Genomic DNA, 71,276 nt, shown 5'->3' with positions numbered 1-71,276 from the left:
TCTCCACCTTAGTGATGGGGTCTGGTGGAATGATCTTGTCCTGAGGATAAGGGGACCAACAGACAGGCATAAAGACAGACACACAGACAGACAGACAGACACATTGCATTTAAAGTCTATTCAGCAGTCAGCTTGATTATGAACAGACAGTCAGAGAATAACATAAATATTAATATTAATAATAATAATAACAATAACAATAATAATAATAATAATAATAATAATAATAACAATAATAATAATAATACAAAGAGGGGAGAATATAAAAGACAATATAAAAATGCTTCACTGTGGTGTGGGAGGAACAGACAAGAGAGAGAGAGGGAGAGAGCGAAAGAGAGAGAGAAGGAGAGAGCAAGCATGGTGGGTAAGTGGGGCAGAAACAGAGACACGGGAGAGAAAGAAAGATGCAGAGAGAGACAGAGAGACAGAGAGAAAGAAAGATGCAGAGAGAGACAGAGAGACAGAGAGAAAGAAAGATACAGAGACAGAAAGATGCAGACAGAGACAGAGAGACTGTGAGTCACACAGAGACAGAGAGAAGGCTATATAGGGAGAGAGAGCGAGTCATCAAAGAGTCACAACAACACTTTTTAATTAATTTGCTTAATTAATATGAATTAAAGCGAACTCCACCTGCTGCCTCCCACTCAGGCAGATTTAGTGAAGCGTCCCTAAACAAAGCCTCCTGTCTGCCAGCCTGAGACTCTTTGCAAATCCACTCACACCACACACTGACCAACCTAAAATTACCCAGACTTTTATTTAATGAACTTATAGTACTTAAAGTACTTGCATTACACCAGCTAGCTAACTGTATTATTAACAGGGTGGCTTCATCTTTATCAGACAGTACTGGTAGTAGAGTAGACCAGAGACTGGTCAGTGTGTGCATGTGTGTGTGTGTGTGTTTTTGATATATTACCGACTCCTGCAACTCACCCTGATGCATGTGGGCAGACGTGGGTAGGAGCCAGTGGTCAGCACATCAATGGCGAAGGGTATGGCAAAACTTGGTAAGCGGGCGTGCACCAGGGCATCCCGTGCCAACGATGCCAGGCGATCTGCCGTGTCTACGAACAGAAAGGCCTGCTGATCCAGGAAGCTGGAGATCATCTGTTGACATGTAAAAGGGTCTTATCATTCGACTCATTCCCCTGACGAGACCGCAAAGCACGCCATGCAACTGTGCTGTCCAATAATCAGATTTCACAGATACTTGCATGAAATGACAATGAGGGTTTACGTACCGCACATTTCTCCACCTTCCCTGCATTGCTTGCCCATTTTACTAGAGCAAGAAGCCTGACGAACAGTTGTCGGGTGCGACTTGCAAATTGTACAATCTCAATTTTCCTGTGTGCAATAACAACAATGTGTTATAAATAAAATAAACAGTCTATACAAATAAATGGACATGATCACATAAATGCCAGTGAGGGTCACAGCTCACCTCTCCATGTCTGTTTTTCTGGGCAAACTGTATGAAATAAAACACAATAGAAATACACATGTGAAAAACGCAGTCATAACATGGCAATAATATACCCAAGCCAAAATTCAGCTCTGAACCAAATTCACATAAGACCACACAAACATTCTTCAATGGTGAAAAAGATGCTTAGGCTATAGTCCTATAGCATTATTGGGGTTAAGACAGATGATTTTTCCATTTGTTTAAAATAACTTTACATAGGCCTGAATTCCAGTTCAGCTGAAGGTCTCTGTAAACAACACTCCCACTCACAATTCAATCACAGCCCCCATAATGCAGACACACTGCGGAAAAGCAATTATCCCTGGGTAGGCCACATCACTGCACTGATAATGCACTTTGTTAACTTAAGTGTTAACACAGAACAACTCAGAGAACAGGGGTTACTTCTAGCCTAGCCACAGGCCACAACAGACCATGGAGAAAGGTATTCAAAAACATCATGATGAATGATTGTCAATTACTGTATGCCTTCTTGACCACAACATACCACACCTTAAATTACACATCATTCATCTGTCATCTACTGATTTATACCATCATATCAAATGTATGTGCACGATCCACAATAAAGACCAATTTATAATGAGCACCTCAACATCACACTATTATAGTAGATCAGATATTAGACAGATCTGTAAAGAAGTAAATCAATTACTATAAACGTTATAAAAGTCGTATAATACATTGCACAGGAAAAACTGTGTTCACCAATGAGCAACATTCTTACCATATTGTTGCATATGAGATCATTGCATGCCATTATCATTCAATCAATGAACATGAGTGGCTAGCACAACACTTAAATCAAAAACGTCACGCGATAACTTTCGCGAACAATATTACAACTGTTTGTTTTACATCAGTCATTGATTCGTATCGTTTTTAGGACTACACGTTAGTTTCAACTATTCTGAGTAAGTTAGCTCACTAGCTAGCTGAGTCGGCAACCAAGCAAGCTAACGTTAACTCACAGCTAGCTAACAATCAATGAATGTGAGCACGGCCGTGCGTGTTCCCTCAAGTGAACCAACTTCACTGCAGGAACCGCAAACGTTACTTACAGCTCAGCCAATAGGTTGATTTCATGGTAGGTCCTCTGCAAAAGGAATTCGATGAGAAGGCTAAGTCGAACACCTTGAGTCGCCGGTGCACCCGGGGGAGGTGGTTGTGGTGCTGTAGTCGGACCCCCGGCTGGGACCAGTTGGCCATCAGCGCCAATCTGCACCGGAGCCATTTTAAAATAACAAGCCGAGATAAAGCGTCTGAAAGCGAAAACACGAGTCAGGAGGCTCTGGTACTATAGACTTGAACGAATATCAATAAATTAAATGTGTCCCGCTTTCACTGGAAGGCAAGATTTCTTCGCCTCCATGAAAAAGCCGGTAAATAGCCTCTATTTATCGACTTGCTATCAAAAGAAGCCGTAAGCTTGTGACCGCCATCATTGCTCTCTGCTACAGGAAGTGATTGTAGCCGCCACTAGTCGGTGGAGGAAAGAGAGGAGGGGCAGGGCAAAACTCTATGGGAGAAAAGCAAAGCCATGAGAAAAACGGAAAATTTGGAAACGGATGTTTTACTCAGAGTATGGTGAATCATAGACTGAAAAAGAAAACCAGCCGTCATACTTTTTTTTTTAATATGGTATCAAATCAAGACCATTGATATTTTGAGCTTGTGAATCATGTTTGTTCACGGGTAATTCTACAGATTCGGTGCCATTTAAACAGTGTCCTAAGCTGCTCTAGGCCTATGTTTTACATTTTCAGAACATTGATTCAGAGAAAATAATTAAAACAGATTTATTTGCCTTTTATTTGAGATTTATTTCAACATTATATGTTTGCTTTAAAAAAAAACGTTACATTTTAATGTTCATTTTTTAATCCTTTTCAATCACAAATGACACGGAATCTGTAGAATGACCCTCACATGTGTTATTATGATGTTTTACAGTAAAATAGTAGTGTGCATGTGCAAAAATAATTAATAATCTGTAGAACTATTTTGTGCATGTCTGAAAAGCAGTTGTGCACAGACTGTGTAAATTACGGAGCCCCTGAAGGATCATAGTGGGAAATCTTTAATATGAGGTGGGAATTTATTTTTTGCGCAACATTTGCTTTTGCTTTCCCTCACAATAAGTTTTGCTCTCCCTTTTGATTTTGCGAGGGAGCGCAAAAACATTGCAAGGGAACTCAATTTATCAAAAAATACATTCTCACCTCAATAAGAATATATTTCCACCATGTCCCTTTGGGAGCGTCACAGTAAATATGTTTTATAGTTGTAGAAATATTTTGTGCATGTGTTAGCCAGCTGATACGTTCCTCCCTCCCGATGCCTTAAGAGACATGCTAGTGAGAGAGCTAGCACCGTGGGTTGTCCGAGGTGTTGCAAGTTGCAGGTTCGAATGCAGGGTTGACAACACTGGCGTTACGAATATGAGTATGAATTTTAGCTCTTTTTTACAGCCTTTCAGGAGAGCCAACCAGCACATTGTTTAAGACTACCCAGGCAGACAATTAGCCCAATACTTAGAGCCTAGTGTGATTAGCATTAGCACTTGTCAGTGGATTGGAAACACAGTATTACATGCAGGATGCCATGTGACCTTGACCTTTGACCCCATGACCCTGAGTACCAAACCAGTCCATCCACTCTTTGAAGTGACAGAACAGTGCCAGTTTGGAAGATACTGTGCCAACACTGTTTGACATCTAGGACCCCATGTGACCATGACTAATCTAATCCCTCTATCTACCTTTGTAGTGAGTAACTGCCAAATTTGACGAAGACTGGATACAGTACCCATGCCACATTTGGATCCATGTGCCTATGGGGACCCGTTTTCGAGTCCAACCCGGGTCCTTTCCAGATCCCACCCTATCTCTTTCTCCCACTTGCACACTTCCAATGTCACTAGGATTAAAGGCATAAAAGCCTAAAAATAAGTCTGACGAAGATCCTTCAACCCCTTTGGGAGATATTGGGCAAACACTGTGCCATAATGCACAACAGATGCACAAATGGGTGTATATACAGGCAGATGACTGGAAAACAGTAGGCCCACCAGAACAATCACACATGTTGCTTATGATAAGCAACCAGGGCAAAGTAGCTGGAAGGTAATGCACAGATGCATAGAAAGGTGGCATGACAGTGCAGAATTAGCCTGGTTAAAACCAAACTCATTCACTTTGTGAAGAGTCTGGGGATTCACAATTGGGATACGTTTCCAACATTAACATGGTGACGGGCAAAGACTTTGCGTTAACTTTGAAATCGTTGGTCCAGTCTAACCAATCACATTGATCATGGATTTCTAACATTAGTTTCTACTTTTTTTTACCTAACCTTTACAAACTGATAAAAAACCACATCGGCAGTCAGGAAACAATGTACTTAGGCCCACCTTTGCTGTACATAAATTTACATATTCTTCTGAATGCAATTTTTTGATGTTTGCAGGTGTTGCTACTTTCATTTACCACAGCCACTTTCGATTTTGAAACTAGCGTCATCCCCTCTCTTCGCTGATTGGCCAGCCACCCTGGTGGCTGAGGGAAACTGTTGCAACCTCAACTTCAAATGAAGGAATAATCAATCTCCAAAGATGCTTCAAAACCGGACATGGGTGCTTTATTGAACATGGTAGCCTAATACACATGAAAATGAATGGAGATACTGCCTGGAAGATTCAAAGTCTGAGGTTATCCACACAGAGTGTTGCCAAGACTTCTCTGGCCATTGCTTATGTATGAGGTGCCCGTAACGACAGCCAAGGCCTTGGAGAAGAAGATCAGCACCTTTTAGCGAAGATGGCTGTCAGTCCCCAAAAGCCTTTCTTCAGTCTGCCTGTACAGCTCTGAAAGCATGTTGTAGCTCCCAATAACATCAGTGGTTGATGAGTACAAGGTAGCCAAAGTCCGGAAGCTCCAGTGGGACATCAGCTGGCACAGGAATTCTGGCAACAGCCGCAGTTTCCAGAGGAGATTACCACCTCAACCCTCAGACCAGACATGGTGCTGTGGACCAGAGCAACAAAAAAGTAGTGCTCCTGGAGCTGACTGTGCCATAGGAGGAGAGGATGGAGGAGGCCCATGAGAGGAAGCTCACCAGGCTCTCATCCATGAATGGCAACAGGTGGGTTGAACTTCTCAGTGGAAGTAGGCTGTCAAGGACTCCCTGGGCAGTCACTTTGGAGGAGAGGTTCCATCAGGAGAAAGCTTGTTGCTAATCAAGCAAGCAGAGGCAGCATCCAGGAGTCTGTGGCTAAAATGCAACAACTCACCAGCGCTGGAATAACCCACTCAGCAGAAAGGAGACATAATAGAGCAGTGGTTGTGGAGCTTGAGGGGCTGAGGGTGCCCCCCGGGTGCCCACCTGATGACGTTTAGAAAGCACCAAAGGCCCACACTACAAAGTTCAATCAAGGGGACTTGTGAAGACGCGATTGCTAGCCATCATTCTCATGTAGGAGGTAGGGACACTCCCTGCTCGAGATGATAGTGAAGATTAACTCATAGTATTACAGACTGCTGTCGCTAGAGAAGCTATAAATATTTAGATTTTGCCATCACATCTGTTGTATATACTGACAGCACAATAACTTAAACAAAAGAAAGAAAAAAACAGAAAACAGCGATTGAGGCATTTCTTGAGAAGAAGGGTGTTTTGGCTGTTCTTACAGGATTTGCATATTTCGTTGCTCTGATTTGTTAGGTCTATCCAATTGGGTGCAGACATTTTTCCCCTGTATCAGTTGAAACACGCCCCATAATCATGTTCCATTGGTGCAGTACCAGACTCAAATTCTGAATAGAACAGAGTCTGGCTACGTCAGGCTAGTGAACATGGGCTCTGCATTGACGTAAAGTTACCAAAGATTCATTACTGTATTCATATAGGGATGTTGGAGTATAGATCAGGTTTTCGCTATCAGTATGGTCAAAGTCCTTTTAGGCAAGTCCCTCCACTCGGCGGCCATATACCAACGTTTTATGGGCACTCATCGGGCACAGTCTAAGTAGTCGAACTGCGCGTGCGCAAGGCTTCACGACACCAATCTTGCTCCAGCGGCAAGATCACAACACATGATTGGCACGATGTCTTCACAACACACCTACACAGGAGCCTAGGCTGCCTACAGAGATGCTTTTTTTGACGGCCTGCTTATGGGGCAGACAGCTAGCGGATCGTTAGGAAAGATTAGAAGAATGTAATCATGTTTGGGCCTTTTTTGGGCCTGAAATCGCTGATACAACCTTTAGTTGTAAAGGTTCACATTTTATTTGGACATTATAGGTTTTTACTTAGTTTGATGTATATCTGAAGTATTTCCTCTGCTAAATAAATTCAACCAGGCCAGCTATATTTCTGAGCTTATGTTTACAGAAAATTGGCCTGTATTACATACAGCATTTCTGTTAATGTTTAAGTGGTGAAACATCAATGAAACTGACTGAAAGTTGTGTTTTGTACCAATAAATGTTATCTGCACTTCCTCCAATTGTCTGCTATAGTGTAGTCAATAATATAGCATAATCATCCAACTTAATCACACATTTTGAGGAACAGAGTATGCAAATATGTCAAGCACTAACACTGAGCATTAAACTTATGAAGGACCAAAAATGACTTTACTGAAAATAAATAATTGCACAAATAAATTATAGAATGTATAAATATGGCCCCACTTAACCTGGCTTCGTCCGTCCGCGTACTTCCGCTCAATTTCATTTCGCTTCAGACACAGATGTGCTTTCAACAGATTTCTCGTGTAGAAAACCAACAGAGAGCCACCAACCAACCATGCAGCGAACAGAAAGCGATTACATTTAAGTTGCAATATCGTTATCGTTGTCAGGGCCGTTTCAAGGAATTTGGGGGCCAAGCAAAATGGACATGGAGGGCCCCCCCCATATCCCCCCCCACCGCACGCAAAGCCTACAGGAATCACCGCATAGCCATACAGTTTAAGTTCACAGTTTATATAAATACAAAATTTTGACAGTGCAAATACTGCAGTTGCATATATATACTGTGCATTAGTTTTGAACATTTTGAACATTTGAACATTTGTAAAAACACCACCGTACCATAAAATCCAATATAAATGTAAAGAAGTGCACAATAACTAAAGCCAACATACTTAAACACACACACACACACTCACATTAACATTTTTCAACACTGCCATCTTATGCAGAAAAAGGATGCATTGTTCAAACTATAAAGAGTGCAGGTTGTATAGCAATTTAAAAATCCAACATAAATACAAGTATACACACACACACACACACACACACACACACACACACAGGATTAACCTTTCAGGCCATCTTCATCAGTGGAGGTATCCTTAGGAAGAGCCTGAGGGCTGAGAAATTTAAGCAAAGCACCTTGAGGGAGAAAGAAAAGATATGTTAGCATTTCCATATGTTGATATTTAGAAGGGATGCAGCTGCTTTCACAACTACCAATGCTTACTGTAAAAACATCCCAAGCTAATGGCTAATGTTATACATTGACCTAGGCCTACTTGTAGCTTAACATAGCATTTAAGCATTCTGCTGTTTGAGAATTAGACAGACGCACCTGGTGCTTTAAAGACAGTAAACAGCTGGCGTGCATGAATACTACTAGACATGAAAGTTCCAGTCTGCTTTGATGCACGGAATTTATCGTGTGGTTTTCCTAACCCCCATTTGGTAAATAGATTATCATGGTCGAATAGTTAGTATAGCAGAGAAGCTATGCCACTTTCATCAAAACCTATTACAAAGCTATAGCAATGTTAAGTCATTAAATACGATAAACAGTGATTCTGGAACAGATCTGCATCTTCCTTATCCCATTAATAAACATATTACAGTATGTAACCATATTCCGTCCGTTCGGAAAAAAAAGTTGCTCTACATGTTCTAGTTTGTTACAAGCAGCATGGGCCATCAGGCAGGTAGTTAACATAAACATTTTTTGCTAGGCTAGCCTTCCTGCTGCGACATTACACCATTTGTACAAGACAAGTAGAGCTATTTTATCCAGTGTAATTTATCACTTACCACTATCTTGTTTTTTCTTGTCATCCTCTTCCTTTCTCTTCTGGCTTCCAGACCCATAACTCCGCTTCATTATGACTGCCAAGGTTTTATATTTTCGCGGCAGCAGCAGAGACCACAAACCTGGCTGTTCTGGCTGGCTGGTGTCAGCGACTACTGAGAGGGGCCCCCTTGAGGGGGATCCCGGTATTGCCGGTAACAGTGTCGTTGCACTTTACTGCATTGACTATCAAAGGGGCGCTCAGAGTTTGTCGTTGCATTTTATTCTTAACCAGTTGTTGTCTTGGGGCCCCTGGCCAGCTCGGGGCCCCAAACAATTGCTTGGTTTGCTTGCCTTCTAGCGACGGGCCTGATCGTTGTGTCCCCCCTGGTTAACATTCGTCATTACCAAACATGATTGGTTTAAAGGAAATCCAATGATTTTAAACTTCAAATAAGTGTCCACCCACCAGGAATCAGACATTTGCCAATGACGCCTGCCAGACTAGAGGTCTGCGCCCACTCCAGCAATATTCTGTCCCGCTCCCGCATTAATGTGTCATTTTTAGTCCCACTCCCTCCCGCATCAGTAACATGATGTCCTGCTCCCGCCCGCTAAAGCCTGCATGCAGGAGGGATAGCCTATTCCGTTTTTCTTTCTGTCTCACGAAAGGAGCACACACACCTGAGAAAGACTCCAGATTTCTTGGTTCTGAATGTAGGCCAACAACTGAAGTAGCCTAGGCCTAGTCTGGTGCCCTCTTCCTCTGTCATGCTTTCGATTTCGAGTTTTGACAATGAGCAGCAGGAACAAATTGAACCCACGTAAACGACAACAGTTATGCTTAAACCCCGTTTTTTAATGCTCACCACAGGTTGTTTTGTTCGTGATTTGTATTTTTAACAGTAAATAGACTTGGTTGTTGATTGGGTGTGAAATCCTTTAACACTAGGAATTTAACCTTTCTCCTGTGTATTGAAGTAGCCTGCTATCTATTAATGTATTTATATTACCCCAAATCCAAAAAAGTTGGGACGCTGGAAATTTCATCTCTGCATTTATCCCAATCCGTGAATTAGTGAAACACACTCAGCACACAGTGAACACACAGTGAGGTGAAGCACACACTAATCCCGGCGCAGTGAGCATCCTGCAACAACAGCGGCGCTCGGGGAGCAGTGAGGGGTTAGGTGCCTATAGCTCAAGGGCACTTCAGCCATGACTACTGGTCGGGGTTTGAACCGGCAACCTTCCGTGTACAAGTCCGAAGCGCTAACCAGTAGGCCACGGCTGTCCCCATAAACCCTCTTTTAAATGTTAACCCTATTTAATTGATTTAGATTTTTTTGGAAAAAATATGTTAATTTTGAATTTGAGGTGGGACAGGGGCATGTTTACCACTGTGTTGCTTCACCTCCTCATTTAACAACATTCTGTAAACAGATTGGCACAGAAGGCAGACAAAGTTTGCATGGATACAACCCATCCACTTTCAGTGGAGTTCAAGCCACTCCCTTCTGGTCGTAGATATAGATACCCTAACGTCAGAACCAACCATGCAAAAAACTCATTCATTCCCATGGCAATAACTCAATTAAATAATATTTGGGGAGGGGTATGACAGGAGGAATATATGTGAAGTAGGCTACTGTGCAGTAGTTTTAGTTTTATTCATTTATGACATTAGGCCTTTTTAGGGAAGTGCAGTATACTTTTTCTTTTTACTGTATTCTATTTTTTGATGTGTGTATGTTATGTGTTAGATAAATAGTGTTGTAGATGTCTGGTTCAATGTTCGTGTTGTGGATTATGTGTCAACATGCCTGTACTGTAAAACAAATAGCCTCTCGGGGACATTAAAGTTTTCTAAGTCTAAGAGTTTTGAGAATGAAATGTCCCATTCTTGTCCGATTTTAGCTGCTCAACAGTTTTTCATTCCATGATGCACCCAATTTGACAGGTTTGGACTGCAGACGGACCATTTTAGCACCTGCACTCTTCTGAGCCACATGGTAATGTGTGCCGAATTCATTTTGGCATTGTTTTCCATGAAATATTCAAAGTGTTCCCTGAAAAACACATTGTCTGGACGGCAGCATGTTGCTCAAAATCTGTGTAAATCTTTCAGAATTAATTGTGCCTTGCCAGATGCTATGCACAAATGCACCCTCATACCAGATGCTGGGTTTTGAACTGATCACTATAGGCTAACAAGTTGGAAAGTCCCTCTCCTCTTTAGCCCAGAAGATACAGAGTCCATGATTTCCAAAAAGAATTCCAAATCTTGATTGGTCTTAGAGGACAGTTTTCCACGTTACCTCAGTCCATCTTAAATGAGCTCGAGCTCAGATAAGACAGTCACATTTCTGTATCATGTCTAAATACAATTTCTTCTTTGCAGTTTACACTAGTCTTTGTGAATGGAGCACCAAACTGTGCTCATAGACATGGAAGTTTACCTAATGCCCATACAATGCATTAAAACAGGCCTGTTTTAATGAGGTGGCATCTGAGGTCCAAAAGACCACGGCCACAGTGCTGTTCTTCAGCCCCGTCCCTTGTGTAGGAACTGTTTTAGAAAAGCAACAAGCCACTCAAGACTGAAGGTTCCAATCTGCTTTGTCTCATGCCAAACAACACAGCTGTTAGAATCACTGGAATCTATGGCCTCTACTACCTCTACTAATTTCTGTTGGAATATGGAATAGGCCTATTTAATAAGTTCAGCTCTGACCAACTTATTCCTAACCAACTAAATTATTTTGTGTCAACTGGTTGTGTTTATTCTGTTTTTTGTGTTATTAAGAAAGCCGTCTAATCTAGTGCACATACAGTATGCAAGCACCTTTGTCTAGACTCAACACGCAGGCTCAGACCACATAGAATGACCCATTAAACCCTTCCTGCTTGACTCTGACATTTTCCTTATTCACTGTTATTGTGTGCTACATCTCAGTGAGAGGTCAAAATTACATTCCCAAATGTATGTATTTATGAAAATTACTACCCGCATTTCAGAAAAGTGTCCAGAAGCCATTTTTTACATTGCAGACCTTCCCTGATTGCCTCTAATTCATCATTCCCTTGCTTAGTGTTAATACTTAAAAAAAACAAAAATAATAATATTGTCTGTGGACTTAGATGACCAGGGAGAACAAGTGCAATTGTGTTCCCCCCCCTCATTTGCCATTGATTAAACAGTGCAACAACACATTTATAAAGCGGTTTTCATGTTTTCTTTAGCAAGGAATAGCACTGGTGACGAATGGTCTTTAAGGCCAGCAATGTTACCCCCATTGTAGAAATAGAGCAGAGGTCAGTGGGTTCATGCCAAAGGTAATGTGAAGGGAAAATGCAGGAAAACGTGCTAGTGTCTGTAACAATATTGTGCTGAGCAGCCCACACTGTGACCTAGGAGGTGGCTTGTATAAAGGGGGGTTAATCCTGGTCAGGCCGCACAGGCTATACATGACTGTTGAATGAGTCAGCATTAGTTTTTCTGCAGAAGAGTGCTGTCCTTACATCACTGTTGCTTCATTTCAAATCCTCACGTTACATGTGCAAACCTGAGCTGACCAAAAAAAAAAATGTTTTCATCAACTTACGAAGTATATTTATTATGTTTCATATTAAATCATGTCATGGTCAAGATCTGCAACATCTGTACTGGATTAATTCAATAGGCAACTCATTTCCCTCTCTCACACCTCAGAAATGAGTTTATACCATAAACTGGCTTGGGATTATTGGTAACCTGACCCTTTTAACATATTAGTGTAGTGACAGTTAAGAGCCAACTGAGCTATAATAATTATTATAGGTCCTACAAAAACAAATACTATTGTAAATAAAGATGTAATGTGAATAATGTTCTTGTGCATTTCTACAAAGGAAATTAGTTACATTTTCGTGAAATTAGGCCCATCAAAAAATAAAAAGATGTCACTTGCAAGTTATATGGAGGTTTATTTATTACATTGATGCATTATAAAAGGAAAGCTTTAGGAACATTCATGGTAGGCAGACCAACACTCAAGATCATACAACTAGAAAGCTATGTTCATGGTCAAGATCCACCCCTAACAGCAGGTGGCGATACAAAAGGTTCAGCATTTTCCTATCTGCATAGTTAGCAAATCAGCCGGGGAACGTAAAACGTGAAATGGACTTTTTTGATAGAGCTGGAGTGAGCTACTAGTTAGCTTGCCACGTATTTAGGCATTGTTCCCTCTTAGCTCGTATGATTTTTACAAGTTCTTGGTCACAAGAGGATTCTTGAGTGATCGTTGAGGACCTCAGAAAGCATTCTGAGGTCGCATGAATTCTGATTCTCCGTGAAAGCTGATCAAATTTGAGCTAGCTGGCTAGCAACATTCTATCGAGGACTGCTGCTGCCGCCATATTGAGCGAGGCTCCGCTGTTTGCCATGCAGTGACTGACTTGCTCGGACTGAACTGACAACAGATCGGGGATAGAAGAGTTGGGGGGGCTGCCGTTGCTGGTGACGCAGGAAAAACACCCAAGAGCAGACAAAAAAAAATCCAAGGAACTGAGATCGCCTCAACATTCATTTTATGTAATGCGAAACAGCAGTTACACGAGACGTTTATAAGATACATGACAAATGAGTTATTGGAGACTGGAGTAGCTAGTGAATAGAGGAGAAGTCATTTCTTATTTCTGGTAAGTGGCTAGTATTGCTAATGTTTGGGCTAGCTCGCTAGCTAGCGATAGTTGAAAAAGCGGTGTTGCAGCTAGCTTATCATGACAAGCTAACGTTAGCGTTATTCCTTCTACTGCACAACTTATCTAACGTTAGCTAGCACTAGCTTCTTTTCATAATCAAAAGTTGTCTATACGGAATGTACACAATTTGAGTCGTTGGTCACGGATGATGCATTGTATTGACATCAGATAGTAGTGTGACAACATCAGTGTCTCGCTTACATGATCTTATGCTGAAAATATAACGTTATATTGAAGCCGGTTGATGCCTAAACTGAAGTGAAAATGGCTGACGGCCTCTTCCTTATGTAGCCAGCTAGCTGGACTAGCTAGCTAGTGTTACCACAACGCGCGTTAAAGAGAGGTTTTTGTTATGTCTCATTTGTAGACGCCTTGTCCAAGCAGTATCGAAACACTCGAATAAACCAAATATTTGCAATTACCCATCCTTTCAAGCTCAGTGAGTAAATGTTGTCAGACATGTTGCTAGCTAACCAGATACGTTCGAAACGACATCACTGCAAGCCTAGTTAATGCTAGCTCTTGGCTCCTCCATTACCGTAGTAGCAAGCTAGCGATGGAGCTGGCATTACCATATTCGTTGGAGTTATTGGAATGGTGTGCTACCGAACCTTAAAGCTAGCTATGTAGCTACCTAGCACTAGCTTATCAGGAAACGGGCCTGCACTGAACCCAGCGTTAGGCCTATTTACTAGTTAGCGCTCTGAGTTAACGGTGGGCAATGCGTAGAATTTGCATTTTACGACACGAAAGTGTTCGATCATATTATTTGGATCAGCAAAGTCAACTCTTGTAGAATATTTATTGACGTTTGACCCACCGGAAACGCCCATGATGAAGCCTGGCTTTTTCGCAGCACTCAAAAGGACATTAGCAAGCTTGCTAACTTACTTGGTAGCATTATGTAGCCTGTCGGAACTTGGGCACCTTGGGTTGGACAATTATTCAGCGAATTGACTTGGAAGGTTGGTTAGTGGGCATTTTGAAGGAAATGCAATAGACCTAGATTGAAATCAAGTTTTTGAATGTTGGGTATAATCATTAGTGACACACATTTGCACTCAATAATATCCTAATGTTTTTGACACCGATTTGAACAAGGCAAGAAATCAAGTGGCTATCGATAACTAACGTCAGCTAGCTAACGTACAACTAGCAATAATCGAGACAATCGAGCTTCTGTGTATGATTGATTTGTAGGCTATCGTTTTATTTGTGTTTTCGGTCTTTTTCCTGGCAATATGGAACAGTATTACATACTGTCATCTTCTTTGAATCGCTAACGTTTGCAGACAGCGCTAATAGTTGGGTAAGTTCAGCTAATTCTGTTAGCTAGACTGTTACCAACCCATTTTGAACGATCGCGTAAACAACGACTGAATGGATTGCTTAATTTGACAGTCTGTACCTATTGTATTTCTAAGGCATTATTGCGTACATATTGTTTTCTACCATACCGATGATATGTCTTAAGTTTTGAACATTAGTTGGTGCTAAAGCAGTGTCATGGTTAGGAAGTCATATCAGAACACGTTAGCTAACGCTACGCCGTGATAATGCTTTAATAAATACAGATCTGTCACTTGTATTGAGCTCTAGGTTCAATGGTCAATATAATTGGTATGCACCCAGAGTTGCCATCTTTGCTATGTGGCATGATTTAATGCACATTAAGATGTTTATGTTGGAATAGAGCATGTTCGGTACTGCTTGGTCATATGGGTGCTGGGCGGTTGTCGATTAGCTATAAATAAGTACTCGCATTTGGTTAGACCTCACATTTCAAGTTATTTTGGCTTTGATGCCAGCTGTTGGAGGAAAAACACACCAGTAACATTCCATGTTTCATTTCGTGGTGGATTATTCTTGTTACGTGATATTGATGTAATATCGAAATGGGATACGGTGGCCATGATTTTCGAATGTCAGAATCTTGAAGTTTATGTTGTTTGTGTTGTTGAAACCTGAACTCGGATACATAAAGCGAAGACGTCATGCAAAGATGCTTGAATGCGCAAGGCACCTGTAGCGACCAGGAAGCAACATGGTTTCGTTACCCAATATTCAGTTATTTCAGATTTGTATTATGAACTGAAGGAGCAAATGTATCAAGTACAAAACAAGGTCTTTTGAAATGGCATACCTAAGAATTGGCTGTTGCAGCCTTTTTTGTAGGTTTGTCTGACCTCATTCTTTGTCTAATGGGTTGATGCTTTGTATTTACTCCCACAAGTGAAAAATGTTTGTATGAGTTTAAGACATGCAGCACATTGTATTACAGGAGGGATACATCTTGGCTGTGTTTTATGCTCTGAAAAATCTATATCATTTTAAGCATTTGAAAAGTATTACCTAAAATCCTCTCATAACAACAATGTATGCCTTGAGCGCAAACCATACCTTCCACTCACTACAACTATCTGGTTAGACCAGATTGAGAAGGATTTGTCTGTGCAGGGAGGGAATGTGCACAGAGGGCATGAAACAGCTGTTGTGGGTTTACTGTGATGGTAGATAGTGGTCTAATGACCTGATTGATTTGAGTTTTGCAAACATCAGGTTAGGTTATTGACATCCTCCGTTTGCAACATGTTAAAATGGCCAGCTGAGAAAATTAAAGGATTTTGAAGGGTTTATTTTTTTAATCTCTACCACCTCAAAGATTGTAAAATATTACAACGGATGAATATGGGATGATTCAATCTCCCTCCTCACTCTTTTGGTTTCCCCGTTTGAAAAGGGTGACTGTTTTCACTTTCCCCCATTTCTACACAACCACTCAGCCTTTTTCATGTATTTGTAACATGGATCATAATGCATATCCTTCTGAATACCATCACCACCACTACTACTACAAAGTGGTTGATGAATGAGCCCATAAGGGACAAACATGGAGGGCCTTGCTTGCACAGACAGTTGACTAGTGAATAGGGATCTGAGAATCTGGAAGAAAGCGTGCAGCAGGGAGGGATGGATGGTGGAGGTTGGGCATGGATCCTACTGACTGAAACAGCATTTGAATGTGGTCCAGAGCGTCTGTGGTATCGAGCGCAGGCGATCAGTGGATGTAAAGAGAGAAGGGGAGAGAGAGAGAGAGAGAGAGAGTCAGTCCAGTCATGCTTCCTTGCCAGGAGATCCCATGGTTAGTGAGGGGAATCCCCTTATATCAGGGTTCTGAAATTTGGTGTGGTTCATCTGTGGTCTTCTGGCTGCACCTTTCCTTTCTTCGTGGGATCTGGTCGGAGACCTTGTTGTTTACTCTGGCCGTGTTGTGTTTTGGGTGAATTAGCTTACCTAATCATTATTTTGTTTTTCAAGCTTTTTGAAGGGCCGATCAAGTCCATTTCTCCACATTATGTTTGGTTGGCCTACATTATCCAGCATTGAGACTGTGTATTGATGGGAGCTTTGTGACCTCTCCGCTCACAAGCACGTCCTCTACAATAGTGTCCAAAAAACGAAAGCTCACGCTAGAACAGTTAGGCTACAGAGTCAGACTGGAATGTCCCAAGAGATGAGGATGGATATAAGTAAGTCTGGGTTTTCTAATGCATCCAGACCATATGGCATTAATTGAGTGATGACATGATGATATAAATGTACTTGCTCATCATCACCAATTGTTTTGTTTTGCTCTCCCATATTGTGTTTGGTCATGGGTCATACTCAACTTGGCATGTTGAGTTACTGTCATTTTTTGCATTTAGGGTGACAGTACAGTCATCAGCCACCAAGCACTCACCTCCCCCCCACAACCAAAATTAGCCCTCCTTTTGCCCTGTACTATAAAATCCTGATTGATGGTTCCAGAGTTCAGTCTGGTCTTATCTGTAGTGAGGATATACGCTGCACAGCACTGGCCTGGAATGCGCACCAGCGTACACATAACTTTAGGAAACTCGTTTACTAGACCTTGGCCTCACTCGTTTTTTTTCTCTCTCTCTCACATGCGCTCTCATTTCTTTTTATCTTTTTTTTTTGTAGTGTAAAGCCCATTTACATCTTTTAAAGTAGACTCTGGGTTATTAGTCATGCAAGTGCATTTGGAGTGTTCAGAAGGCCTTGTGATAAGCATCTAAAGAGGAACTACACAGATCCAACTACATACTTGGTCTGTGTTCCTCTTGTGTGTTGGCAAGTAAAGATAAATGGAGGTATCGTGTCTGGGCAGACAGAACCCGGCCCGCTTGGTCTTGCAGGCTAGCTGGCAGGTGCGGCTCAAGAGTGGCGATAGGCTGCAGGCCCCCCAGAGGCACTCTGGGTATGGCAGCCCAGCGAGCCCCACATCCTATCTGTTCGCGGTCCAGCCAGGCGGGCACAGCCCAGGATACAGCAGCATCTCTGTCTGTCTGTCTCTCTCTCTCTCTCTCTCTCTCTCTCTCTTTCTTTCTTTCTTTCTTTCTCTCTCTCTCTCTCACTCTCTCTCTCGTTCTGTCTATGCATACACATACGGCCTTCCCAGCTGAGGAAAACTGTGTGTGAGGGAGGGGTTAGCTTATGTCCACTGCATACAATTCTTTTTGCCAACTGAAATATGATGTATTAAGTGGATGAATGTCAGACACATTTGTTAACTACAAACTGGTCTTTGCCGGAATGTTCCTTTCAGCTGTCTCTGACTATTTAAAAAAAAAAAAAAAAAAAAAAAAGACAGGAAGAAACTTTGGCCAGGGAAATGCGAGCCATGATTTTGGGGGGTGGATTTGACTTGTGTAACAGTGGAGACAAGGGTATTCCATTCACGTCAGTCCTTGGCTGTTCTCTGAATACTTTCAAGGCAAAGTGGTGCTGCCAGTGGCATGTTGTTTTAAATGGACGCCCTTTAAAAAAAAAAAAAAAAAAACTCCACATGTTAAACGTCTGTAGCTTTCCTGGAAGGACTTCCTGGCCCTCTCACAGCTGCAGGGAGGAATTCTTTCCGTCTGCAACTTGTGCTCTCTATCTGTCTCTCTTTCTCTTTCTCTCTCTCTCTCTCTCTCTCTCTCCCTCCTCTGTTGGCTTTCACTAGGAGCGTTAGACACACTCTTTCTTTCACTTTTTCTGGCATATAAACTTTCTAATCTTCTCCTGCAGTCTTTTTAAAACTACCCCCCCAACCTCCCCCCCCCCGGTCATCTCTGGTGTCTTATCTCCAGTAGTGCCCTTTGAGCGCCGGCCAGCGCGGGCCGTGGCAGGAGTCAACTGGATGGATGTGGCCCAGTCCCCAAGCCCTCCTGCTGGACCTCGGGGTGTGGGTGGGCAGCAGGTGGGGGAGGGTACGCCCGGGGCTGACCGGCTGGTGCACGGCTGCCCTGAAAGTTAGGTTGCACGGCACTTGGCCGAACCTCTCAGGTTTTCTTGGCCGATCTGCCGTCAAGTGCCAAACGGGCTCCGAAAAGGATATGAGGAGGTCGCGTCAGGACAGACTGACAGCTGTTTGTTTTGTAAAATGTTGGTGCTGTGCAGGTCCTCATGTTTTGGAGGGGGGGGAATTAGATAGCTAGATAGCTAGCTTGCTGTTCAAATATGTAGGCCTATATTATCTCTGTCTGTATTGCTCAACAGGATATTGCTTATGTTATAGCATAGCTTTATGCTGGTCACAATAGCATGTTGGTCAACCAGGATGTCATGAGAACGAGAGAGCAGATACTAGCTGAATGGTTTTAGGGAGGTACACGAGTTTTTGCTCTGCAGATGTCCTCTCGGCAGGCATTGAGCCTAGCGGAATATTGACACAGTTATCACGTCATATCCTTTACCTAGACTGACCGTTCCCCTCTCTGTGTGTTTCTACTCCCTGCAGGTTATGCAATGGTCTCTGCAATCCCTCCAGTGCTTCAGGTGGTGCTTTCCCTCTCCCGCGCATGCCGCTTGTCCGTCAGTCTTGAGGAGGCTGTGATTTCTCCCCGTGCGCCAGCCACATAAGTGGACAAGATTGCAAAGATCTGCCCCGTGTCGAGTATGACGGCCACGACGCGTGGCTCTCCGGTGGGGGGCAACGAGAGTCAGGGCCAGGGCCAGGCCCCAGACGGCCAGTCTCAGCCCCCGCTGCCCCAGAACCAGGTCAGCCACACACACACACACAAACACACACATAAACACACACATAAACACACACACACACACACACACACACACACACACACACAGTTTCCAACACATGCCCCAGGAAAGCCACAGAGCGCATCTACACACACACATACACACACACACACACATAAACATAAACAAACATGCATAATACGGCCACACACACAATCATTCACTCACGCACTCACTCACACAAACAAACAAGCTACATACGCCTAAGCATGCAAACAAAGGTACATAGACTAATACTTGCATGTAATCATTATGCACACACTAGTTAAGAGAGGTTTAAATATGTCGACACATAGATCATATAAACAGACATGGTATTTATTTCACCAATAGTGGTTTATGTTTTATTATTTGGAGTTTGCATAGATTTGTCTGAATGTGTTGTGGATCTGATGACAAGTACATTACTTATTTTATGCTGTATTTGAATTACCTGAATCTGACCCTGAACATAATCATGGTTTTGACATGTATGCTTTGTACAGACAGGCACACAGACATACACAATAAGATGCACACCAGTGTGGTCACATGCATACATAACCAACCCCCTCTCACTCACACACACACACACACACACACACTTGCAGTGCACAAGGGTGCAGAGCCACGTGCAGACAACATCCTGCTCATTTGCGCGCCGCTTGTTCGATTGTATGGTTATTGCTGTTTCACCTGCAGCAAAAACTAGGGAGAGACCACACACACCTACTGAGATGGAAAACCCCCTGCAGACCCAGTTTCTGTTTTTCAGCGCTAACCGTTTCAAAAGGGGCCGCCACACGCAATATCACTGCAACAAATCCAGCTGTCCTCCACTTGACTCCATTATAGCTGCGGCTCAGACGCTTCCGATTTCCATTATATTCATTTTTCTGCTTTCGCTATTTCTTTCTCCACTTTTTTTTTCTTTTTTTTTTTTCTGCACGACAGTTTGGTTTTCCCTCGTGCCAAAGTCCACTTTCGTTTTCAAAGTGAGTCATTGAGTTTCGTGTTTAAGGCCCTAATGGCCTTGCCGTGTAGACAGCTGCTCATAGAGATAGGGCGACGCACGCCAGACAACATATCACCACGGCTGCACAAAAATCCCTTCCTCTCTCCCTTTAAATAGTAAAATGTGTCGCTGTCGTCGCCACCACCATGACCCCGGATCATCAGAACATCCAGCAGACCGTGGTCAAGTCAGCAGGGCTTCATTTGACTCAAAGGCAGTCTAGAATTGGCAAAGTGGCGTAGAGAATAACTCCACGTATTGTTTCGCTGAGGGTTCAGCGTTTTATAAGGCTCTGTCTATCTCTCTCTCTGACTCGTGTTCAGCCTGAGCAGTTTTGCTTGTTGCTTGTGTGTCCCCAGTATTTTACTGAATGAAACATTAAAAAGGGAGATAGTCAGAGAGATAGGGAGGGGGGGGGTGGGAGTGAGTCAGCGAGAAAGGGAGAGGGAGAGAGAGAGAGAGAGAGGGAGAGAGAGAGAGGGAGAGAGAGAGAAGGAAGGAAGGAAAGAAAGCGGGAGATGGATGCTGGGAGGGAGCGAGAGAGGAAGAGGCAGGGAGAGGTAGAAGGAGAGAGTTGTAATTGAATTATGTTGGAGAGGGGAGCTGCCCTGTGCTGCTGGGACGAACTGCAGCAGGCGGCCAGCGCGCCGCTCACACCTCACGCCCGCCCGCCTGCCGAGCCAGCGGTGTGGCGAAGGGGGGGGGGGGGATCGATGAACAGGGGAGGGAGGGAGAGAGGGAAAGAGAGAGTAAGAGATGCTCTCGCTTGTCAGGGATGAGTGGCGCACCGATGTGAGAAGCAAGCTGCCTATGTAGGTCAGCCAAGCAGAAGGAGCTGGAGCTACGCTCCCCTTCCCCTTCCCCTCCCCACCCCTTTCTCTTTCTTTTACTCCCACACCCACCACCCACCCTCTCCCCACCTCCTCCTCCTCCTCCTCCTCTCGCACTGTGCTCCAGCTCCGGCTCAACACCCCCACGATTCCCAATGCTACGACACTGCCAGCTCCCTCAGAGATGCAGTTTCCAACACGTGCCCCAGGAAAGCCACAGAGAGCATCTTCACACACACACACACACACACACACACACACACACACACACACACACACACACACACACACACACACCACACACATATATATATATATATATATATATATATATATATATATATATATATATATATATATATATATATATATATGTATATATACACACACACACACACATATTTATATATTCTAGTCTTATGTAGTATTAAGACACACACACACACACACACACCTAAATATAGAACCCATATCTCCATTTTCTATGCTCTATTTCCATGTGCGTAAATGCACATATGTTGTGATCGTGGCTCTTTCATAGACATCTGGAGACATACATTCAAACACACTGATGCATCTCTGGTTCAGTCACAATCGTACTGTAATTAGCTTACCACACACACGCGCACACACACGCGCACACACACACACACACTCATACAGCAGCCCTCATCCCTCTGTGCCAGCTCCCACATTCCCATCCCTGGGTGTGAAGAAAGACACATTAAGCATGAAGAGGAAATGTGGCGCAGCCGCTTCCCCTGTCCATGCCGTCTGCACTCCACACAGTGGGACAGCTGATTGTCATCATGCCACATTCTTCTGTCTGACACCTCGGATTGGACACACACACAGTGTCCTATGCATTCAGTCACACATGTACACACACACACACACACACAGTGTCCTGTGCATGCCGTCACACACACACACACACACAGCGTCCTATGCATTCAGTCACACATATATACACACACACAGTGTCCTATGCATGCCGTCACACACACACACACACACACACACACACACACACACACACACACACACACACACAGTGTCCTATGCATTCAGACGCACACACACACACACACACACACAGTGTCCTATGCATTCAGTCACACATACACACACACACACAGAGTGTCCTATGCATGCCGTCACACACACACACACACACACACACACACACACACACAGTGTCCTATGCATGCCGTCTCACACACACACACACATACACACGTACAGTGTTCTATACACACACACCCACTCACACAGAGTGCTCAGACATGCACAGATAGATTTCACAGAAAGGTCTGAAAGTTTCCTCCTTGTCACTTCACTGATTGTTTCATGAATAATTCAGTGTGTGTGAGGAAATGCTAGTTAGGGGGTTTGTCTCAAGCTGTTGATTGCCCTTCTACAAATATGGGCCCTCTTTTCTGAAAATAAGTTCACAAAATGGCATTAGCAGTTTAAGCCATCTGTATGTTTTGCTTGGCTTGGAAAATACCCCCCCCCCCCCCAAATACTTGGGTCAACTAGAGTTATCCCTGTCACTGACAGACCCATCGCTTAAACAGATGTTCTTGCCATTATGCAATACTGTGTGAAAGGCACTGGTTTTCCCTTACTTCGTGTCCTCTCATGTTCAGATATTATCTCCCCCCCCCCCCCCTCCTAGATGTGATATGGGTCATGAACTCGTTTGAAAACACTGTTAAAACCAGGCAGGCCGTTTGGCATTAGTGACCAGTGGTATGTGCTCCGGCCGGGGCCCAGCAGGGGTGACGATGAGGCTGCTGAGAGGCACTCCGTCTCCGGGCAGGCAGGAGGGAGTGACGGGGGGGGGGCTCCACTTCTGGATGTCTTCCACTTCCTGTTAGCGTGTCACCTGAGTCTCCAGTGTGTTGACTGACTCTCTCTCTCTCTCTCTCTCTCTCTCTCTCTCTCTCTCTCTCTCTCTCTCTCTCTCTCTCTCTCTCTCTCTCTCTCTCTCTCTCTCTCTCTCTCTCTCTCTCTCTCTCTCTCTCTCTCTCTCTGCCTATGTGTGTGTGCGCCTCTCCAGCAGACGTCCTCTCCTAACTCCTCCAATGAGAACTCTCCGGTGAGCCCTCCTGATGAGCAGGGCCAGGGGGACTGCCCTCCTCAGCTGGAGGAGGAGGAGCCGGCCTTCCCCCACACCGACTTGGCCAAGCTGGATGACATGATCAACAGGTATACATGCTGCACTGCCTCAGCTCCACCATTCAGCACTTCGCTAGCTGTCTCCATGTGATTATTTTGACAGATGTAAAATTTGTCCACACACACACATATATGTGGTCGCTCAAAGATGCATAACATGATCAACAGGTACACAGTGGATCCTCCAACCCCTTCTCACTCAGTTCACTGTACCGCCTCGGCTCCTATCTGTCTGGCCACGTGATTATTTTGACAGACATAAAATTAGTCTACACACACACACACACACTGATGTGGTCGCTGTAAGCATGCCCAGATTGTTGTCTTTTGGGCCATGTACCTTAGGATTTATGGAGATTCCAACAAATGTTCCTTCTGTGTGCGTGTGTGTACACTTGTACTTGTGCAGGCGTATGTAAGTGTTTGTGTGTGTGTGTCTGTCTCATGAGATTTTCCTAAATTTGTATTTATTCTTACAGACCCCGCTGGGTTGTTCCAGTTCTGCCAAAGGGTGAATTAGAAGTTCTTCTGGAAGCTGCTATAGATCTTAGTAAAAAAGGTAATGGAGGTTCATCCCTCTTCAGCCTTCCCTCTTCAGTTTGTTTTGATGACTCATTTTGTGTTCTTAAAATGAGATCACCCCCCCCTGTTTTGCAGCTTTTCAACAACGGACAGCCATTTTCTGAGCTTTTTAGAGCTAGCAAGCTTTAAAAATGAGATCCAAATTAGCCATTAAAACAAAGGCTTAATGTGTTCAGCCTCTGCGAATTTCATAAGCCTTCATGAGCTGTGGTAATTTGGGAAGCCTGATAACAGCCAACCGCTGCTGCCGAGTCTCTCCAAGTTATCTCGGAGCTCCGTGTAAATGTTGATGTCCTAACAGGCTCCTCAGTTGTTTGTCTGACTGTTTGTTTTTTGTCAAACTCATTACCGTTTGTTGTTCTTGTTGTTTCCCCCTCCTCACCAGGACTCGATGTCAAGTGCGAAGCATGCCAGAGGTTTTTCCGAGACGGCTTGACTATCTCCTTCACCAAGATACTGACAGATGAGGCCGTCAGTGGATGGAAGTTTGAGATCCACGTGAGTATAGGAGAGACTGTATAAGCATGTGTGTTTACTGCACTGGAAAGTCATGGAAATGCCAAGCCATTAGAGGCTGTATAATACATCGCCTCTCCTCTAAAATCCATTCCAGTGTTGAGCGTTAGCGAATCCGTTTCCCCCACATAAATCGCAGCCTTTATTGGGCAGCTGAGTGTCTGAATCAATGCGCGGGCCTTGTTCCTTGGGGCAGCGTGGCACTGATCAAAGAGGGTTTGTGTGGGCCAGGCGGCCGGGATGGAGCGATGCGATGGGGTGACGGAACAATAACCCCGTGGCTGTCCGGTCATGCCCCTTCGGTGGCGACGGACGAGGGAGGAGGCTGGAGTTGTGGCAGCGGCCGTCTCAGCAGGGCTCAAGACTAACATTCTGCTCAACACTTTTTTTTATGTACCAGTGTAACAGAGGTCGTAATTCGTCCGCGCTCACGGCCCTCGAACCCGAACAGGCCCAGGCTTCCAACTCAGCGGTTAGAAGCGCTCTTAAGGTTAGGGCTGTGAGGATTTACACGGGCCACTAGCACGCTAGCTCAGTTCGTCTCCGTTACACTCACCTCCCTAAATCCTCACTCCCATGATCCGGGTCTACGGCACCACTGTAACAGAGGTTGTAATTCGTCCGCCGTTCACGGCCCTCGAACCCGCCACCTCGACACACACCGGCATGGGAGTCGAACGCTCTAACCACTGAGCTAAAAGCCCAGGCTTCCAACTCAGCGGTTAGAAGCGTTCTTAAGGTGTGAGGTGTGAGGATTTACACGGGCAACTAGCACGCTAGCTCAGTTCGCCTCCGTTACACCAGCACAAAATTTAGGTTCACCCAAATTTTTCATCGCGCCGCCTTTAACAGTGACCTTTAATTTCATGGTCACCTTTTTCTAGCTCTTCGTATAAACTCCGTGTCTGAGCTGTTGTCAGAGCATGGACTGGGAATGACAGTATTGATTTGATGTGGGGCACCCACCACCTCGAAGCCATCAGTAATATTGAATACTGTGTGATCATCCACATCAGTGGCGATCCTAGTCTCTGCTCGACCCTACGCGCACACATGAAAAATTATGGCTTGTCGTATGTTTCTGTTTCATATTTTGGAACTCATAAACTTTATATATTTTGTAGTAATAATTAATGTATTAATATTATAAATAAGTTATAGTGTTTTATGATCTGCATAATTATTAATAGCTAAAAATATTTAGTAATTTGAATACTTTATATTGATTGATATATATTGACTTTAAGAATGTGAAGGTAATTAGCTTTCATTCTCACGGTTTTAGGCGAGAGGAAAATAGACATGCATAGTCCAAGGATATATGATGCAATTCATTATGTTTTCTATGTCATTAGATAAAATAAATGTTAATGCAATGTTAATTTCTATGATTTTGGTAAGCACTACGTGAATGATAGACATGACGCATGAGCTAACGGGATAGTTACCTAGAAGGAACTCTCTCAAGATGTAAGATTCCAAAAGGTTGTGTAGCTTATTTTGGAAATGTCATTAAACCAAACAGTAGGCCTAAATGAACTAAATTCCATAGCCTAGGTAGGGTAGGTTAACAACGCAAACTTGAGAGGTGCAAGTCAGCAAATCAACTTAACATTAGCCTACTGTTATTTGTTGCTGTGCGACCACAGCATCACTAAAACTAACAGCCATGTCTCGCTACTTATCACATGACAGCTGCAGGTTAAAAGCTGGGTGTGCGAGTGAAGAGAAAAGACGGGACGCACGACTAAGTATATTGATACTAATAAAATTAGGTATTGTGACGTTTTTAATTTCGGGGTATTGCGATCATTTTCATTTTTCTTGCATTTTCTTGGCATTCTGCACATTTTTCTCCTCTTCCTGTTTGTTTGTGCGTGTGTCTGTAATTGTGTCATTTTTTTTCTGTTCTATTTTAGTTCTGTCTAGTACACTCTGTTTTGCTCTATTTTATCTCTAAATCTGTGTGTCTCTCTCTCTGTCTGTCGCTCTCTCGCTTTCTCCCCACAGAGGTGCATCATCAACAACACCCACCGTCTGGTGGAGCTGTGCGTGGCCAAGCTCTCCCAGGACTGGTTCCCCCTGCTTGAGCTGCTGGCTATGGCTACCAACCCGCACTGCAAGTTCCACATCTACAACGGCACACGGCCCTCCGAGACGGTGCCCGCTGGCGTGCAACTGGCCGAGGATGAGCTCTTCGCCCGTCCACCGGACCCACGCTCTCCCAAGGTGCGTTGTCTGTCCCCCGTGACGCAGTCATCACAGTGCAAAAGTGCCCAGCGCACTATTTGTAATCTCCACACAAAACTAAGATATTGTTTTCATACGGAATAAATTGCAAGTACAGGTGTTTCAAAAGTGCAAGACATGCAAATGTTTTATTTCCCATGGTGCCTCTGCGGTGAGGTGATACCGTCCTTTACCATAGATGTTCTCCTTTCATAAGAGTAGGGATCAGTGTCTGGAGTTTGACTTCAGCTTGCCCCCTTGTAGTCCTATTCTACCATGTTTCAGGAACTTTCAGAGGTCCAGAGCCAACACTAACAGGAAGTATTTAGTTCCTGAATGTTCGTATGCCATGTTCCCTTATGGGGAGGATATGTGTGTATTCAAAGTCGGTGACAGCATTGGAAAACCATAACTGCATGTGAGGTGTGAAGTATTTTCATAGGCTTGCTTGACCATTGCTGACTTTGCAGATACATCCAGATGTCTTTATTTTGAGTGGGAGTGATGATAGTCAAGATGTTTAGAGCCTTTGTGGGTGTCTCATTGTTAGAGGACAAAGATCTGATTTCAACCACACTGTTGGTATTTTGTGTACCTGCAGCAGAAACGCTCTCTTGGGCCTCAAACTGCAGTTCTGGACCTTTTTTTTTTTAAAAGTATATATTTTTGGCCTTTTATGCCTTTTAATGCGACAGAATAGTGGAGAGTGACAGGAAGTGAGTGGGAGAGAGAGTCGGGGTGGGATCCGGAAAGGACCACGGGGCGGGAATCGAACCCGGGTCCCCATCCAGTTGTGCCACAGCTGGGGCCAGGTCTGCACATTCAGGTCTTCCCAAGTTTGTTTTGGCATCTCCAAAGCAACGCGGCAACACAAAAAATACGATTTTGTTGCCATGAGATGCCATTAGTATTAATCAGCTAACGTATTATAAACAGTGGTGTAGTCTATGTGATACACAGGACTCCACAGTATTAAAATAGGCAAGGATACTTATTAACATTTGGGGTCGATCACAGTATACCCACTACAGCTAACTAGACTACACCACTGATTATAAACTAGCGTTTGAAAACGTGTCACCATGCGTTAAAATCCTCTGGACGAATCGTAAAGATGCTGCTCCAGGAACGCCGACCACTGGTTTGCATGAATGAAGCAAAGCTGTCATTTTTCTTAGCCTTGACACACACACACACACACACACACACACACACACACACACTCACAAACCTTCCTTCTGCCAAATGCAGTGTGGGAAGGGGGTCAACAGAGGCGGCGCAAGCGCTTCCCTCGCTCTAATGGAATGAACTTCTCATTTAGAAAGGCCAGCTCTTCCCACCTCTACTTTCCTCTGACTCAGACACATGTGGGAGTTTATCTCCTAGGAGAGAGTGAGAGAGAGAGAGAGAGACACCATGTCTTACCCAGCAGAAAGGGAGAGGGAGACGGGGATAGAATGAGAGAAAGGAGAGTGAGAATGTGTTTGTTTTTTTCCTGCCATGATGACCCTGAGTGTGTGTGTTTTTTTTCTTCTTCTTTTGTTTTCTCTCGTCTCCTTTACAGGGCTGGCTGGTGGATTTGATAAACAAATTTGGCACATTAAACGGGTTCCAGATTCTGCATGATCGCTTCATGAGCGGCCAAGCTCTGAATGTGCAGATCATCGCCGCGCTCATCAAGTAAGGCTTTTGTTACACAGACACACACACACGCGCACACACACACACACACACACACACACACACACACACACATACACACACACACACACACACACACACACACTCTCTGCCAGTCTCACGGGAGGCAAAGACAAAATTGTGTCTGGTCTATTTGTTGGTATTGTTTTCACTTTTGGCCATAAATTGCACAGACACACACATGTTGAACATGCACGCTGTAGATCGCCTAACAAGCGAAGTTAACAAGCTGTTGCCTAACTTGTTTGTTTGTGCGTCTGTGCTTTCTTTTCTTTTCTGCAGGCCTTTCGGGCAGTGCTATGAGTTCCTCACTTTGCACACGGTGAAGAAGTACTTCCTCCCCATCATAGAAATGGTCCCTCAGTTCCTGGAAAATCTCACTGACGAGGAGCTAAAGAAGGAGGCCAAGAACGAAGCCAAAAACGACGCCCTGTCCATGATCATCAAGTCGCTCAAGAACCTGGCGTCACGGCTACCGGGTCAGGAGGAGACCGTGAAGAACTTAGAAATTTTTAGGTTAAAAATGATTCTTAGGTAAGATGTGACAAAATAAAAACTAATTTCACAGTTATTTTCCTGATTATTTTAAAGAGGGACCGAATGATCAAACATTTGAAGTCTGACCAGATTGTGTGATTTTGTGATTTTGTATCCTCAGGTTATTGCAAATATCTTCTTTTAATGGCAAAATGAATGCACTAAATGAAGTCAACAAGGTGATCTCCAGTGTGTCCTACTACACTCATCGACATGGTAACCCAGAGGAGGAGGAGTGGCTGACTGCTGAACGCATGGCGGTAAGCATCACACAGATGGCCATGTTCAAACCTCCCCCCCCCCAACCCCCAGCAATTATGAACATATCCCTCGACATCCTGCCTGTCTGTCTACATCTGTCACTTGGTGACTTGGTCACTTTTTACCTGTCCTTCCTCTCGGTCTCTCACTCTCTCTCTCGTCTTGGTCACTTTCTTACCTGTCCTTTCTCTCTCCTCTTTATGCCTCTTTTCTTTTTTCCTCAATTGCTCGCTCACCCTTTTACACGCTTGCTCACTGAAATGCACGCCAACTCTGTGTGTGTGTGTGTGTGTGTGTGTGTGTGTGTGTGTGTGTGTGTGTGTGTGTGTGTGTGTGTGTGTGTGTGTGTGTGTGTGTGTGTGTGTGTGTGTGTGTGTGTGTGTGTGTGTGTGTGTGTGTGTGTGTGTGTGTGTGTGTGTGTGTGTGTGTGTGTGTGTGTGTGTGTGTGTGGTTGCAGGAGTGGATTCAGCAGAACAACATCCTGTCCATCGTGCTGCGAGACAGTCTGCATCAGCCCCAGTACGTGGAGAAGCTGGAGAAGATCCTGCGCTTCGTCATCAAAGAGAAGGCCCTCACCCTCCAGGATCTGGACAACATCTGGGCTGCCCAGGTAACCTCCTGAAGCCTCTCAAAACATGACGCAGCACAACACATTCTCCACAAGCTGTAGTCTTGGTTGTTCTCCGAGGAGGTATTTTAAGTGTGTGGTTTCTTGACAAACTTGTATGTCATAAGTGGTAAACATGTTTTGCAGGGCTCTTCAATTAAAAAGTGTACTACTTCCTCTGGGTTAACCCTGTGTGGTTCAAATGTGCATTTGTTATGTAATTGTGCTGAGTGGTGGCTTGTATGCTCATTCATTGGTGGTGTTTCTTTTGCCCACAGGCTGGAAAGCATGAAGCCATTGTAAAAAATGTCCATGACCTCCTAGCGAAGCTGGCCTGGGACTTCTCTCCGGAGCAGCTGGACCATCTCTTTGACTGTTTCAAGGTGAGCTTGCAAGTGCCTTTACAGAGCAGCTCCCTAACCTATGTGAAAGTGTTCTAATGTTCAAATCATTTCCGCCTCAAATGAATAATCTGATATTTAGCGGTTATTCCTCTAAATTGGGATATTTTAAATTATACAGTAAGGTAAAAAAAAACTGATATTCAAGAAGTTCTTTAGAATGAAAGCATGTCTGATTTTGCCCTGTGGTCAGAAGTAGGCTAATAGCTGGGTTTGTACTCCTCAGGCGAGCTGGACCAATGCAAGCAAAAAGCAGCGGGAGAAGCTTCTGGAACTCATCCGCAGGCTGGCGGAGGACGACAAGGACGGCGTGATGGCCCACAAGGTGCTGAACCTGCTGTGGAACCTGGCGCACAGCGACGACGTGCCTGTGGACATCATGGACCAGGCGCTGAGTGCCCACATCAAGATCCTGGACTACAGCTGCTCACAGGTACACTAATCCTAACCAGACCGAGTCAGAGAGACATATTAAATAGGCTTATTGCACTGTGGAAATGGCTCAGATCTGATACAATGCAGACCAGACAGGTAGCACAGCACTTAGCCATCATGTCTCGGTTAGCAAAACTGGCCCCGGAACAGATGCTCCTCTGAGCCACCTGGTCGCAAGAACAGGAATGTAGTGGAAGATGTTGTGTGTTTTTTTTAATTTTATTTCTGTTGCAATAGTTGATGCTATAATAAACTGACAACAAGAGTGCTAGAATAACATTCCAATGTTTTGAAGTCTGGAGCCTAGAGGCCCTTGGAGAAACGTCCAGTGTTCTAGCTGTAGTGATATGAATCCAAACACAGGCTGAGGTGGAAAGTGTTGCATACAGGTGAGGATGCCCCAATCTATGTTGTTGCAGGACCGCGACACTCAGAAGATCCAGTGGATCGACCGTTTCATTGAAGAGTTGCGCACCAACGACAAGTGGGTGATCCCCGCCCTGAAGCAGATCCGTGAGATCTGCAGCCTGTTTGGAGAGGCCCCTCAGAACCTGAGGTACCGTCAAACTTGTCCTTAGAATGCGCCTGCCCTCCCTAGAACGTACCTACCAGTATAGTCTATTCATTTTAAAAATGTAGCTGTATAGATGCAAATTCTAGAGCAAAATAACCCGATGTTGTGCCCATAAACACTCATGCCTGGTGGTGCGGAGCTCATCTCATCTCCTAGTTTTATACGATGGGCCAGGTTTCGCATCTGCAGTAGTTGGGTAGATGCATGCTTTCAGGCTGAATTATATGCTGATTCTTTAAATTCTTTTGCATCTTGGTGTGTAGCTTTAGCATGCTTATTTATTTATTTATTTATTTGTTTGTTTGTTTGTTTGTTTGTTTGTTTGTTTTTTATTTGGTTTTGATGCATGTTGGCATCCCTAATGAAATCATTTCCTAACAAAGGTTCCATTTACTCTTTGGTGGGACGGAACCGTTAAACTAATGGCTTAATGAGTTCCTGACTTGAAGTCTGTAACCGTAATGCCAGTTTTAACACAAAGCATGTATGTTTCAGCTATATCAACACTTACAAAGCCCAGACAAATACATAGCACACATGCCTGTTGTTTTTTCAGAAAGAAAATACCTATTAACATACAAAAGAGCTTAGAAGGGTAAGTGCAGAACTAATCCGGTGGCTTCGGCCACCATTCCGATCCTGAATCTAGCCGAATTACGCTTTCAGATTTCATCCCAGATCTGTCGCTTTTTTTTTATTTATTTTTTTATTTCTTTTGCCTTTTTTTCCTCCCTGGGAAAAACAAACTAAAGAAAAAAAGTACATATGCTTCAGCCAGCTTGCCTTTTTATGTTCCTGTCGCAGCAGCTCTTGTTGTCACGAATCACCGTAACGTGTCAGGCAACAATGTCTGGGCCTTTGGGGTTTGCTTGTACTCACGTTTTTTCCAAACTTTAACACCACAGTGATTTTTAATATTAATTGTTATTAAGAGACAAAACCAGATCTTTTCTCTGTTGCCCAAGAGCAGAGGCCCTACAGCAGGGCATCCCAGGTGACTCTGAGGGCAGAGGAGAGACCGCCGGGATGCTCTACTGTGGGGTTGAGGCGTTCATGCCAAGTTGCATTCTGTCCGTACTGTGCTGTTCAACCCCAAACACTTACACACACACGCACACACACACACACACACACACACACACACACACATGTGCAGAGCTACCATAAGGAGCACATACTGTCTAATGACACACTTGTGTCATTTTCAACCACTAATTAGAGCCCTTTTTCAAATAAGAAATTGCTCCCCCAACCCCCCCCCCCCCACCCTCATTCCCGCCAACTTGACAGTTCAAAAGGTGCAGAAACAGCATGAGGCCGAAATAATTTCACTCCAGAGGCTCCGACGCTGCCCACTCTCAGCCTTTCTTTGCCTGCACAAGCGCACACAGACGCACACTCACACACACACAGACGCACACACGCACACACACATAGACATATACACCCTTCTCTATACACAGTACGTTTCAATTATTCCTCCTTAATAAACACTCATAATGTCTTTCTCTTTGGCTGGTTTTCTTTCTCTTCCTCCCTCTCTCACTATCTTTCTCCCCCCCCCCCCCTTCCTCTCATCCTCTTCTTGCAGTCAAACTCAGAGGAGTCCTCACGTGTTCTATCGGCATGACCTGATCAACCAGCTGCAGCACAACCACGCGCTGGTCACCCTGGTGGCAGAGAACCTGTCGGCCTACATGGAGAGCATGAGGCAGTTCTCCAAAGGTGCGGCTGCTCACTCACTCGGACCTTCTCCAGCACTGCAACATGGGGAGAGGGTGTTTCTTAATTTAGCACGGCAGATTTTGTTTGTTCCTCTAGTCATAGTTTTTTAAGATTTGGTTTGTGTTTGTAGTCTGGCTTAGGTGTCCCTACAAGGACATCAGCATAAAAAAAAAAACACCAGTGAAGTTAAGGTGGTTATAGTGGGGTGACATTCAATTGCATTCAGATGAAACACTTTTAAATGTCCATGAACTGTACATTCTATGTGTGTGTAAGAACACATGGCATAAACATAGGGCACACTCTTGTTTGTGGTTATACAGTCCAAGCCCCCCAAAAATATCAGGTGAACTGGTTTGTTGTCTTCTTCTGTGTAGCACACAGGCTGTGTAACACTGTAATTTGCTGAACCATGTCAAGTACTTTGGCCTCAGTGGGTGTGCGCCGGTGAAACTGACCGTTTCTGTGACTGTGTTGTTTTTGCAGCCGAACACGCCGACTTTGACCCGCAGACGGTGAGGCCCGGTAGCCGGTACAGCCACGTGCAGGAGGTCCAGGAGAGGCTCAACTTCTTGAGGTATCTGCACCTTGACCCACATACACACACACACACACACACACACACACACACACACACACACACACACACACAGAGTGTGACTATCCCCCACCCTCTGTGCCTTTATGCAAAAGTGCTTCAACACCTCTTGTATGGATCTGCACGCTGACCAGAACACCGAGTTAGCCATAGTGCTTCAACCCAATGGGCCACTGTCTCTTAACCTTTTAGTTTAACTATGTTTACATATCAATGTTATCTCGCCGTCATTTGTGTATTTGTATGTATGTGTCAGTCCATCTGGTTGTCCTTGTGTCTGTCCGTAACCTTTATTCTCTCTCTCCCCCTCTCTCTCTCACTTCCTCGCTTCCCTCCTCGCGTCCGCTCTCAGGTTCCTGCTGAAGGACGGTCAGCTGTGGCTGTGCGCTCCGCAGGCCAAGCAGATCTGGAAGTGCCTGGCGGAGAACGCCGTGTTCCTGTGCGACCGCGAGGCCTGCTTCAAGTGGTACTCCAAGCTGATGGGCGACGAGCCCGACCTGGACCCGGACATCAACAAGGACTTCTTCGAGAACAACGTGCTGCAGCTGGACCCCTCGCTGCTCACTGAGAACGGCATGAAGTGCTTCGAGCGCTTCTTCAAGGCCGTCAACTGCCGCGAGGGCAAGCTGGTGGCCAAGCGCCGTGCCTACATGATGGATGACCTGGAGCTGATCGGTCTGGACTACCTCTGGAGGGTGAGTTAGGTGCCCCGTCTACCCACACTATGACCATCAGAACATCCTTTTGTATATACACACACGTGTACACGTACACACACACACACACACACACACGTATCCATCTTGCATATGATAACAAGATGTATCATATTACCACTGCTTTGTGCATTTTGTCATTAAACAGCGTCACAAACAAATGCTTTAAGAAAACCGTAAGTAACGTATGTATGGTGAGGCAAGAGAGTGAGGGCATTGCAGAATAAACCGTAGAGTTGGCTTGCACAGTGTGCTGCAGAACCCATTGGAGCTTGCAAGATTTTTTTTTTGCTCCACCACAGCCATCGTTAATTCAGTTAGGTCAAAGGTGTGGCATGTGGATGTTGTCCCAGTTGTGTTATCGTAAAAGTGCCGCTGAGGATGCCTGATATGACCATAATCAGACATAGACCTTGATGGCTGTATGATTTTCAAAGTGAAAGAAGCAGCATACGCCAGTTTAAATGATTAGATTGTCTCCACCTGTGTTTGCATTGCGTTAGTAGAATGGTCTTCCGTGTGACGTGTAATTCCTCATTTAGCAGTCAAGTAACCATGGTGACCGAGTGACCTCTCAGCCCATAAATACGGATACATTGGCAGTATGGCTGTAAAAGAGCACTGACCCACTTAAAGCATGGCTGCTTTTTTGGAGTGACCTACATTGTCTTAATCTTGCCGTATAAAATGTTTTTATTACATTAGAGGGGAACGAATGTGAGGTCTCTGTTGGCTTGAATGCGGACGAGGCGTGACTGTACACAATGCGCTAATTCTGCTCCTGTGTCTCGGATGCCCTGGGAAGATTAGCAGTCCAGCAATATGTTTTGGTGCCCTGCTGCAACGATGGCGACCGTTCAAGGGCTTGGGAACCAGCAGGACATATTAATGGGGATTATACAAGCCAGACAAGAAAGCTAAAGCAGAGTTAAATAAAAAGATAAATGTGTGCTTTTATTATCAACGTGAAGATAGATAGATAGATACTTCTTAGATAGATACTTTCTTTCTTTCTTTCTTTCTTTCTTTCTTTCTCCCCAAGGGGAAATTGAAGATAGTTGAGTGTGACCCTGTGGTGTACACAGAATCGAATGCTATACCACCATCTGCATCCTGTAGTGGTAGTATGTGACATGCCCGACACTATGTTATACTTCATCACAGCTATACATGTTTTAGAATGGATGAAAAGAATGAGGGCTCTACACATCAACAGCTGATGCCAGATTATATCGGCATTCAAAGGAAGCACTTTATGGCTTGTGCAGTGATGTAATGGTCTAAAAGGAGACCAGGTTGAAGTCATAGCCTACCTAGTGCTCTGCTGTCTTGAAGTACACATTCGTTCGATTCGTAGATGTTTCAGATTGACCATGCCTTTGCTCTCATTTGCCTTAAGATCTGGTCCCAAGTGTGGAGTTAGCTCTTGTAGCAGCTTAGTGTGGCTCCATCATGGGGATGTGTGTGCTTCCTTGGCAATGGCTGTTTTCTGTTGTTCTGTTTCTACTGTGTGTGTTCAGTGATGGTGAGCTGAGGTGTTGTTAACTCTTAATGAAGAGTTGACTTGATTCCTGCGTTTACATGGCGCTGTATGTGTTTCCCTCAAATTCTTCTCCCCCCCCTCTTTGTTACAGAGTGATGGGGATGTCAGTGTGTGCTGCTATTTTAAAAACACACACACACACACACACACACACACACACACACACACACACACACACACACACACACACACGTGGCTGATCAACATCAAGATGGTAGGGTCTGTGCGTCATGTCGTCTCCAGAGCCATTTGTCATCGCTTCGCATCATCATGATGTGCGAGCTAGTAATTGTTGATCAGATAACGTGCTGGAACCAGAAGCCCATTAAACTGCCACTCGTGACCCATCTCTTGTGTTGTCTTCACGCACCACTCGGCATGCAGACGAGTCTGATCAATCGCGCCGCCTTATGTAATGAATGAATAGCAAGAGGGGGAGAGAGTGCGGCCGACGCCGTGCACACCCCATCTCGCTTCATGCGAATTCTAATTAGTTTTGCGCCTGTCGTCAATTATGTGACTTTGACGCAATTAGCCGAAGAGAATAGAATAGGGGGGGGGGGGGGCGCCTCTGTGTAGTTTCTCATACATGAATGCAGCTTTTCATTCCTCCAGAACTGGGCCCACCTTTCTTGTCTAAATGAGCTAATCTGGTCAGCTCTGATTTCATTTTGGGCAGCACTCTGAGTGCGTTTGCCATGGCTTTGCCATATTGGGCAGCACTCTGAGTGCGTTTGCCATGGCTTTGCCATATTGGATCAGTGCCGTGTCGTCGTCACGCCGTTCCCATGGAGTCTCTTCCTCGTGGCCTGATGGCCTGTGTTGTCTTGCAGCAGACTGAAGGTGCTAATCAGTCTACTGTGCTGTGCACAGTAGTCTGTCGGCAGACGATGTTTCTTTCTCTCTCACTCTCACTCTCTCTCTTGCTGAGTTACGGCTCAACTATCAACATTGCCTGAGATCCAACTCAACACGCGGAAGCCCTCAGTCATTTTTTTTTAATTCACTCCTCTTATCTGTATTTATTTTCTCCCGTCAGGTTGTGATTCAAGGAAGTGATGACATTGCCAGCCGTGCAATAGATTTGCTCAAAGAGATCTACACAAACCTCGGACCAAAACTGCAAGTCAATCAGGTGACTACTTGCTAGTGTTGTCAGATAACATAAAAGCACACCAAAAGCAGTTTTATTTAGAATTGTTTAAAGCTTAAATAAAGATTAAAAATATTTCCCCTTTATTCCCTTGCAGGTTGAGATCCATGAGGATTTCATCCAGTCGTGTTTTGACCGCCTGAAGGCGTCGTACGACACCCTGTGCGTGCTGGACGGGGATAAGGACAGCATCAACTGTGCCCGACAGGAGGCTATCCGCATGGTCAGGGTGCTGACCGTCCTGAGGGAGTACATCACAGAGTGTGACAGCGACTACCACGAGGAGCGCACCATCCTCCCCATGTCCAGGTACATAGGGCTCACACACTCACTGTACTACACAACACACACACACACTCAAAGGTACCGTATTGTTTGAGTACAGTTTGAAGGTTATGGCGTGATTCATTCATGTCAACAGGATGCAAGTGCAGATAGAATTTAGACACATGAACTCACAAGGAGTAAACACTACCAAACACATAAATAGAGGAGCTATACACCTCAGAGTGGGGCATAATAACAGCACATAACCCAACAATGCTTCCCAAGTACTGGCTGAAACTGAGGGAAGATGTAGCATAACGAATCATTCTCTTGAATGGAGGATGGGCGTGCCCTTGGATTGGGAGCAGGTGCTTGTAATTGCCCTGCCTTACCAGAGTGTTGAGGATAACGAGGTGCCACACTGGGAGTTCTCGTAGTAGGCATAACATGCCTTTTCCGAAACTAGTCCCTACCCACTCCCCCTCCGTTACGGAGTGCACTCGGGTGGGAATTGCCCTCACAGCTAAATTCGCACACACTCGGCTTTGGGATTAACTTAACTCTCCCTAGCCGAAACAGGTATTGACGCAAACCTGGATGTGTTTACAGGTGTACTCACCCGAAACTTATTTGTATGAAGTGTTCTCCATGACGTGCTGCATTAATTGACGCACACTTTGGACAAGTTCGGTGTTAGATGGTTTATAACACTATTACATTAGCACTTAACAGTAATTGGTTTCGGATGGCCCTTAATATGGTGGAGCGGATTATAAGTGCAAGGGAGAGAGGGCGTAGTAACTAGTTTCAGAAAGGGCCCTAGACTGTTCGCAGTGTTCAAAAAAACACATTAAATAAATTAATAAATAATAATAAAATATATGTGTGGGTATTAAATACAAATATGTATCATATTAGATTTGATACTGACTTGTGTACAGTTTTTCCATTGTAATTTTGTAATATTACAGAATATAATGTAACATTTAAATGCCTCTTGAATGATCAGCCTTTGTAAACAGTTTCTTTCATCACCTGGGGGGTATTCCAAGTACGTGGTTTAGTGACAAACCTGGGTTAGTTACAGTAACTCAAAGTAGGTGGTAAACCTCCTAATAGAAGAACTGTATGGCTTCATTCTCCTAACAAAACAATACCAAAGGGCTCTTGTTGTAGGAGGTTTACCACTTACTCTGAGTTAACTTACCCAGGTTTGACACTAAACCACGTACTTGGAAAACCCTTCTGGTAATCACCTGTACCTATCCAGAGATAAATACCCCTTATTATAGGCAATCATCATAGCCCATGATTGCATTGCCTGTCCAGCTAAAAAGGAGCTGATAATCACTCAAAATTCACTGTTTAGCTGCTAGCGTACTAGCTACTAGGGGTGTAAAGATTAACCGATACGTATCGGTATCCGTTTTTAACGTGTAAGATACGGCTACATCGATACGTGAAGCCCCGTATCGGAAAAAAACTGAAATGAACCAGTCATTATATCGATTTACTTGTTATGAATCGGTGCACAACCTTTTCTGCTCGCTCAGACTCATTTACGTTCCAAGCAGCGCGTTCATCCCACTTCCGGTTTTGAAACTATACGTGGCACGGAATTGTGGGTAATGCAGTTCGTTTTTGGTTACATTCATTGCCCAAAGTTGTCAAATGACCTCATTACCCATACATCTATTGCAACTTAACCAGGTGACAACTTGCACTCGGTCGGCTTTTGTTTTTCGAAATCCAGCGCGAAATTAAGCACTTATAGCATTCCTAAACAGCAACGATAGTCTGTAGAGTAGCCTTACCTTTGATGAAGGGATTTCCTTAATGTTACATAATAATTTGGCCCTTGCTGCTAAAACGATGCATAAATTATTAGCCAATGATTTTGTTCATATTCACTCAGACTTGTGGCATTTTAGGTTTCTGCATTAGGTCTACTGTTGGAACAAAATAAGCCCAGAGAGTTCAATGATTTGTAGGCCTATTTTATTCTTGTAGGCTAGGCCTATATGAGAAAAGGCCAAGAGTGTCTTAAGCACTGTTTTATTTTATTTCGGTATTGTCTTACCTCAACAAGGCTACAGCTCCATGAAAACAATAAGATATAACTATAAAATCTGTAAAGTCTATAAAAATGTACTTTTTTTATGTTGTATTTGGCTGCTGTGCTTGACTGAAATGTAGACTATTCTTTTTTCATTTCAATACAGTATATGAAACAAACCTCAGTTTAGATAATCATATTCACACATTTTGTTGCCTAATTGACAACCATGACCATGATAATTGATAATATAAAATGAATGTGCACCTTGAGCAAATTATAAAAAATCTTTCAGAATGCTTTCCATTATTGAACTGCATCGAATTGCATCGAATCGTACTGAATCGTTTTTTATAAACATGTATCTTTTCTTGTATCGAATCGTGCCCATGTATCTAGATGCGAATCGTATCGTCTTTTACATGAGAGATTCACACCCCTACTAGCTACATTTAATAAGTGTTTTAGACTTAGACTAAGATTAGAAAAATGCATACTGAAGACCCTAAATGAATATTATAAAAAATCTGTTTCCCTTTCTCTGTCTTTCTCAGAGCATTCCGGGGCAAGCACATCACACTGATCGTGCGCTTCCCCAACCAAGGCCGACAGGTGGACGACCTGGACATCTGGTCGCACACCAACGACACCATCGGCTCGGTGCGGCGCAGCATCCTCAACCGCATCAAGGCCAACAGCACGCACACCAAGATCGAGCTCTACATCGGCGGAGAGATGGTCGACCCCAACGATGACCGCAAGCTGATTGGCCAGCTCAATCTCAAGGATAAAACGGTGAGAAATGGCCAAGTGTCCCCCCTGACATCCCTTCCTCTCTCTCATGTTGGACTTGGTCTGGAAAAATCGACCTCTTCATGCTTTACTCACATACTTACTCACTATGGTTTGATTAAAGTGTATAAATGCTCATGTTCTAGTCAATATCCGGTTGTTAAGTCCGATGTCACTGGTCCACCAGCTTTTTCGTCAAAAATAGTTTATTTTATTGTTTATGGAGAAAAACGAGTGGCTCCAAAAGCCGTTTAACCACGAAAGACATTTAGTATCCCGTTATTGCATCATCACTTAATAACCGAATAGGCTTCATTCCACGTCAGCTTGACTGACATGATGTATGTAAAGGCTCCCTCATATAGGCGCCGACATGATGCAGTTTACTTTTGACGTTCGATTATATTAGATTCCATTGTTTTCAATACAACGCCGCACACCACCACCGACTTTCACCGCCACTGTATAGGTCCTGATTCAGCTTTGTTTTTGTTGCCGTTGCTCAATAAAATCCACCGCTTATTGAATGGTTGTCGGTTAAATATTTCGCCGCTGGTGTGCGTGGACAAATGCCGGAAAGTGTCAACGGGCTTCTGCCGGCGCCTATGTGCAGTGTGTGTGTTAAGGTGTGTCCTCCTCGAAAGCCGTATTGTGTGGTCTGTTTCATGGTGAAGGTACCGCTCCATTGGTCTGACTGTTTGGTCTGTCTGTGTCTCTCCCTCTGACCACAGCTGATCACGGCCAAGCTGACGCAGGTCAGCGCCAACATGCCCTCCAGCCCGGACAGCTCCTCGGACTCCTCCACCGGCTCGCCCGGAAACCACGGCAACCACTACAGTGACGGGCCCAACCCCGAGGTGGAGAGCTGCCTGCCTGGAGTGGTGAGGAGCAATTGGACACACACACACACACACACACACACACACACACACCCACACACACCCCCCTTCTCATACCCAACACCTGGCCTTCCTCACCTTGTGTGGACCCGCCGCTGCATGTTGTTCTCTCCTCTTCCTCCTCCTGCTCCCTCTCTCTTCTCCTTCTCTCCTTTCTTCCGTCTCCTCCTGCTCCCTCTCTCTTCTCCTTCTCTCCTTTCTTCCGTCTCCTCCTGCTCCCTCTCTCTTCTCCTTCTCTCCTTTCTTCCGTCTCCTCCTGCTCCCTCTCTCTTCTCCTTCTCTCCTTTCTTCCGTCTCCTCCTGCTCCCTCTCTCTTCTCCTTCTCTCCTTTCTTCCGTCTCCTCCTGCTCCCTCTCTCTTCTCCTTTCTTCCGTCTCCTCCTGCTCCCTCTCTCTTCTCCTTTCTTCCGTCTCCTCCTGCTCCCTCTCTCTTCTCCTTCTCTCCTTTCTTCCGTCTCCTCCTGCTCCCTCTCTCTTCTCCTTCTCTCCTTTCTTCCGTCTCCTCCTGCTCCCTCTCTCTTCTCCTTTCTTCCGTCTCCTCCTGCTCCCTCTCTCTTCTCCTTCTCTCCTTTCTTCCGTCTCCTCCTGCTCCCTCTCTCTTCTCCTTCTCTCCTTTCTTCCGTCTCCTCCTGCTCCCTCTCTCTTCTCCTTCTCTCCTTTCTTCCGTCTCCTCCTGCTCCCTCTCTCTTCTCCTTCTCTCCTTTCTTCCGTCTCCTCCTGCTCCCTCTCTCTTCTCCTTCTCTCCTTTCTTCCGTCTCCTCCTGCTCCCTCTCTCTTCTCCTTCTCTCCTTTCTTCCGTCTCCTCCTGCCATCTCGGGTGCTTGGCAGTGATGCTGTTAGCAGCTGCTGTCCTCACAGACCCACTGGAGCGGGCCCGTGGTTGTGTTTTTCCCCCCCCTTCTACGAGTATATTTCACTTTCACCACCATGAGCGGCCAGGCTCCACAGTAGCTGTGCAGGGCCAGTGTGTGCCGGGGAGCTGCAGAGCTAGGGGGGGAGCAGAAGGGGACAGCCCCCCCCCCCCCCCCCCCCCCCCACACACACACACACACACCACACCACACCACACCACACCACACCACACCACACCACACCACACCACACCACCACACACACATACTCACCAGCACACACACACAGACACACACACACACACACATAGACACACACACACATACATACACATACACACCACCACACACACACACATACACACGCCCTCTTGTGTATTTTACCCTGTTTATGGCACAACACCAAGATCCATTCTTTGTATGTGGAAACCTATGAAGTGTTTATGTTCTCAGTCTTATTACATGATCATACTTCTAAGACCCCTCTCTAGCTGTGTCCACCACTCCCTTATTGTCCTGTCTCTGACGTGTCTGTCTTGTCCTGTGTTCTCCCCTCTGCTGTAGATCATGTCGCTGCACCTGCGCTACATCTCCTTCTTGTGGCAGGTGGCCGATCTGGGCTGCAACCTCAACATGCCCCTCCTGCGCGACGGCGCTCGCGTCCTCATGAAGCTCATGCCCCCAGGTGACCACGTCCGCACCAGACTGTCCTGCCACACACACATACACATACACACACACACACACACACACACACACACACACACACACACACGCAGCCACACACGCAGCCACACACACACACACACGCAGCCACACACACACACACACACACGCAGCCACACACACACACACACACACGCAGCCACACACACACACGCAGCCACACAGCCACACATGCACGGAACGAGCTAAATGCCCTAATAATGTGTAATGAGGTAATTAGGGTACTGAGAGAGAAAAGTGATGGGGCGACGGACAGAGAGAGAGAGAGAGAAAAGGAGAGGAGAGATGGGGGGGGGGGAGTATAATGAAGGAAAAGAAAGAGGGAGCAAAAAAAATGAAACAGAAACTGAAAGAAATCAGTGCTGCTTGTTTGAATGTGTCATTATAGTTTGATATTATGCTAGTGATTACATTATGCCAGTCTCTGCTGAAATTGTCATTGTGTTGAGTTATTGAATCCGGCTCTTCTGATGTCCTCAGATAACACTACAATGGAGAACCTGCGAGCCATCTGCCTGGATCATGCCAAACTGGGAGAGAACAGCCTTAGTCCCACCCTCGACTCCCGCTTCTTTGGCCCGTCGCCTTCTCAAGTGCTCTACTTGATCGAGGTATCTGTCTGTTACCACGCATCAGCAGCAGTCATCAGTAGTCTGTGCCTCACACCGCTGCAAGGCTAACACCTGTCACACACACACACACACACACACACACACACACACACACACACACACACACACACACACACACACACACACATGTGGCTTCTTTCCTGGCCTCACTCACACACTCTCTGCCTGTGCCCATCCGTGTGCACTACAGCGATGCTTTATGGCTGTCAATCTGGTATCATGGCTGGACCAGTACATATATGGCAGCTGCTTCACAGGGCATGGGAATTCATTATCGTACGTTGCCACATTTTTGCTTGGAAACTGAACGACTTGTCTGGCTTTGTCTCTTGTTTACGCACTCGTCGGATGACCCCCCCATGGCTAGACTAGTCGGCTTGCTGTGTCTCAGCAAGTGTCCACCTTGCTCTTGACCTCTCTCGTCTTTTTTACCCCCTCCCCCCTCCCGTCCCAGGTGGTGTACGCCTTGCTGATGCCGGCCAGCCACACGCTGGGCGAGGACGCCAGCGACTTCCAGTACAACTTCCTGAAGAGCGGCGGGCTGCCGCTGGTGCTCAGCATGCTCACACGCAACAACTTCCTGCCAAACGCTGACATGGAGACGCGGCGGGGCGCCTACCTCAACGCCCTCAAGATCGCCAAGCTGCTGCTCACCGCCGTCGGTTTCGGCCACGTCAAGGCTGTTGCTGAGGCCTGCCAGCCAGTGGTGGAGGGCACCATGCCCGTCTCGCCAGTAAGCACGCACGCACACACACACACACACACACACACACACACACACACACACACACACACACACACCTCACTCTCTGTCTCTCTATTTTGGAGTATGGCAGTTCCTGTGTTCACATTGGAGATGTCTGTTGCCTGAATAGGAATGAGATGATGTGCTGTTTCAGGGCATTCATATTTATCTTTTTGAGATGGAGATAGAGGTGTGTGTGTGTGTGGGGGCGGGTTTATTGAAGTGTGAGAGACCCATCCTTCACACATTCTGCAAGCAATCTGAGGCAATCTCATTCTGTGCAATGCCGCCCTTCCTGCGAACAAGATGCAGTGCGTAAAAAAAAAAGAAAGACAGACAAGTAACAGCTCCACTAGTAATGAAATAGGAGCAGCCTTAGTGTCAGTCCACTCGCCTACACACACACACATAAACCCGCACACCCGCACCGCAGTGCAGAAGGAAATCTTATTTCTGTCCGAGTGTCTGACCTTTTCCCCACCATCGCTCCTCGGGGGCTCATCAATCACATTAAGAAAGTCCTGAGCGAACCCCCCACCCCCCCACCCCCTTGCCCAATCCACACTGCCTTCCATGCCCCCCCAACTCCACCCCCCCACCCCCCAATCTTCCTCTCTCCACTCGCTTCTCAGCTTGAAAATGTCAGGGGTGTTGGGTGTCTGGCAGAATAAGTGTCCTTAACAAATACAGCAAGATGCCACTGCAGCGCTCGCCATGGAGCGTGACCTCGCATTGTGCCTCGCTAGACCCCAAACATACAAACCCCACCACTGACAAGAGAGCCAGGTGCTGTCCCATGGATTCAAGAAGGTGTTTGTCTTGTGTTGGATTGAATTCAGGCTGAAAAATGAGATTCTTTATTTATTTTATTTTTTTTTACAATGCAGATGCACATGTTTTTTCACTGCAGAATCCCTCTGTCAGAACCCATTTCCCCTCCTTTCCTTTCCTCCATGTCCCCCCCCGCCCCCCGGAGACACAAGTCCATGTGTCTGAGAAAAATGTCTGGGCAGAAGCTGTCTCAGGCCACAAACCCTCGTGGGGCCTCACACTTGGCTCTTTGTCTGCTGTTGGCTGTGCAGATAGCAGCGGGGAAGGGTCAGTGTGGGTTTGTTGAGGCTCTTTGTGAAGGTGGAGGATTCCATGAGTCCTTTCCGAATTTGTATTTATTTATTTTCCTTATTCAGTGGATTGATGTCTGTTGCATTGTGCAATTGGAGGTTTGCGGCATACTCATGACGTATGCATGGAATTCATTGATTTTCCTGGAAAGATTAAATGTGATTATGAAGTCTGTTACGGTCAGATCATTTTACAAGGGCCACTGGCTCTAGCCAGCGACCAAATTTGTAGTCGTTACGGGCCCCTAAAACAAGCAAAATAGCCTCATCACATATCTTTTGTGGTGGTGGTGTCTCTCTTCCCTAGTAAACTACTGAGAAGCAACTCGTGTTTGGGGTTGCTGTGGTAACGTTGGTCCCTCTCGTGTGTTTTGTCCAGATTAACCAGGCCACCCACGATCAGGCCTTGGTGCTGCAGAACGCCCTGCAGAACATCCCTAACCCCTCGGCAGAGTGCATGCTGCGGAACGTGGCCATACGCCTCGCGCAGCAGATCTCCGACGAGGTGAGTCCACACCACCAGTCTCTGGTTTCCTGTCTGTCTGCCTGCCTGTCTGTCTTTTTATGTTACTTTGTTCCATCTCTTTCCCAACATGTAAACTGTAAATACATTATGGTTGTTTTACCTCTATTTGTGTAAAAATGTGAAGTCAGAATCAGTATTATGTAATCCTCTGACCTCTTCAATACTTGCTATTTTGGAGAGATTAATGCCAACGTTTTCCAAATGAGGCCCATAAATATATTTTGAAGTTGAGTTAACAAGGATTATTGATTTCTTTTGTAATTTTTTTTTTACAACTTCATCGTTGTCGTTCTTGCCTTTTGTGAACAGAACTTCTTCCAGGCCTCAAAGTACTTCCCAGACATCTGTGTGATTCGGGCCATACAGAAAATCGTCTGGGCCTCAGGATGTGGCACAGTACAGCTGGTCTTCAGCTCCAATGAGGAGATCAGCAAGATCTATGAGAAGGTGTGTGTGTGCCTGTGTGAGATGATTTGGCCCATATGCCAATTTTAAGGAGTTGTCGTGTATGACTCCCAGTCACACATTTCTCAGCACTATGGAGTGAAGACATACTAAAGTGTGTGTGTCTGTGTGTGTGTGTCTGTGTGCTGCAGACAAACGCTGGGAACGAGCCGGACGCGGAGGACGAGCAGGTGTGCTGCGAGGCGCTGGAGGTCATGACCCTGTGCTTTGCCCTCACGCCCACCGCCCTAGACGCTCTAAGCAAGGAGAAGGCCTGGCAGACGTTCATCATAGACCTGCTACTGCACTGCCAGAGCAAGTGAGTCCCTGCAGCACACTCTCCCACAGGGCCCCTCTGGATGACCAGCCCTCTTCTGATCTTTTCTGGGGTCAAAGGTCACCCCACATTACTCAGTTCCTAGTCTGTTCATGACTAAGTTTCTTAAGGTTACTGGAGTTTCTTGTTCCAGAACTAAGAGAACTAAGACATGATGGGTAATTTGGTGTATGTGTATGAGTATGCGTACGCGTACGTGTTGTTAATGACTGACTGTGTTGTGTGCTCCTCTCAGGTCTGTGCGTCAGATGGCGCAGGAGCAGTTTTTCCTCATGGCCACCAGGTGTTGCATGGGCCACCGGCCTCTCCTCTTCTTCATCACCCTCCTCTTCACCGTTCTAGGAGTAAGTAACACACACACACACCTGCTATGTTTGTTTTGAAATCCATCACACCTGCTATGTTTGTTTTGAAATCCATCCTGAAACATCTAAATGTCTACAATAAAAGCGCAGCTGCATCCAGTGTGTGACCTCGGTGTGACTGTGTCCTCTGTGTGTTTCTCAGAGCACTGCAAAGGAGCGTGCCAAGCACGCCGGAGATTACTTCACTCTTTTAAGGCACTTACTCAACTACGCGTACAACAGCAACATCAACCTCCCCAACGCCGAGGTCCTCCTCAACAACGAGATCGACTGGCTCAAGAGAATTAGGGTATGCGGATCTGAGGCGCTCGCTCTCTCTCTCTCTCTCTCTCTCTCTCTCTCTCTCTCTCTCTCTCTCTCTCTCTCTCTCTCTCTCACACTCTCTCTCTCACACTCTCTCTCTCACACTCTCTCACACTCTCACTCTCTCTCACACTCTCTCTCTCTCTCTCTCACACTCTCTCTCTCTCTCTCTCACTCTCTCACACTCTCTCTCTCTCTCTCTCACTCTCTCTCTCTCTCTCTCTCACTCTCTCACACTCTCTCTCTCTCTCTCTCTCTCTCTCTCTCTCTCTCTCTCACACTCTCTCACACTCTCTCACACTCTCTCTCTCTCTCTCACACTCTCTCTCTCTCTCTCACTCTCTCTCTCTCTCTCACTCTCTCACACTCTCTCTCTCTCTCTCTCTCTCTCTCTCTCTCACACTCTCTCACACTCTCTCACACTCTCTCACACTCTCTCTCTCTCTCTCTCTCTCTCCCACAGCCTTTTTCTCCTTGTTTTCTGTTGCTCCTGTCATTGTTATAAAACTGAGCCAGCTTAAGGCAGCACCCTCAGTGGAAATGCAAGTGTCACAGTGCTTATGGTCTTAACTTAACTTGTCTAGTGACAGATGTGACTATATGGAATAGTTGTTCAGAACAGGTTAGGTGGTACTACCATGCTGCTTGAATGCTTACACTGGCTCTTTTAGTCCCTTGGTTATCCCAAATGATTCCCTCAGTGACTGCTTGAGCATTAAAGGACCCCATAATGGGAAAATGAGCTGGGAACAGATATTCATCTAGTCGTTCCAAGATGAAGACAACAAAGACAAGACTTTTATCACCACGTCTAGTTGTATGCAGTGTGTGTAGTATGTTTCTGTTTGTGTGATGGTGTCCCCGATGTCTCCCTGTTCTGTCCTACAGGACGAGGTGAAGAGAACTGGGGAGACGGGCGTGGAGGAGACCATTCTGGAGGGTCACCTGGGCGTCACCAAGGAGCTGCTGGCCTTCCAGACCCCAGAGAAGAAGTACTACATTGGCTGCGAGAAGGGCGGCGCCAACCTCATCAAGGTTAGTGGGCGCAGACTAGCCCCACTGTTTGTAGTGGAAACGCCATGGTGAAGCGAGCCCTCGGCCAGGTCCAGTGTAGGGTTTCACATAGCTCGCAGCACAGAGTGGTGGTGCTCATGCGCCACTAATTGGTTCACTGTTGTATGCCCTCACAACTATGACATCCATGAAGTCAAGTCAAGCTCATTACAACATCCATTACTAATGCTTACAATTGAAACACCTTGAAAATAGTGCATAAAAAGTCTGTTTGTATCGCAGAAATACAATGTACAAATGTACAACTGTCTACATTTTTTGATTATCATAATGTTTGAGTACGAGTAGTTCTTTCTCTATGAAAGGGGATCATCTACATGCTATGTTGGTCTGATTGATCATTTGTGTAACGGTGTGCACGTCTTTTCCCTCTGCAGGAGCTGATCGACGACTTCATCTTCCCGGCGTCTAACGTGTACCTGCAGTACATGAAGAGTGGCGAGTTCCCCACGGAGCAGGCCATCCCCGTGTGCAGCAGTCCCGCCACTATCAACGCCGGTTTCGAGCTCCTGGTGGCATTAGCCGTGGGCTGCATGCGCAACCTCAAGCAGATCGTCGACACGCTCACGGAAATGTATTACTTAGGTATGGACACACTCTATTTGGATGTAAACACACACTCCGATAACTTTTAGTTACGTGTGGACATGTTTGACAGACATACTGCTTTGACATGCTACTTTGATTTGGACCCAAAACCTACCTAGCTACTGAGAAGCGTATTACTTTGTTATAAGCACCCTTTGAGCGCATGTTACATCAACTCACTGATCCATAGATGATAGCCAGTGTGTCTTATTTAGTTTTTACCATGCTCAGCAAAACATTTCTGTGAGATGAGTACTACTCGAAGCATGGTTACCATGAGTGTTAGCTTGTTCAGTGAATGTATATGACTGTGATATAGAATTGAGCACTGATGCGTATTACAGTGGTAGGAAGGAGTGCAAAACGACACCCAATTACACAACAAGCACAGAAGTCGGTCAGGCTACTCTGGCAAGTCTGAGCATGTTAGCAGCTCTGAAAATAAATACGCTACCGTTTCTATGAGATGACTGGAAATGTTTACTCCTTTTTCAAAATGGAAGGGAGTGTTTTTTTTCTTTTTTTATTTATAAAGCTGGTCGCGGATCAAAGTTATGACTAGGGTAGCTTTTTCCAAAAACAATGTGCATTCATTGCTGAACACCCTTGTGTGTTGTCTCTGTTGTGCAGGTTGCGAGGCACTTACTGAATGGGAGTACTTACCGCCGGTGGGACCGCGGCCCACCAAAGGGTTTGTGGGGCTGAAGAACGCTGGCGCCACATGTTACATGAACTCGGTGATCCAGCAGCTCTACATGATCCCGCCCATCAGGAACGGCATCCTGGCCATCGAGGGAACCGGCAGCGACGTGGACGACGACATGTCCGGCGACGAGAAGCAGGACAACGAGGTACGGCCGCACGGACCGGCCACGTTCGCCACACTCAGACAACCCCACCTTGTCTCTGCCAGTGGTAGCAGTGGTAGCCACTAAAACAACAGCAACTACTGTGGTTGCTGATGACGAATTATATTTTCAGTTGTCATAAAGCATTGAAATTTGTGATAAATTGGGCAGGCTTTCTCTTTAGATGTTAGGGTTAGAATCGCAATGACTGTTTTGAGTACATTGTCAATCAGTCCCACTTCTTTGGAGTTTGTTGTGTGCCTGTGGTTGTGTGAAAGAAGGCTGTACTAGGTATGGCATGAGTGGTTTACAATGAAGGCTGAAAGATGATCAACACACACAGTTGGAACAGGATGAGGAGGTAGCGCATGATTGAACACAGCTGCAGTTCATCTACTAATAATCGGTGTCACTGGCTAGAGGAACCAGGCAACCTCTGATTGGTGGTGTAGAACTACCTCACAGTTGGTTGAAAACCCAGCTATTGACGCACACAACAACTGATTAATGGTTGTTTAAAATTTGAGTGTTTGATCATAGACGAAACCAAACCTACTCGACAGTCCTTTCCAAACTGTGGTTTTAGTTACTCATTCTTCTGCTGGACATGGTGTTCTAGTATAAGTCTTGGCTCATCTGGGATTGATCTGTAGTGGAAGCTTATTAAGTTTCTTAATAGACATGAAATGAAAGCTGGATGGTTCATTCTCATATGATGGATTTCATTTGATTAAAAAAGATGACTTGCAAGCAATCGAAAAAATCAATTCCACTCCAGTCACTCCAAGGAACCTGATGCACTTGCTGGATGTTATGAGCACAGCAGAAATCAGTGATGGGAACCATGTGTCGAGAGTTTCAACAAAAATGCAGACAACTTGAATACAGCGGTTCTCCAGCCGTTGTGTCTGCTTGCTCTTAAAAGTCTCACTGATGATGTTTTCCATCTCGCAGAGCAACGTTGACCCACGGGACGAGGTGTTCAGCTACCACCACCAGTTCGACGACAAGCCGTCCCTCAACAAGGCCGAGGACCGGAAGGAGTACAACATCGGCGTGCTGCGCCACCTGCAGGTCATCTTCGGTCACCTGGCTGCCTCACGCCTGCAGTACTACGTGCCCCGAGGGTTCTGGAAGCAGTTCAGGTCAGTCTGGTATTACTGCTTTTGAAAACCAATAGCATTGTGGGAAGAACTTGTAGTCAAGTATGAAATCGCATAATATCCAGAGTACTGTCTGCCTTGTGGTGATGTATGTGACTGGTGTGTGATTTTGTGTGTCATTGCTGCATGTGATGCTAAATGAAGGGTTGATAGTTTAATAGACTAAACTGCTGTTGAATGGTTGTGATTGCTGCTGTAGCAACACCCGTATGTAGCATCACGTGTTGCAGGGTTTCTCATCCGTTGGTAGCGTGGGTTCCTGAGATCTTCTCTCCCCAATGCGTAGGTTATGGGGTGAGCCGGTGAACCTGCGGGAGCAGCACGACGCACTGGAGTTCTTCAACTCGCTGGTGGACAGTCTGGACGAGGCGCTCAAGGCGCTGGGTCACCCGGCCATGCTCAGCAAGGTGCTGGGAGGCTCCTTCGCCGACCAGAAGATCTGCCAGGGCTGTCCTCACAGGTAGACGCCTTCATTTTTATTTTCCTCAGGATCAATGAAGAATCTGTCTATCTCTGTCTGTCTGTGTGTGTGTCTCTCTCTCTCTCTCTCTCTCTCTCTCTCTCTCTCCCTCTCCCTCCCTCCCTCTACCTACCTCCCTCCCTCCCTCTCTCCCTCCCTCCCTCCAGTGGCTTTGGAGGAATTTTGATTTTGATTAAGAAGGAAGATTTGCTGAGGTATACTGACCTAATGGCTGTTTGTGTGTTGTGTGCAGATATGAATGTGAGGAGTCGTTCACAACACTGAATGTAGACATCAGAAACCACCAGAACCTTCTGGACTCGATGGAGCAGTATGTGAAAGGTGACCTGCTGGAGGGTGCCAACGCCTATCACTGTGAGAAGTGTAACAAGAAGGTGAGATCTCCTCAAGGCTCTCGCTGTCCTTACACACCTGCAAACTTGTCACCTTTTGGCTACAGTCACCTTTTCTATGTTATCCAGGGTAGATGAAGTGAATAGGGCTTTGTATGCGGTCACCTTTTTCACTACTTCAGAGTTTGCAGGTCTGCCTTATAGCACAGATTTGCCTTTTTATTTTTTTAAATGTTCAACACCAACTTTTAACAACTGAGTGTGGTTAGTCATTGTGGGAGAAAATGTTATCCATGTATATCATTTTCTCACCCCTTCCTAGGCAGTTGTCAAATGAAATTAAACTACTGAGAAGACTGATCATCTGACCGATGAGATCACAGTACACAGCTTATGTGTTTGCTAGTGTGAAATGCTACCATATCTCCAATGAATTCAAATGAGTGCGTAGGGGACTAATCGTGCCATGTGTGTGTGTTTATGTTTACGTTTACAGGTGGACACGGTGAAGCGTCTACTCATCAAGAAGCTGCCACCGGTGCTGGCCATCCAGCTCAAGCGCTTCGACTACGACTGGGAGCGCGAGTGCGCCATCAAGTTCAACGACTACTTCGAGTTCCCGCGCGAGCTGGACATGGAGCCGTACACGGTGGCCGGCGTGGCCAAGCTGGAGGGCTCGTCCGACTCGAGCCCCGAAAGCCAGACGCCACGCGCTGACGACTCCAAGGAGCAGCCGTTGCCGCCCGCCGAGTCGCCACAGCCGCCACCGGACACGCCCCAGCAGCCCCCCGCCGTCACCGACCCGCAGTCCCCCAGCTCGCGCTACCGCCTCGTCGGCGTGCTGGTGCACTCGGGACAGGCCAGCGGCGGTCACTATTACTCGTACGTCATCCACCGGGGCGAGGGGAGCGTAGGCGGAGGTGGGGGCGTGTGCGACGGTGAGCGCAACCGCTGGTACAAGTTCGACGACGGCGAGGTGACCGAGTGCAAGATGGACGACGACGAGGAGATGAAGAACCAGTGCTTCGGCGGCGAGTACATGGGCGAGGTGTTCGACCACATGATGAAGCGCATGTCGTACCGCCGGCAGAAGCGCTGGTGGAACGCCTACATCCTCTTCTACGAGCGCATGGACGCGCCGGACCACGACGGCGGCGAGCTGGTCAAGTACATCCAGGAGCTGACGCTGGGCAGCAAGCCCAACCAGATCAAGATGCCCGGTGCCATCGAGTGCAGCGTGCGGAAGCAGAATGTCCAGTTCATGCACAACCGCATGCAGTACAGCCTCGAGTACTTCCAGTTTATGAAAAAGCTCCTGACGTGTAACAGCGTCTACTTGAACCCTCCGCCAGGTAAGTGACCGACTCCCCGCTGTTTTCGCGGCAATGTTTTCCGAACAAAGTTGTGGCTCGCCAAGGCTTTTATCTGATTAAGACGCAGCATCTGACTGATTTAAGTGTACCCCCATGCATCACTTGAAACATTTTAGATCGTCAGTCACATTGACACAGAGGTTGACTTTCTTTTCCCCAAATTAAAGTGTTTTTGAGGGACAGAAGCTTCAGCAGTTGGCTGCTATGATTCAGTCAATGCACTCATATTTTGTAATGTTTACCTGCTACAACGTAGAAGGGTACGATAGTTATAAAATCCACTATTGCTGCTTTTCTCAGTTAAATTTAAGTTATGGTTATTGTATTGTCCAAAGCGTCTGATTTGGTACCATCTGAAATGGCTTAAATTAGTTAGAGGCCAAAGATGTGCTATTGTAAACTGTGATGCTCTTTCTATTGGGAGTTAATATGTGCCAGTGTTATTAATGTTGATGATTAGGTCAGAATCCTCAGCTCTGGAAGTTGAACTCTAAGGTTGCCAGCCTTTTAAGATAAAAGCACTTGTGTTGCTGTGTGTGTGTGTGTGTGTGTGTGAGAGAGAGAAAGACATTGAGGGGGAGAGCATACATGTCCTTCACGGCAAATGGTCTCCTGTTATTGCGGCCATTTCCAGCAGATGAGGACCTCTTCCGCTGCTCTAATGAAAGCGTTTGATTTCCTCCTGCTTGGCTCAGGGGAATATTAAACATACTGATGATCTTAATGTGGATCTCTCTCTCTCAGTTAGGCACTCAAAAGAAGTGGCTGTCACGCGCATTAAAACCCACCGCTGCAGCTCTTTGGGTTGCAGTCTCATTTCAGTGCACGGTTTTGGGCTTCGACTGCTTATTCCTCCCTAATGATGTTTATTTCGGACTCAATTAGGCCAAGATCATCTTCTGCCTGAAGCGGAGGAGATAGCAATGATCAGCATTCAGCTCGCTGCCAGGTTCCTCTTCAGCACTGGATTCCATACCAAGAAGATAGTGCGAGGCCCAGCCAGTGACTGGTAAGTGTGTGTGTGTGGGTCAGAGGTTAGTCAGTCTTAGCTAGCGAATGGCTTGAGCTGTTACCAAGCATCCAATACATTTACATACAATATATGTATTCTAGGATATTTCTATTGTGTGTTCAGGATATAATAACTCCTCCCTCGAGGTGGTATAGTCAGTCATTTTAGGCAAGTCCCTCCACTCGGCGGCCATATTGCAACGCTTTTTGGGCACTCATAGGGCATTCTATTCAGCAGAAATGCGCGTGCGCAAGGCTTCACGACACCAATTATACTCCAGCAGCGAGTTCACAGCACATGATTGGCTCAATGTATTCACATGTCGACGTTTTGCCGAGGAAGGGGTGGGATATGTGTAGACAACGGCCATATTGGCGTGACAAACTAGCCCCATGCATTTCTATGGAGTATTTTTTGAGTGCTGTGTCTCCTCATTAGAAAGTCTCTGGTATAGTTGATGTGAATGGTGTCTGCCAACATGGTATGCAAGGTCCCTATCGATCTGACCACAGAACTGGCCAGAAATCCTATACCTGAACCATATCTCTTATGACTAGTTTCTGTGCCTGAGACGACCCTGTGTTCTGTCCCTGCAGGTATGATGCCCTGTGCATCCTGCTGAGGCACAGTAAGAATGTACGCTACTGGTTTGCACACAACGTCCTCTTCGCCTACCCCAACCGCTTCTCCGAGTATCTGCTGGAGTGCCCCAGCGCAGAGGTGCGTGGGGCCTTCGCCAAGCTCATAGTATTTATTGCGCACTTCTCCCTGCAAGACGGACCATGCCCCTCACCGATTGCCTCTCCAGGACCCTCGAGTCAGGTGAGCCCTGAAGTGGTATGTGGACCTTTCCGGAATCTTATCTTTTTTTATTTAGCTCATGGAGTGTTAGGTAGTCTATTATGCCACTAGATTTTAGATGAATAACTGTTTTTGTTAGTTTTTTTGTTTTGTTCCTTTGTATATCTACAGGCTCTGCTTCTTTGTGCCTCATACTCTTTTGTCTCCGTCTCTCTCTTTCTTTCTTTCTTTCTCTCTTTCTTTCTTTCTTTTCTTTCTGTCTCTCAGGCCTGTGATAACCTGAGCCTAAGTGACCACCTGTTGCGTGCCGTTCTCAACCTGCTCCGGAGAGAGGTGTCCGAGCACGGCCGTCACCTGCAGCAGTACTTCAACCTGTTCGTCATGTACGCCAACTTGGGTAAGCACCCTTCACCCGTCCACAACACCTGTTCCACTGGCCTCGTTTACCCCCACCCCCCCCCCCCCCACCCCCCCTGGCTCTTACTCTGACCCGTTTCCTGTTTGTCTGCGTCAACCAAAGTCTGTCTCTGTTTGCAATGGTTTGTTGTTTAGACTGTTGTGGACTTGTATTGTTCTGGAAACGAAATACACCGTTTGTGTTTGCAGGCCTTGCAGAGAAGACCCAGCTGTTGAAGCTCGGTGTGCCAGCCACCTTCATGCTGGTAGCTCTGGATGAGGGTCCAGGCCCCCCCATTAAGTACCAGTACGCTGAGCTGGGCAAGCTCTTCACTGTGGTATCGCAGCTGGTACGCTGCTGCGACGTGGCTTCCCGCATGCAGTCCTCTATTAATGGTGAGTGTGTGTGTGTGTGTGTGTGTGTGTGTGTGTGTGTGTGTCTGTGTCTGTGTCTGTGTCTGTCTGTCTGTCTGTCTGTCTGTCTGTCTGTCTGTCTGTCTGTCTGTCTGTCTGTCTCTCTCTCGCGCGTGCTCTCTCTCGCGCGTGCTCTCTCTCGCGCGTGCTCTCTCTCTCTCTCTCTCTCTCTCTCTCTCTCTCTCTCTCTCTCTCTCTCTCTCTCTCTGTCGCGCTCTCTCGCTCTCTGCGCCCTACTGATTTGATCTAATGCAGTATTTTCCTGCCCGATGAAGATACACATCCTTGCTCAGGATCTAGTGACTGACTCACAAGCCATCTTCAGGCAAACATGCCGTGTGGGCAGAGCCTGGAGCTGAGGGCACCTAGTCAACCATGTGTCATATATTCTGACCATTTAGCATCCTCTGATAACCCAGCACATTTTATACCTATAAAATATAAAATTCAATCAGCTGTTGTCGATTGCCATGATCTAGCCATGAAGTTGCATAATAACTCATATGGCTCTGATCACACTTTAAAAACCATTTCTACTGACTAGATGCTGAAAATGTGGAAATTTACAGGGTGAAATGACTGTGTATGAGACCGCATGAGATGGACTTAGGGGACTTTGCTTTCTGTCTCCCTCCAGGTAACCCTCCCCTGCCGAACCCGTACGGCGACCCCAACCTGACAGCACCCATCATGCCCCTGCAGCAGCTGGTGGCGGAGATCCTCTTTGTGCGCACCAGTTACGTGAAGAAGATCATCGAGGACTGCAGCAACTCGGAGGAAACCATCAAGCTGCTGCGCTTCTGCTGCTGGGAGAACCCACAGTTCTCCTCCACCGTGCTCAGCGAGCTGCTCTGGCAGGTCAGCAAACACACATACATACACACACACACACACACATGCAGACACACACACACACACACCGTTACACACACAGCGTTCGTGCTCACTCTCACACGGCGTTATTGTTCACTCTCTGTTGGAGATGTTATGGGTGGGATGTTGAATGTGGATCCTCTTGACAGTCAGTTATAATTGAGGTAGCCAAAACAGAACTCATCTGAAAATCACAAAGAAGATTTCAAAAGCTAGCCATACCCAGTCAGCCATTAAAGATACAGAGATTGCTGTTTTCCATAATTAACACATCAAGTTCTTGACTGGGCACTTTGAAAGTTTGTTGACTGCAGGAACTGCTTTGCATCAAAGCCTAGCTATGCTTGGCTAGCCTCTAGCATTGGGAATTACTCTAGACTTTTTTATGGGACTTTCTGTCCATTTAAACACATGATTAATATATGATATTATAGTATATTGAATTACAATGCTGTTTTTGTTTGACAAATGTTGATGTGCTGTCTTTTGCTATAGGTGGCATACTCCTACACCTATGAGCTTAGGCCTTACCTGGATCTGCTGTTGCAGATCCTTCTTATTGAGGATTCCTGGCAGACCCATAGGTAACTTGTCTCAACTTTATCAACATAATCAATTTTACTATTTATTTTTTTCCCTTTTAAAGACCTTTCATTGCCTGTGTATTGTAATGTAATCTGATTCCATCCTCCTGTATCTGCCAGAATTCACAATGTGTTGAAGGGGATTCCTGATGACCGGGATGGGCTCTTCGACACCATCCAACGCTCCAAGAACCACTACCAGAAGAGGGCCTACCAGTGCATCAAATGCATGGTGGCGCTGTTCAGCAACTGCTCTGTGGCCTATCAGATCCTGCAGGTACTTGCAATGAATACAGAATGTTTTCATGGCTTTCTGCATTTACCCCTGATATCTTAAAGCAGCCATGTTGTTGTTGTTTTAGCAACTTCACAACAAATATATTTAATATATATACATTTACCACTGTTGAAAAAGTCTTACCATTTTTCATATTGAAAAGCTTGTCGTTCGGTTGGTTGTTGTTTGGTAGTACAAGATTAGTAACACATTTTAGGTTAATATTGGTTGGTATTGGGTTTCAATGATCCAGTAATGGTGGTCATCCTTTGGAACACTTTGTATAACTTTATTACATCTAAACCCTACTCCCCTATCACATCCTAAATTGTACATACCTACACATTCTGAATCGTAGCGTTGGGTTTCTGTGAGAGTCGTAGGCCCATAACGTGTTCCCTGCTCTCTCCAGAGTAACGGCGACCTGAAGAGGAAGTGGACATGGGCGGTGGAGTGGCTCGGCGACGAGCTGGAGCGCCGGCCGTACACGGGCAATGCCCAGTACACCTACAACAACTGGTCCCCGCCCGTCCAGAGCAACGAAACCTCCAACGGCTACTTCCTGGAGCGCTCACACAGTGCCCGCATGACCCTGGCCAAGGCTTGCGAACTTTGCCCCGAGGAGGTAGGTCCAGGGCAGTAGCTGCGCCCCCTAGTGTCCCCAGCATGCACGGCAACGCCAGCATGCCTTAATACAGTGTATAACACTGCAGAGCTGTGCTAGTGGCAAGGCTTCAGAGATACAGTACCACATGTCTTAGATGTCTCTGTATGTAGTCATTAGGTTTTACAGGTATCGCAAGTGAATTTGCTGCTTTAGTTTGCCTTGTTTATTACATTGTGCACATTGTATAGTATTACATTTTAATAGGTAACAAAAATAGTAGTCAAGATATTTTGTCATTTTTGGAATACATGCCTGACGTATCCTGTTGTGTTTGGATTTGACACTTTTAAATAATTAGTATTAAGGGGAATCATTTGGCATTGATTGACATGTTTCATTGGGTGGATTTGGCTGTGAGTTGAAGCTTCTTTAAGACCATAGAAACAGCATTTTGATTGTTAATAATCATGTTGGGGTTATCTGACTGCTGAATAACTGCTCTGTGCTTAACTATAGTTAGGGCTTTGAGTTTTCGACTGTTTTGTTTTGAACATTTTGTACCCCTCATCACATAGTATAATGTTTTAAGCCCACTCAACAGAACCAATACTTCAATTTTTATAATAAGTCTATCCCCATATTTTTCCAAATGATTTTCCCTTACTTATTTAGTCCAATCTAAAGGAATAATGTAAAATGTAATATTGTAAATGTACTAATTTCTTTTATGTAAGGATCGTTCTTTCTTAATTTGACCATAGCTGGCCATGCAGTGCTTGAAATGTGAAATGTTAAGAATCAAAGTTAAAACTTAGCCATTCTTAAACAGCGTAATCCTTTTGGCACTTGTTTTTTACCTCAGTATGCATTGTTAATTGCCATTTCAAAACTAGTGCCACTTAACGAAGCACGAGGCTGTGTCGGAGGAGGACGCTGCCCGGAAGCCGTCCTCACCTCAGCAGCTTATGCCAGGGGAGGTCGCAGTCCAACCGCAGCACACTGTAAGACTCGCACCTCCCCCCCCCTCTCCCACCCCCCACCCCAACCCCCACCCCACCCCACCCCACTTCGCACCCACTACCGCCATCTGCGTTATTCATTTGTTTACTTTCTATTGATTTGATTTAAAATTTCTTTTTTTTTTTCTGTTTCTGTTAAAAAAATAAAAATAATTAAATGTTCACAGAGCGTGACCTCACACCGTCCCATTCCTCTGCCATTCCTCCACTTGACCTGAACCCCACCCCACTACCTTTTGAAAGAAACATTTATTTAAATTCTGATTTGTAACATTTTTTTTAAAAAGATTTTTCAAATCTTTTTTTATCTATCGTCTTCATCTCAGTGTCTTCTTAACCAACACCTGTTTCTCTTCCTTCCCCAACCTCGGCTCAAAGACTAAATGACTAAAAGAAATGCGATCGAAAACTCTAAGCCTTGGCTATAGTGTGCAGAATCTATTTCTCTTGATTGTGTTCGTGTGTCAAATGTTTGTCTACCGTGATGTGGTTGTCTTGAGAAGTAGGGTTGTTAGTGTTCGATTTATCTAGACTGTGGCCATGTATTGAGATCTTTTGAGTTCTAGAGTTTTCCCTTGCTAAACCACACAGTGAAAATGTAACATGCTATGTAATATTGACAGCTATAAATCTCTAAAGGGTAGATATTGCTCACTGTGACCAATAGGTGTGGAACAAGACCTCAAATGTTACACAAGCTCAGGAGTCACTTAGTTTCACTAAGAAGCAACAGTTTATTTATGTGTTGAGCCCCATAGCCTTGTTGAAGCTTGCCAGTACTCAATTCTCAGTGTGCCGTCTGTGTTTTTCTGTGGACATGCGTGGTGTTGAACTGTTTCCATTTATGTCTCGTGTCCATGTCTCTGTGCTAATCGGGGATTAAATGAACACAAACACATCATCAGTCTGCTGTCAATCACATTGAAGACCTACTCACTTCACTGGCTTTGATGAACACTAGTTTTGATTAAAAGTGCCTATTACCTGCAGTTTAGAGACGGGCCCCAATTTCCTTAGTGTTCCATTAATGATCGCAGACTGCAGCACGTCGCATAGTTCTTGACATCTGCAGTGGTTGAGCTAGCGACTCTGGTGTGCACGCGAGTGCTGCTCATTAAATGAAGACTCACACGCTGTGCTAGTGAACACTGGGGGGGGGGGGGGGGGGGCTTCTCCACCCACGAGCATAATTAGCGGGCCTCAGCACTCCACTTTTGATTGTCGCATTCATGAATTAAGAGCGCCACATAATTCTTTTTGAGATCAGGGTTTAATTCTACTTTAAAGGGGAAGTGAAAAATGTAATTAAAAAAAAAAAAGATGAAGAAACGTATGCTGCCATGTGCTGTTTGAGATGATCACTGACTGTGTATAAGAGTTTGTACGTTTTTCTGAGGATGTTTTTGTTTTGTTTTCTTTCCCTCTTCTACCTGTCTGTGCGTCCTCAGGAGCCGGACGACCAGGAAGCCCCTGATGATCAGGACTCCTCTCCCCCAGAGGACACCTCCCTGTATCCTCACTCTCCAGGGACCCAGTTTCAGCAGGTAGCCCCCCCCCCGCACTCACACTCACACCCACACCCTGCTTGTCTGCTGGGAAAATGCACATTAATGCAAAGGCAGATCCTTCTTATGCTTACTGGTTACGCAAACTAATTTGATCTGTTTGCACACAATAATTAATGCATGGATATGTAGTGAAATCTGTGTTGGAGGAAATTAATATAGAGACTACACACACAATAATCACATTAGACTTGCTGTAGGTAAAAGTGCACAAAAAGGTCATTATTAGTCTTTGTGTAGATATGGTATATCTAGTTGTATATAAAACTTGAATATAGAATTATAGTGTGCATAACATATCAGTTCCATATAAAAGTATAGTGTGCATAGTGTACCAGTTCTATGTAGAAGTATACAAACAGTTGTACATAAGTAGTTGTGTATAAATTGTACATAAGAAATTCTAAATGAAAGTGCCTGTAATGCTACATTTGGGATGGTATTTGCTGACGTCTGATGTGTTTGTGTGTGTGTTTGTGTTAGCAGCAGAACAACCACCCCCATGGGCAGCCCTACACGGGCCCGGCAGCGCAGCATATGAACAACCCCCAGCGCCCGGGGCCACGAGCACAAGAGAACTGGGAGCCCGCTGAGGAGGTGGCTCCGGCCCAGACCTCTACCACCACCACAACCACCACAACCACCACCACCACCACCACCACCACCAAGGAGTAGTCGCGCCTGCAACAGCGCCAGCTCGTCCGCCGTTGCCGCACCTCCGCCCTTAAAAGCCTGTGCGCTCCACCCTCCTGCCCGTCTCTCCGTCTGCTCTCTCTCTCTCTCTCTCTCTCTCTCTCTCTCTTTCTCCCTCTCTCTCTCTCTCTCTCTCTCTCTCTCTCTCTCTCTCTTTCTTTCTTTCTTTCTTTCTTTCTCTCTCTCTCTTTCTCTCTCTCTCCTTCCCCCTGCCTGAGAGGAGGACCGGTCTGGGGGCCCCAACCTCCACCCCATCCCAACCAACCCCCCTGCCTGCCCACACCTCTCCACTCCAGGCCCCACTGTATCCAGAATTCAGCTTTCCCACCCCCCCCCCCCCTCTTTTTGTTTTGTTTTTGTTTCATATTTTGTTTTTGTACCAGACCTGGAGTGGAGGGTCCTATTCACCATATGCCCTGCAGTGTGACTCTTGACATATAACCCGCCTGCAGTGGATAGTCAGCCTGCAGTGGATAGTGCGTAGCGTCGTACATAAAAAAAACAAAACATACAAAAACACACAAACAAACAAACAAAAAAGAGATACATAAAACGGGCCTGAGGCGCTTTTGTCAATTTGACAGTGTACATAGTATGTTAATGTTTTGACTGTTCAAAAATAATAAAACAAAAAGAAAAAAACTGCGCGACAAGTGTCAGTTTGCTGTTGGGGGCGACTTGCAAATCTACGAGAGAGAAAAACGACAATAAAAACAAACACAAAACAATAAAAAAAAAATACAAAAAAGGGGGAAAAAAAACCACAAAAAAACAGCACCAACTTTGTTTTATCACCTGTGCTCAGAAGTGAAGTTTGGTCTGGTTTGCCTGATAACGGCAGTGTGGGAAGTCACTGAGGTGAACATAGCTTCAATTGTTCCTGTTGACTTAACCATACTAAACCAGCTCTGGGGATCCTGGTGTTGGCGCTAGTGAGAAAACCCTTAGAAGTGGTTGGGTGAAAACTTTTACGCTCTTTTTTTTTTTTCTCCCCCCCTTTTTTTTTTTTTTTTTTTTTTTGGTTGATGTGACAAGTGGTGATATTGTTTCCAGAACTTTCATTGCCTTTTTTTTTTTTTTTTTTTTTTCTGCTATTCAACACCTTTTTGAAAGCTCTAGTTAATATGCTGTAACATTTAGCATGGCTTCACACCAGACTAGTGTAGCCAAACGGGAAAGAATATGATGATTCATGACAGCTGTAATCCTTAATCCAGAGCTCTTCTTACAAGCCGCCTTTTTTTGGTTTTCTTTACTGCTCTTTATAATTTCATTTTCCTCTTGAGACATTGACTGCTATTAATTTTGAACCAATGTAAGAATAAGTGGCTTTTCAATTGCACATATAATCCTCGCTCACTCATTCAACAGTCCTGTTTTTTTTTTTCTTTTCTCCCCTGTGATGGGTTAAAAGCGCTTAGTTTTGGACAATAGGAATTACAAACTAATATAAAGATGGAGAAAAAATGTATATGCAACGAATTTGCTATGCCAGGATGCGGGAAGCATAACAGACTGTGCTTGGGTGGCCTGTTTGTCTTTCCTGAGTGGACCTAGTGTTGGACAGACACTGAAGCAAAGCTCCTGGTGGATAAAGAGATAGCATGGGATGGGTGAGGGGTACAACAGAAGTGGCCCCCCACCACCCATTCGCTCTGCCCATTCTACTGGAACGAACGCAGGCTTATTATTTTCGGACTCTTCATCCAAGGGGATCGGACACGAAAGCAGGGTTGTATCATAAGATAACTGCTGGTTAGTCATGTTGCAACTTGAGCTAAAGTTAATCTTCTTTAGGAGGTAAAAAGGTAACCATCAGTAAATACTGTATTTAATTGGTAACTTGAATGCGTGTTTTTTTTTTTCTCTTCCTCTGTCTAAAAAAATACCAAATACTCCTGCAAATGAACATATTCTGCCCACCATATAATATTTAAATACTTTGCTGTTTTATTTTATAGAATTTATTTTGTTGTATTTCACTAAAAATAGAATTTGATTTAAGAGGAACATTTTTTGTCCTTGTGTTATTTTTAAAGGAGATATTGACTGTACAGAGTTCTTCGCCCTGTTTTTTGCCGACTTTTGTTTTGGCCATGGTGTGACGTTGAATTCTGGAGCTACAGTCGCGATGTGAACTTTCACTTTGTGAGGTTTTTTTGTGCACAGAAATATTACAAAACAAAAAAAAACAACAAAAAAAGCATTGCGCCCTTCAAGAATAAAGAAAACGGAATCTTGACACTGTAACTGTCTCGTTTTATTTATGAATCTTTGTAAATATGTGGTGCACATAAAAATAACAATAAAAATAACAAAATAATGTTCTTTTGTGGATTATCTAGAGAAGACATTTTAATAATGAAAGCAAGCTGATACGTGGACTAGAGGGTCATGAGAGAACTCTACGAAATAATTTTTTGGGGTTAAAATTGAAGGTGCAATATGTAGTAAATTGATGTGAATTAAATTTGAATTAAAATGTCTGCAGACATAATGTGACTAAAAGGCTAGTCACAGGACATTTTCCAGTGTCTTGATTCTTTTGTTTTCAAGTTTGTATTTTCTAGTTTTCTTTCTCATTTTTTACATTATATAGCTCCAAATTCGCATGAAATTGAAATGAAAAACTTGAAACATTCATTTTCAGTACCATTTTGTTTATTTTTTTCAGAATAACAGTCGTAGTTAAACAAAATGTGTTAACGAGAGAAGATATTACATATTGCACCTTAAAAGCTTCATTTTGTCTGCTTATATTATTGGTGCAGGATTTTCTTTACCATTTTGTGTATGAAGTCAAACCTTTAAGCTGCACTCTTTTTGTCAGTGCGGTGTTCTTTACTATTCTATTAATAGTCAACCCACCCGGTAGATTACACTACAGCCTTTTACCCTGCATAAACCTGAACACAATGAAATGAGTGAGTGTCACACAACTTGGTTGTTTTTTTCAGGAGCACTTCCATGCGCAGTCTTCTTTGTTGTGGCCTCCAACCAATAATGTAGATAGTCAATGCTTTAATATTCAAAAAGTACCTTGTACACGGAGTGCATTCATGGGATTGGCATGTGTTTACATGGAAACATGTCCTCTCTGATGTTTGTGTGAGTGTGTTTATTAATTTCAATTAATGCCAGCTTTGGTAGTTGTTTGTAAGAACTTTCCCCACATCACGTTTTCCTTTTATGTATATATTTCTTTTCCCAGTTAACTCGCAATATACAAGTCTGATTTCCTAATTTTCCACACACTAAGCCATTGCTGTGAATGGAGACCTATTCTTGACTCTGCTTGCCAGAGTTTATCTTATCCTTTATTCTGATGTGTTGCATTACATAACTAATTCTGGGACAAGTGGTTTCTTTTTCACCATCAAATAACTGGGGAGAACCAAAGAGGCTTATCTTGACATCACAGACTCAAGGGATTTTTTTTACTGCTTTGTTGCAACATCAGTAAGTCAAGACTTTAAGGCTCAGTTGGAGCCAGGGCCCACACCCATCAGAAGCAGTTGACTGAACCGACATAGAATATCTCTATCACACTTTTTTGGTGATCACAACTGTATTAGTTGTCTTCACACTTTTTCTCTCTGGTCTTCAGTAGTGGGCTGGGATATTGAGTAGTCTGATCAGGTGCTGAAAGTTATTTCGAAGAGGCTTTTTAAAAACCAAGTGTCACTGTTTATAGCATTTTCAAATAATTAGCACGCTCAAATCAATTATTCTTTCAGTTGAAACCGAATGATCTGTCCATGCATGGCAGGCAGCATATTTAAACTTGTCTAAGGAAACCTGTCAGTAGCTGGAGCCTCGTCTATCATGATTCAGCCTCCGTCAGGTAAACGTACAAATGTGTGGAAAATATGACTACAGGCTAATCTCAAATGTAAACCACACATTCAGGTGCTGCCACAGGGCTCATCATACTGCACTCCCCCATTTCGCTGGAGGCAGACATCAAAAGCCAACTCATCCGGATGGAAATGTACATGATGTTGGCATACAAATGCCAGCATATTGTAACAATGTAGTTGGTATTGACCACATGTATCTATTATGTGTGATAAACAGTTCACAAAATTCCTTGGCCCATTTGAAACAGTATGGGCAGTGGAAAAGCAAGGACTTTTTGGATTTTTTCACAGAAATTCTAAAGATCTAAGAATCCTGGGACTGTGGTTCATCACCTGTTTGGTGAGCATAACTGCTTTGGCAAATAAGTACTAACTGGACCCAAGTGTACAAAAGCATGCCCAAGTACAAAACACTGAAACAAATTACTCACAAGGTTAAAATATCAGGCAAAGTTAAAAAGGTATTCTTAAGGAATACGAACCCTAGTGCCCATGAGAATGCCCAATTCAATTTTTGGTTCAGTTCAGATTAAATAAGATTTTAACCCAAATCTCCATTTTTGTTATTTCTTTTCCTGAGTTCATGCTTTGAAACAGACATTAAGAATTTGTTTTGAACATCTATTTGTAAGTTAGTATAGTAGTGACAGTTGGACCTCAATTTCTACCTCAGGTCTGATTGCAACTAACAATCGTCAGTGTATTAACCTGTTGATTTTGCACTGCAGAACTGCAGTCAGTCAGTTGTCCAAAGCATGTTCCCAAACGCGTTGCTGTGTCCACACCAGACATTTAGTTAATCATGGAGTAAGTAAAACTGAAAATCTAAATATATCAAGTTTAAGAAGCTGCTTTTAACACATTTACTGAGGAGAAAGAAGAAAAAAAAAGGCACAAACCAACTATTACAATATTTGTTTAACTTATGGTTGGCAACTAATCAGTCATAATATCTACCAATCAATAGTTTTCCAATACATATAACCTAACAAGTACTGGTGCCCCTGGACACCCATTTACACAAATATCACTCAGTTTAACACTGGGCAGGTGTATGAGCAGTTTTAAAAAATGACTCAATATTACAAAAGACATCCAATGACCCCTCACCACCATTTCAGAATCTCAAGAAACACTCTGAACAGCTGAAAATTTCCTGGGACATATTTTTATTAAGAAGACACAAATTAGTTCTCTTTGTCCTGCACAGTCTTTGTTCCACGCAGTCTGCCAGTACGACGGGCAGCGATGAGACCGACCTTGCGTCCAGCGGGTGCGTCCCTCCTGATGGTGGAGGGTTTGCCAATATGCTGATGGTTACCACCACCGAAGGGATGCTCAACAGGCTGCAGAGAGAGAGAGGATGCCAGGTTAGTACAGGTCCTATTCAAAAGTACTTCATCGGGCAAGTACAATCAGGAAAGCAGTTTGCATATGGTTACACTCAGTTCAATCTCCTCAATGTACTAAAAATAACTCAATTTCTCAGAACCAAACAATATCTAACAACACAGGAGGATAGGTCTCCGTACAATTTGTCATTACAAGCAAAGAATACCAAAGAATTTTCAAATCTGATGTTTCAGACAGGTTAATCGGGATCCAGCCAAGGAGGCAAACATAATTAACAGCTACTGAGGTAATGACACTTCATGCTCAGATAATCATATGGTTAGTAAGCTGGTTGTACATTACTAAATTCAACATGAACAGCTCAGAAAATAAACATGTTCATCTTCTAGGGGGAAAAAAAATTCTGTAAAAACTGAATGAGGTATCCTCGCTAAAAACACAAATTAAATGGATGCTGTGACTTACGTTCATGGCCACACCACGGACACGAGGCCAGCAGTTTCTCTTGGCCTTGTATTTGTGGTAAGCGCGACCGGCCTTCAGGATGGGCTTGTCAATACGACCACCACCAGCAACAACACCTTCAGAGAACACACACACACAATGATTAACAGAGAGCATTATTCCTGTTTATTAAAGTAGCGCAGATATAGATGACTGGTATAATTAGGTGACGCTTTACATTGTGCCCAACACCCATTCTAAAGTTATCGAAATTACAGCATCTTGGGGCTTATTGCTTAACTATTACATAGGACAATCATACATTGTAAAATGTCTTCACATCAGGAATTCCAGCATGCTGCAGACCAAATAAACAGAGTGCTCACCAACGACAGCTCTGTTGGCAGAGCCAATGACCTTCTTGGATCCAGAGGGAAGCTTGACTCTGGTCTTCTTGGTCTCGGGGTTGTGGGAAATGACTGTGGCGTAGTTTCCAGATGCACGGGCCAGCTTGCCCCGGTCACCAGGCTTCTCCTCCAGGCAGCAGACGATGGTACCCTCAGGCATGCCTCCAACGGGCAGCACATTGCCAATGTTCAGCTGGGCTGATGGGTCAAACATAGTATTCAATATGTCAGTCTCACCAGCCACACTTTCAGTGCAAAAGTGGACAAATGCCTAATAAGCACCTTCAAAGAAAGGCGTACAGTATGATAAATCCCTTTATGAATAAAAAAAAAATCCTTCTTAACACACTGCTTCACCGATTCCTCAGACTTTTCTCTGGCCTGCATACCGTGTAAAGGCTCTTCAGTGAAACATGCCAGTATTCCAACTCCGTGTTCCCCTCAAATTATTAACATAATAAAATCAAGCCTTCCACCTCACATCCAAATCAAGCCTTTCACATCACTGTCAAGTTGATCTTTAGCATTGGTTGATTCAGCTGATTCAGTCAAACAGATATCTACCCAGTACTGAAGTGGACATGAATTTTCCCATAGCTGGATTAAGCCTGGTCCAACACGTCATCACTTTTCCATTTAAGTTGTGTTATGGTCTAGGACTAAGCTTACTCAGCCATTTAACCAGCATTTGAGTTCATATGTCAGTACTGCAGAAAAGGATCTAGTTGAATGCATGCTTTTGCCCTTACCCTTCTTGCCGCAGTAGATGAACTGGCCTGTGTGGATTCCTTCAGCTGCGATAAACAGCTCAGTCCTCTTCTTGAACCTGTATGGATCACGGAACGTCACCTTGGCCAGGGGAGCGCCACGGCCAGGGTCATGAATGATGTCCTGCAGAGCGAAGAGAAAGCAGCCACATCAAAACACAACCAACAGTTTACAATTATTAGATGGATCAATCCAGGCACTCCAAATACTGTGACAGCAAGGAAGGGATACAGATCATTTTAAAGAGCCTTTTTATTGTAACTGGCTACTTCATACTAAAAAGCCAATATGTTTCAACCTAACGCAGAGGTCTTCATCAGGGTTCAACAGTTTACCATATTTTAACACATGACCACCTCAGCACTCAGGAACCCACCTTCACGATTCCCTTGATGTAGCCATGGCGTTCAGCGAAGTCAATGTGCCGGAGTTTGGCTGGTCCTTTCCTGTGCTGGACATGGGCTTTGAAGACGGAGCCCGCACCTTTTCTCTGACCCCTAATCACACGTCCCATTTTGGCCTTTGAGAGGAAAACACAACTGTTACAATCAGACCCAGTGAAGACTCAACAGCTTAATCACGTCAATGAATACACAACCATTGCCACTCTATAGTATGCATTCACACCTGATCGGGAACCTGTGTATATTAATGACATGACCTGAGAGATGTAACGTTACGGAGTACCGCAAAACCGGTCAGATTATACTGCGGAGTTGCATACAGCAATCACAAACACGACACAAGAACACATTTCTTGTCCGTCGGTGTATACACACAGCTAGCCGTCGATTAGCTAATTTTACTAGCTACACATAGCCTAGCCCGAGTTTTAATGATACAAAGAATAAGTCCCAGAACCATAAACGTACATAAAAGGTACTACTAGCTGACTGTCTTTTTGACAATGCTGACTCTGCTAACAGCTTCTGTACATTTGGCAAGCTGAACATGTGTGGAAGGTGCCGCTAACTAAGCGTACAACGAAGACACGTCTGAATCATGTCTCTCGTTTGGAGCATTGGCCAAACATATGTCTTTTATATGTACAAATGGGTCATTCGCTGGAAAAAAACATAAATGCCTACATACTTTAACGTTATTACAACACGTTAGACTGCTAATAGCGTTTGGATGGGCAATTTATAATGAAGATTTTAAGTAGATTGACTTGAGAAAAAGAAAAATCATTCTCCTACCTAAACTCCGTTGACGGAAAGAGGAAGTGTAAGAGGGGGTTACAGAATTTCTTCCGGAGAATTATAGGGTGGGCAAACGGAAGTTTTCAAACAAAAGTCCTTCTTGATGAAAACGGAATTTATTTTTCTATCTTAAAATATGTTTTAAAAATATACGTTGTAACCTATTTATGAGTCTTACAATATTTTGTGAAGAATAAAACCTGCTCTCTGAAGAATGTCGCCTATATCACTCTGAAAAGAAGTCAACTGAAATTGTGTAGAACTCTTTTTTAGCCTAGGCAAGGATAGGCCGACAAGATTTTTTTATTTTATTTTTTTAAACCTTATTGTCTCTATGCTTATAGTCCAGTTGACAGAAAGGTGAACCCGGAAATGTTGAGTAGTATTTTAACCTTGTGAGTAATTGTACAGTTTTATGATAGAAATATCAGAGCCCGTCTACGGAGCCTCCCCACTCTCTATTAATCCCATACAAACCGAATTTGGCTGCAGTTCACCAGAGTTCACCTAGATGGCGATCGCGGGCGAGTCCAAAATACATGGGGTCCTATGGAGCTACATGGCTACATTTATCGTTTTCACCTATTTAACAACTGAAACCCTCAGATTTTATTTTATTTTTCGCAAAATGGATATGGATTATCAATCAAAAGTGAAATAATCCGGGAGTCATGTCCTTTCGTTTTCTTACAGGTTGGGTCGTTGTTGCCCATAACACGCTAGCATTGATGCTATGCTATGCTATGATCATGCTAATATATGACGTCATTGACACGTTTGAAAGGCTTTTTAGAACAATTAAGTGACTTTAAAAAATATTATACTCAACCAAGTGTATTGTCTTTGCCTCCCCTTTCGAATACAATATTCAAATTACTTGAAAAAAAATGATATCCCGAGAAAAGTGGATTTTGAGGGGTACAGCTCCATAGACCTCCATTCATTCTGGACTCGCCCGCGAGCGCCCCTAGATGCAGTACCACACCGGAAGCGTTCCGAGAGTGAAGGTTCTCCCCTTATTAGACATTCTCTGGAAATATATAGTATGGGTCCCCAGCATGCAGAAACTGCCGGATGCTAATTTGCATATGTTGGGCAATTTGTGTAATTCAGCTAATTAGCATAAATTGCCTATATTGATCCTATTATAGGAGCTGCTTGGGCAAAATGGACAATGTTAGTATGTTTTTAGGGGTTACTGGAGATGCTGAGTCCATACCTGACATTTTGAAGATTCAAAATCACTATTTAAACATGGTTTGGTCACGTTCTTACTCTCATTAAGCTGATTTTGCTGAGTTTTTGGGGGCGATTTAGACAGATTTTTGGAGGATAAAAATGTTCAGTGTTCAGAAATAATTTGGATCCTTAAGTTATTTCTGAATTCCACAATCATTTTGAAAATAGCTATTCACTGGCTCTCTGCTGTGACTCACAATTGAGTAACAAAGGGAAGAACTAGCCTCTACTACTCCTCTCTGTCCTCATCCGTTGTCCTGTCGTCATCTTCTCCAGATTCTTCATACCTGTCCTTCTGCTCTTTTTGCGGTGTTAATATATTGCAACATGTAACATCACTGCCTTTGCAGAAACAATAATTAGTACAGGCCAGGCCTGCAGCTGCACTTTCCAGATACATGTATACACAGTTCTAACCCAGCTGTGCAGTTACAGCTGATAACATCTAACAAATCAGGAGGAGCAACAGGACTTGGAGGAGTTCCTCTCCTTTCTTCATACCTGTCTTCTTACACCATCCAAACGCGGTGATATCCACAGCTGGTGGATCAGGATGGTCTGCTGCTTTCCAAAGCAGCACCTGTAGATGGGCACGTTTTCCATAGAGGAGCAAGTTGCGTTCTGTAGGAGACAGTGTCTTCAGTGCTGGAGGAGCCAGGAGTGGGAGACCTCTCCACCAGGGATGGATCACTGCACGGGCCTACCGGGCCCAGGGTGTCAGGGGGCCCTGAAGCCCAAGCCTTTGCATGAAATCATTGCCTCAATATCAACCCATTATCAGGATGTAGGCTATGAATCTGATTGAATGTAGTATTGGCCATCCCCAAAATGCACCAGAATACAGGAAATCACATCAAAGAAATTAAAACATTTCTGAGGGAGGAT

The 71,276-nt window shown here is 44.8% G+C and overlaps 3 protein-coding genes across 16 annotated transcripts in view; 1 reads left to right on the top strand and 2 right to left on the bottom strand.

Annotated features, from left to right (window-relative positions):
- The window catches only part of med14 (mediator complex subunit 14), a 32,119-nt gene extending 29,174 nt beyond the window's left edge, over window positions 1-2,945 (bottom strand). For both annotated transcript variants that reach the window (XM_076263374.1, XM_076263373.1), the window contains exons 1-5: window positions 2,560-2,945; window positions 1,454-1,480; window positions 1,251-1,356; window positions 943-1,116; window positions 1-40 (exon numbers count right to left, since the gene is read on the bottom strand). The exon at window positions 1-40 is cut by the window's left edge and continues 90 nt beyond it. In XM_076263374.1, coding sequence (XP_076119489.1) covers window positions 1-40; window positions 943-1,116; window positions 1,251-1,356; window positions 1,454-1,480; window positions 2,560-2,732 — 520 coding nt within the window. In that variant the 5' untranslated portion in view covers window positions 2,733-2,945. The remainder of the gene's footprint in view (window positions 41-942; window positions 1,117-1,250; window positions 1,357-1,453; window positions 1,481-2,559) is intronic.
- Window positions 2,946-12,717: 9,772 nt separating this feature from the next.
- On the top strand, window positions 12,718-63,360 carry usp9 (ubiquitin specific peptidase 9). 13 transcript variants are annotated; one of them, XM_076263370.1, is made up of 47 exons: window positions 12,719-13,222; window positions 19,071-19,330; window positions 23,262-23,407; window positions 23,857-23,936; window positions 24,345-24,457; window positions 26,486-26,704; window positions 28,269-28,384; window positions 28,688-28,939; window positions 29,064-29,202; window positions 29,661-29,813; window positions 30,089-30,193; window positions 30,438-30,644; window positions 31,066-31,202; window positions 31,777-31,815; window positions 32,812-32,945; window positions 33,432-33,522; window positions 33,896-34,238; window positions 36,842-36,937; window positions 37,053-37,264; window positions 39,833-40,073; window positions 40,802-40,951; window positions 42,384-42,504; window positions 43,026-43,156; window positions 43,632-43,910; window positions 45,423-45,548; window positions 45,879-46,016; window positions 46,166-46,332; window positions 46,586-46,694; window positions 46,858-47,004; window positions 47,907-48,053; window positions 48,470-48,677; window positions 49,311-49,531; window positions 50,483-50,673; window positions 50,978-51,151; window positions 51,405-51,546; window positions 52,001-52,856; window positions 53,763-53,886; window positions 54,486-54,711; window positions 54,958-55,087; window positions 55,297-55,482; window positions 56,138-56,358; window positions 56,869-56,957; window positions 57,078-57,234; window positions 57,647-57,859; window positions 58,735-58,842; window positions 60,309-60,404; window positions 60,909-63,360. In XM_076263370.1, the coding sequence occupies exons 2-47, from the start codon at window positions 19,229-19,231 to the stop codon at window positions 61,098-61,100; spliced, it is 7,974 nt and encodes a 2,657-aa protein (XP_076119485.1). In that variant the 5' UTR covers window positions 12,719-13,222; window positions 19,071-19,228; the 3' UTR covers window positions 61,101-63,360. The 13 variants fall into 13 exon arrangements, with proteins under 13 accessions (XP_076119483.1, XP_076119482.1, XP_076119481.1 ...); XM_076263361.1 differs by having other exon boundaries at window positions 54,486-54,726; XM_076263363.1 differs by having other exon boundaries at window positions 23,259-23,407; window positions 60,912-63,360.
- Window positions 63,361-66,130: 2,770 nt separating this feature from the next.
- On the bottom strand, window positions 66,131-69,223 carry rpl8 (ribosomal protein L8). The gene is made up of 6 exons (XM_076263358.1): window positions 69,150-69,223; window positions 68,327-68,470; window positions 67,932-68,073; window positions 67,162-67,380; window positions 66,797-66,912; window positions 66,131-66,324 (listed from the first exon to the last, which is right to left on the bottom strand). Exons 2-6 carry the CDS (start codon window positions 68,462-68,464, stop codon window positions 66,166-66,168), a joined length of 774 nt encoding a protein of 257 aa, XP_076119473.1. The 5' UTR covers window positions 68,465-68,470; window positions 69,150-69,223; the 3' UTR covers window positions 66,131-66,165.
- Window positions 69,224-71,276: the final 2,053 nt, after the last annotated feature.

Source organism: Alosa pseudoharengus, unplaced genomic scaffold (assembly GCF_046254945.1).
Source record: "Alosa pseudoharengus isolate Yale_2024_CS ecotype anadromous, Long Island Sound unplaced genomic scaffold, YU_APseudo_1.1 YU_APseudo_1.1_scf_3, whole genome shotgun sequence".
NCBI lineage: Eukaryota > Metazoa > Chordata > Actinopteri > Clupeiformes > Clupeidae > Alosa > Alosa pseudoharengus.
This window is presented reverse-complemented; position numbering and strand designations above follow the sequence as displayed.

Coding starts and splice junctions, on each gene's coding strand:
- usp9 (XM_076263359.1), top strand. CDS start 19,229: ATGACGGCCACGACGCGTGGCTCTCCGGTGGGGGGCAACGAGAGTCAG. Junction 50,674..50,977: donor GGGTTCTGGAAGCAGTTCAG/GTCAGTCTGGTA, acceptor CCCAATGCGTAG/GTTATGGGGTGAGCCGGTGA. Junction 57,860..58,734: donor GCGAACTTTGCCCCGAGGAG/GTAGGTCCAGGG, acceptor TTTCAAAACTAG/TGCCACTTAACGAAGCACGA.
- rpl8 (XM_076263358.1), bottom strand. CDS start 68,464: ATGGGACGTGTGATTAGGGGTCAGAGAAAAGGTGCGGGCTCCGTCTTC. Junction 66,913..67,161: donor TGCCAACAGAGCTGTCGTTG/GTGAGCACTCTG, acceptor TGTTCTCTGAAG/GTGTTGTTGCTGGTGGTGGT. Junction 66,325..66,796: donor TCCGTGGTGTGGCCATGAAC/GTAAGTCACAGC, acceptor CTCTCTCTGCAG/CCTGTTGAGCATCCCTTCGG.